Here is a 72,089-nt window from a genome sequence, read left to right as displayed (position 1 = left end):
CAAATGTCCATTGATGGGTGAATGGATAAAGAAGATGTGGTTTATATATACAATGGAGTATTACTTGGCAATCAAAAAGAATGAAATCTTGCCATTTGCAACCATGTGGATGGAACTGGAGGGTATTATGCTGAGTGAAATTAGTCAATCAGAGAAAGACAAAAGTCATATGACTTCACTCATAGGAGGACTTTAAGAGACAAAACAGATGAACATAAGGGAAGGGAAACAAAAATAATATAAAAACAGGGAGGGGGACAAAACAGAAGAGACTCATAAATATGGAGAACAAACTGAGGGTTGCCAGAGGGGTTGTGGGAGGGGGGATGGTCTAAATGGGTCAGAGGCACTAAGGAATCTACTCCTGAAATCATTGTTGCACTAGATGCTAACTAATTTGGATGTAAATTGAAAAAAACAAAAAATAAACCAAGTTACTATTTTAAAGTGAAGAATCTATTTAATGAAGTAAAGTGAAAACTATTTTAGTAGCATAGTATATTTACGATATTGTACACCTACTACCACTACCTAGTTCTAAAACATTTTCATCACTCCAAAAAGACCTATTTAACAGCTGCTTTCCTTTTCTGCCCCCTGCTAACCTCTGGCAACCACCAATCTACCTTCCGTCTCTATGGACTTGCCTATTCTGGATGTTTCACATAAATGGAATCATACAATATGTGACCTTTTATATCTGGTTTCTTTTCTTTTGAGATTCATCTATGTTGTAGCATGTATCAGTACTTAATTCCCTTTTATGGCTGAATAATATTCCATTGTATAGATATACCACAATTTGTTTATCCATTCATCCTTTGATGAACTGTTTCCAGCTACTGGCAATAATGCTGCTATGAATGACCATTCTTTTAAAGACCTCTAAGAGCTCTTGATTGCTGAAAGCCTTCTTTATGCATGGAATTTTGTATGTAGAAGTACAAGAAACAAATATCAAAATAGAGTAAAATCACAAGTTATTGGCCCCCAGATAATCTGAGCTATCAAATAAGTTAATTTCTTTAAGGTAAAAGTCACTGAGCAGGTGAAAAGATCTGGGTATCTAAGTTTTAAACAAATATCTATAAAATGCAGAGAAATTGTATGATTGATCATTTTTTATGGGGTAAATTTGTAAAGATTTGACTTTGAGTGCTGAGCAGGTAACTGTAGAATTCTGTGAATTTGGATGTGACCAAGAGGGCCACGACCTTTTCCTTCACCCCCAGCCCCTTCTCCCACATGAGCGGACTCTATTTTGCTTCACATATTCCTAGGCACAAAATTCTTCCCAGTTTAATTCTTCTTCAGTTTAATTTCACACAAAGTATTAAGTGAATGTTAATAAAATGTTCTCAAATTATAAGGAGGGGTCACAATAAATAACCAGCATCCTTTTCTCTACCAGAATTCTGCCTCCTCCCCCACTCCCAAATCCGGACCAGCTCCCACATCTCCTATTCTAATAAATAACAGTGTTACCACTACCAGCATCCTTTTTTCTCAGAAATGTAGGTGACAGACACACTCAAGACTGGTCTCGGTTTTTAACCCAAATGTCTGACTACATAGTCATTACAGTAACTAAAGTGATTGTCCCTAAGAGGAATTCTGATGAATCAGATTTCTTTGCCTTACACTGAAACACAGGGTACAATAGAGGATGATTTCTCACTCACAGCGTAAACCAGGGAGGAGATAGATGATAAAAAGCAATAAAGACAATTGAAAAGAACCAGAGTGGGAACCAATGAGCACCAGAGGCAAGAATTGGACTAGCACAGAAGAGCTCCTATAATGAGCAGACCTAACAAGGAAGAAGAAAGAAGAGGGGGGGAATCAGGACTGACAGTAACTGAGCCTTTTTGTTTACCTAGGAAGGCATGAATTTTTGCATTATGGGAAGATAAGAAGAAGAACATAATTGTTATGCTGGATTTATTAAACCAGAACTCACTTTCTGATAGAGACAACATGGAAAACTTAGTGTAGGGTCAAAATCTTTTTCCTTGGAATAATCCCAATGGTGAGCAATGAAACCCACAATACCTTTATTTCTCTCATGTTGAAATTGAGTAAAGACTTCTGGATAACAAAATGGGTGAATAACTGACATAAAAAGAGAAATTGGAGATTAAATGTTTTTGTTATAATTAGTTAACACCAAAGCACCTAAAGAGCACATACAAGTTTGTAAAAGAAATATTAAGACCACAATAGGAAATTACCAAACACCTTAACTACGTGAAGGACAATTTATAAATAAAGAAACATAAAAAGAAAGGCCTAACCTGAGAGTTTAATAAATACAAATTAGGGGCGCCTGGGCGGCTCAGTGGGATGAGCATCCAACTCTTGTTTTCAACCCAGGTCATGATCCCAGGGTCTTGGGATCGAGCCCTATGTTGGGCTCCATACTGAGCACAGACCTTGCTTAAGATTCCCTCTGTCTCCCTCTGCCCCTCTCACCCCCTCTTTCACTCAAAATAAAATAAAATAAAATAAAATAAAATAAAATATGAAATGAAATGAAATACAAATTAACCCAACACCAAAATATGTTATATCAAATAAGTAAGCAAAATTTTATTTTGTTTTCCTGTTCATCACTAGAGTAGACTAGAATAGAAATTGTAATATTTATGCATCATTGATAACAGTGCAACCCAGCATGGATTGGGAATTCAATATGGAAACATGGCTCAAGAACTGGAAAAGTGTTTCTACTCTTGGATATAGTAATTCCACAGCTGAAAATGTTGCCTAAGCCAACACATGGGGAAAAACTACATACAAAAAAATGTTTATTCCAGAATTATTTACAAATACTTGGAAATAATTCAGTAGATGAGTAGTTCAATAAATCAGAGTACACTTATGAAATATAAGACATTAAAAAGATAATTTTGAAGGCTTGTAGTAAGACGATACTTGTTCTGAGTTTAACAAAATATATATAATATAATATTATATGTAATATATATTATATTATATATATAAATTATATATATTATATATAAATATGTATAATAAATAATTATAAATATATATATACACATATATAGTATATGTAGAAATTATGTACACTTAAGGATATGCCTGGGGAGAAAAACCTCAGACTCCTACTGACTAAACTTGTTTGGGCATTAAGGTTAAGATTTTTTTTTGTCTTTTCTTTGTGTAGAAATCCATTTATGTGGCTATGATATTTGTGTAACAAATGTGACTACATAAATTCCATTTTAATAATAATACACATTTGCAAGTATAAAGTTAAATTTACACGTACAAAGTTGTTGTTTTCAGCCACACAAAACTTGTGCTATCTATTGCTGTTAATGGGGCATTGCTTTGCTCAGTATTATTCCATGGTCCTCAAACACTTGAAGATTCTACCATGTAATTTAAAAAGAGATTTGGTGGGGCACCAAGGTGTCTCAGTCAGTTAAGCATCCGACTTCAGCTAATGTCATGATCTCATGGTTCAAGTTCATGAGTTCGAGTCCCGCATTGGGTTCTGCACTGACAGTTCAGAGCCTGCTTAGGATTCTCTCTCCCTCTCTCTTACTCTCCCCCACTTGCACACATGCTCGCGTGCTCTCTCTCTCTCTCTCAAAAATAAAGAAATAAACTTAAAAAATAAATCAAAAAGGATTTTGTGAAAATCATTCTCAAAACTGATCTCGGAGATCAATTTGTTTTCTATTTTCTAGAAAAGTAGCCGTGATTCTTAACTGCCCTTATTAGTTTCTTATTCTCAAGAATATTTATTTTTATTTTTTCCCCTTTTTTAATGTAAATTTTTGTTAGTTAACATACAGTGCAATATTGGTTTTAGGAGTAGAATTCAGTGGTTTATCACTCACACACAACGCCCAGTGCTCATCACAAGTGTCCTCCTTCGTACCCAAAGGTACCCAAACGCTCAGTTTGTTTTCTATCATTAGGAGTCTCTTGTGGTTTGTTTCCTCTCTCTTCTCTTCCCACCCTCTTCCCATATGTTAATCTGTTTTGTTTCTTAAATTCCACATATGAGTGAAATCATATGGTATTTGTCTTTCTCTAATTGACTTATTTTGCTTATCATAATACATTCTAGCTATAACCACATCATTGCAAAGGGCAAGATTTCATTCTTTTGGATGGCTAAATAATATTCCATTTTATATATATACCACCTCGTCTTTATCCATTCACCAGTTGAAGGATACTTGGGCTCACTTTGCTGTTGTAGATAATGCTGCTATCAACATTGGGGTGAACGTAGTCCTTCAGATCTGTATTTTTGTATCCTTTGGGTAAATACCTAATAGTACAATTGCTGGATCATAGGGTAGTTATACTTTTAGTTTTTTGAAGATCCTCCATTTTATTCTCCATAGTGGCTGCACCGGTTTGCATTCCCACCAACAGTGCAAGAGGTTTTCCCTTTCTCTGCATCCTACCAATACGTAGTTTCTTGTATTGTAAATTTTAGCCATTCTAACAGGTATGGGGTGGTATCTCATCATGGTTTTGATTTGTATTTCTCTGATGATGAGTGATGTTGAGCAATTTTTCATGTGTCTGCTAGCCATCTGGAGGTCTTCTTTGGAAAAGTGTCTATTCATGTCTTCTGCCCATTTCTTAACTGGGTTATTTGTTTTTTTGGGTATTGAGTTTGATAAGTTCTTTACAGATTTTAGATACTAACTCTTTATCAGATATGTTGTTTACAAATATCTTCTCCCATTCTGTAAGCTGCCTTTTAGTTTTACTGATTGTTTCCTTCTCTGTACAGAAGATTTTTATCTTGATGAAGTCCCAATAGTTCTTGTTTGCTTTTGTTTCCCTTGCCTTCGGCAATGTGTCTAGTCAGAAGTTGCTCGGGTCAAGGTCAAAGAGGTTGCTGCCTGTGTTCTCCTCTAGGATTTTGATGGTTTCCCATCTCAAATTTAGGTCTTTCATCCTTTTTTTTAATCTTTCATCCATTTTGAATTTATTTTTGTGTATAAGAAAGTGGTCCAGTTTCATTTTTCCACATGTCGTTGTCCAGTTTTTCCAACACCATTTGTTGAAGACTGTCTTTTTCTCGGTTGGATATTCTTTCCTGCTGTTTTGACGATTAGTTGACCATTTAGTTGTGGGTCCATTTCTAGGTTTTCTATTCTGTTCTATTGATCTTTGTGTGTGTGTGCGTGTGTGTGTGCACGCGCACCAGTACCATACTGTCTCAATGATTACAGCTTTGCAATATAGCTTGAAATCCGGAATCGTGATACCTCCAGTTTTGCTTTTCTGTTTCAGGATTGCTTTGGCTATTCTTTTGCAGCTCCATACAAATTTTAGGATTGTTTGTTCTAGCTCTGTGAAAAAATGTTGGTGGTATTTTGATAGAGATAAGCATTTTCATTTTTAAATCTATCGAAATAGATGCTAAACTTTTACTAGAAAAAGAAAGTGTAGTTGAGAAAAGAAACTAATATCAAGAATTTAATGCACTCTAAAAAATTTTAGTAATTGGATGTGTGAATTAATAGATAAATGGGAAAGAAAACAATTAGAATATGACATCTTTGATATTAAATACTTTAAAAACACAAAGTACCAGCAGTGTAGGTTAGTTTTATTGGTATGCTACTGGGCACCCAGGAAGCTAAATGAGTCCATGCACACTTCCAAAGGATAGAAGTAGACTGAAACTATCACATAAGTCCATGCAAAGAATGAGGCAATGATCTAATAATCGTGGGGCTCTTTAGTTCAATTTTAATATTTCTCAAACACTGATCGGTGGAATACTAATGATCCTCACTGTGTACATGAACATCCTTAAAAAGTGATGTGGTTAGAAGCTAAATACAATGAAAAATATTTCATGTTACAACACTCTTTACCATAGATTTATTTTAACTCAACAATTTCTGAGACTATCAGAAATTCTTACTGATTTCTGACCAATCTCTTACTGTCTATGGGACACTAGGAATATCAATCTGTTAATATCTCCTGGGACACTAGGAACACAGTTTGGGAAAGGATTCCTTCAATACAACTGGCATATCCTTGTTTGATTGTAGGAGTCTTTGCATGAACCACAACTATTGGAAGAATTTTTTTCCTTCACCCAAAAGAAAAAGTACCTATTTTTTCTATTAACTTCAAATACCCACATCCTTATGAAAGCCAACACATAACATTTTTTAAAAAAAATAATTGAATCACATAACTCCAGATAAATTTGGGAAAGACATAATAGATCCACCATCACATATGTTGTGTGTTACATGAAAAACATATTTTGCATCGGTGGTTATTGTTCCCTATGAGAAAAATGTGTGTAAGAAGTCCCATGATGACTGAAGAAAATGATGGTAGGATTGTACATTACTCTGTTCTTGGCTAGGGTTTGCTACTCTCTCTTGGAGGTTTAAGGGTTTGTTTTGAGGAGAAGGAAGGTAGCAAGTGAAGCTGTGTTTCTCCCAAAACAAAGTGTTTAAAAACAGCAACAATAACTACCTGTTGTCCAGCCTACAAGGATAAGAGTTATTATGTTGGTTCTAAGTGGCCGTGTAACCATGGGTAGGAAGAATTTGGATCCGCATCGGTGACCTCTGCAGTCAATGACGGAGCTAGATAGACCAAGGAGGACAATGGTGGAAGAACAATAAGCAAGATCATCTATTTATCAACCCCCTTTGGGGTATCCACATATCTTGCCATTGCTTTGAGCATCCTGGGGACTCACTGGAGCTCTCTTTCTCATATGCAGTTATCCTTAAAGGTGACAACCACGCTAACATAATAGCCAATGCATAACAAGAACAAGAATGCTTTTTCTCTCTACACCACTAGATCCAGAACAGTTTTTCAAAACCACTAGACTCCAAGTCCATAGGCTTGTGCAATGGAGAGTTGGCTTCCAAGGAAATTACCTTTATGGCAAAACTACCATTTATTCAGGGTTTGCAATGTGCCAGGCTGTGTTGATTGTTTTGCATGGATGGTTTCATTTTGTATTCACAGCAACCCTATGACATAGACAATTTTATTCTAGACATCTTAAAGATGAGAAAACTACAAAACAGAGATGGTTAGTAACTTGCCCCAGAGCACATAGCTTGTACTCATGGCTGGTCTAGACTAAAACAGAAGTTGTAATATTTATGCATCACTGATGACAACACGTGATTTTGGAAAGCAATATGGAAACATGTCTCATGGACTCTATCTACTCTTTAGTAATTCCTCTGCTAAAAGTGTTGACATCTGGGCTTCGCTGACCCTAGAGGGACTGCTCCTCGCAAGATGAGCCAATTCCTAGAAAGAGTAAACTAGCCAATGAGTGCACCTCTCAAGTACAATCCAACCAATCCAGAGACCATATCCCCAGCCACCTCTTTTGTCATGCTCTCACTTGCCAGATCACTATCCACCTGCCCGGGGATCCATAGGATAAAGTACCAGTTAGGGAGGACCCTTATGCCCCCAGAGCCTGCTGAAATTATTCAGATTAGACAATCCTAAACTTGCTTATTCTGCCTTTTCTGTTCCTTCCCATTGAAACCGCAATAAAACCTCTTCCACAAATTTCTCCCTCTCCCTCTGCCACCTCAAACTCCTGGTGCTTCCTTGTGTGGCCCTCCAAGCTATGGTGTGCCCCTTCTCTTGAGATCTAAGAGCGTAACAAGCAATGTCTTCAAATGGCAGTTGTCTCCTGATCTATTGGTCTCACCATATTCGAATAGTAATGAAACCTATGTTTTAAAACATGCTGTGATGTCAATATCTGTAGTCTTTCTGTCAATCATAGAGATTCCTATTGTCATCATGTGTATACAAAGCCTTCTCTGGCCAGGTAGGTAAAACGCTCCTATATCTGTCAAGAACTTTTAAACATAGAAATAAAAATGTCACCAATGCCTTCAATAACCCTACATCAGCCTCACATGTCATTGTATTGATCTGTTAAAATGCAAAGGAATTTAAAGTTCTAGAAATAGTTACCCCAATCTCTATAGCCAGATCTGATTAATAAGGAAATTAATACTGTTAAGATAAGAAGCCTATTGGTATACTTTTAACGCATAATGACTAGCTTTATGGCTTAAGAAATTGCTTGTCTTGGTAAATTGCTACATCAGTCTGCATTAGACATTTGAAGTGTACATCTGAAGGGTATGATTTCGAGACTTACTTCTTGTTAGAAGTAGCATGAATGTAATTACCGCCAATCCCAACATCTGGAATTAACAGGATAAAAACTCAACATTTTTGAAATTACCATGTTTTTAGATTATTTATTTTAAATGGCTAAATTGATTTCTTCTTTTCAAAAAAATGGTAGGGGAAAAAATTTCTCCCAGGCTAAGACCCGATGAGCGGAGTTTTCGCCTAGAGCAAATTTTTACAGCTCAGTTATAAACCCCTGAAATAGGAGTTCATAATGGAAACAGCTGCTCAACCTTAACTATTGCGGGTGCCACTATAATAAAAACGGCAGGAGTTCACATTAACGTTGGCTTCCCTTTACACTCTTTCCTGTTACCCATCCATTAACCAAACTACACTACCTAATGGAGGTAAAGGCTACAGCTTTTACTCCCAACAAAAATAACAAGATAGGCAACTTACAGGTGGTAAATAACATATTCCCCCAAACATGAAAGTGTACAAATATCCCCTGGAGGCTAATCTCCAATCTAAGGAATAGCATCCCACTCCAATGATTTCAAATTAGGAATAATATCCCAGCCCACAAAACACTAAACAATGACACCTATTCCCTGTTTATTTTTTTTTTTTTGAAATGTATTACATTTCAATACTTATAGAGACAATACAATTTCTAAAAAAAAAAAATCTCTCCTTTATAATAGTGCTATCTTTTTAATCCATGCATAATACACTGACAGGTAGATGATTTCCTGAAATGAGAAACAAGATTTGAATTAAAGTCACTAAATATTTCATCCATGGATACTACCACAGTGTGATTCAGACTAAAACGTAAAGGAGTTTCACTTGAGTGCCATTTTTGAAATCCTTGAGAAAGAAAAAGAAACCGGTTGAGGCTTAGATTAGGTCACTGTCTTTTTCTTTTCAAGGAGCTACGAAGTGGAGGGTAGGATAAGCCATCATTTTTGTGTGATGTAACTGCACTGTTGCCTTACAAAGGAGAAAGCAGAGAGAAGGCATCACATTCATTATTTTTTTTTTCTATCAGAAGACAGTTGCCTTAGAGAGCTTTAAAGTTTGAAGACTTTATTCTGAAGTTTGGAAGTCACATAAGGCGAATCTACTATGGTTGCGTAGAATTCCCAGGCGACACCTCGTGCTGATGGAAAGGAGTGACCCTTTCAGAGTTCTGGTAGATTCTAAAAGCCAGGCCAACTCACCATCCAGTGAGTGAATGCCCACCTCCCTGGGTGAATGCGATGCTGTGGAACTTGCCTGATAAATATCTCTTTTATAATAATATCCTTTTAGAATCTTTAGTCCCCATCACTTGGTCTTGAGTTCCATTCAGTACATGACAATGTGACAATAGCAAAGTCCCACCACATAAGACCCAGTCTGTTTCCGCATGAAGGTAAGTTTGTTGTGACCCCACTTAAAGCCTATGGCCGACCTATTTTCTATTTGAAAAATCAATCAAAGACGTCACTGCATAAAATGTAAACATTTAAATGACTGTTATTCTTTTTTTCTTAAGTGGGCGCTGGGCGTGGAGCCCAACACCAGGCTTGAACTCACGACCCTGAGATCAAGACCTGAGCTGAGATTGAGAGTCAGACACTTAACTGACTGAGCCACCCAGATGCCCTTAAATGTGTGTTATTTGAACATAATCACCCTCTGAACCATTTTCAAGACTAAGCTGAGATCTCGGTCATGAAACAAGTAGGAGGAATGAAGAAGACTGAAATCCCACAATCTCCATGAAGCCATCTTGACAAACTGGAAATGGCGTATTGATTTCTACCCAACATAACTCTGTCTGAGCACGCAACATGCCTGCCTCTTCCCTCACTGCAAAAAAAAAAAAAAAAAATACAGTGGTGCCATTGTCTCTAATGCAAATGTCTTAGATATTGGCATGGTTTCTGAACTGGGCCATTGTTTATAGTGTCAACCATATATCCTATGATCTTTTATTTTTTTCCACATTGATTTTGAAAAGTAAGTTAGCAACTACCACTCTTTGATTCATTTGTGAGATACAGTCCAGAATATGTCCAGGTGAATAGTCTAAATAATTTTAATAAATATTGTGATTTTAAAGATAGCCAGAATTAGCAAGTAAAGATTTCTTGTATATTATAGGTATATATTTTCTTTCTAATACATATATATATATACACACATATATATGTATATATATATACATATATACATATATACGTATATATATACATATATACATATATACGTATATATATACACATATATACATATATATATACACACATATATATACATATGTATACATATATATGTGTGTGTATATATATATGTATATATATAATCTGTGTAGCTTTGGGAAGCTCTTAGAAGTAATGTACAAAATATTTTCTGGAAAATGTACAATTTACATGTATATGATATTGCATGTACAATTTCAGAAAAGTTAAAAGACCTCTTTGCCTACCATGAAGTTCCTAGGTACACAAAAACCCTAAGTTAAGACCCTTGATTTCAGGGACTACAGTAAATATAATTATTTTTCCCAAGATTCTTCTGGAATACATATGAAAAATGGGATTCATAATAAGAAATTTAGATTCCATTCTTAGATCTCTTTCTGTATGACTTTAAAAAATACCTTATTTATTATTCTTGACCAGTCTTCTACTTTGGACCTTGATGAGACCAGGGTCACTGGGGGCTCATCCTTGAACATTTTTTCAACAAATAAGTTCACAAAGCAGGGAAACTACTGGAAAGGCATCCAACTTCCTAGATACACAAACATACCTGCAAACACATATGTTTTTGTAAAGCAAAGGATACTTGCTTTGGAAAGCTTTAAAATTTGAGAGGCTTGTCCTAAGACCTTATAAATTATACTTAGGCATATTTTGTGTGATCTCTTAGAGGGTATTATGGCAACCGGGCTTCTTGTGCTTACCAAAGGACTGTCCGTTACAGGGTTTTACTTGACCTTGGAAAATATAGAGGACCCCACTTATACATTTTATTAAATTGTATTACACAGCACCATAGGAGTGGTTCTAAAGGTGTCGCTCCTAGACCAGCAGCCAGCAGCGATATGAGGAACTTGTCAGCCAGGCAAATCCTCAGCCCTACCCCACGACCTGCAGAAACTCTGGGGATGCGGCCCCCCTAGGCAAGCCCTCCATGGGACTCTGGTTGGGAATCACTGTACTACTGAAACTCCCCTTCCACAGGAAGCTGTGTTTTAACAGTAAACTGAGCCCACACAGACACCCGAGTCCCAGAAGTGATACACAAGTCTCCTCAGCTCTCCAAGGCTGACAAATCATTTCCCTTAACTACACCCCACTTTCCACATCAACACTTGCTCAGAACCCTCTGTTCACCTCATGATATAAAAGACTAAGTTTCAAAAGATCAGACTAAAATCTGGGCATCTGAGGGAGATGTGGATTTCTTGCCGGCATAAGCCCCCCTCAAAGTGTGTCTTTCTATTGCTTGGATGAGAAAAGAAAATCCAGTTTAAGTAAATAAGCAAATGTGCCTGTTTTCTTTTAAAAATAGATACGCATGTGTTTGCTTAATTTGGGGCTTAGGCTCTTCAGATCATAAAAGTCCAAATGAATTTCACTAGCAATTTCCCTGGAGAACCACTGATGATAATTATTATTGAGAAAAAAAAATCAACACTTTAAATTACAGTTACAAATCATATATATATATTTTTTACTTTTAATTTTCACCATATTGTACAAATACATCTAATTATTCTCACGCCACATAGTATGCTATAAAGTGCCTTAGGGGACTGATTGGTTTATCAATTCAATTAGAAAGTTGGTTGTTTTGATTAACGTCAATTATTATCTATTATAATGAGTATCATAATGCCATCTAATTAAGACAAAGAAAGTGTTTAAAAATTTCTAAACCTATTGCTGGCATGGGTAAAAATAAAAACAACAAAAGGCTGTCTGGTTGCATTCACTATAGAAACAGCCCAACAAATCTCTCTCTCTGGAACCACTACGGTTCTAGAACTCTGTAACAATGAGTACACCTGCTGATCTTCAGGAGGCATCAGGAAAGGGTGTTTCATGTCTGTGGGCTCTGTCCGAGGAGGCAGGGAAACGGAGCTAGCCAGGGGATACTGTAGTATTTAGTATTTACCCCTGGCTTTCAAGCAGGAAGAAAATGAAGGGCAACCTTCCTTTTCCATGACAAGCGCTCTAAAACTAATACTGCCAGGGTTACCTCAACGCTTCTCAAAGGCCTTTTCTGCCTGAAGGACATGGCAGATCTCACTTGCCAGCAGTGGGTGACTTGGGTTGGGACACTCTAGGACGGGGCAGGACAGCAGGGTCGTCTGCCCAGCCCCCACGACCAGTGTGGTCCCCCAGAAGCCCCGGAATGCTGGGTACTCTGAAAGAACATCCAGATGCCTGGGCTATGCCTTTGAGCAATCATTTAATTAACAGCTATGTACCTCTGTTGTCTCAATATGGGGACAGTCTCAGAATTATTACAAGAGGGAACTGATGATCTTTTTGGAGGCCTATCGAAGAGTAAAAAGATCTTAGCCTGCTCAGGCTACCGTAACACAACACTACAGATGGGGTAGCCAAAAAACAGCAGACATTTATTTCTCACGGTTCTGAAAAGCCAAAAATTCCAAGATCAAGGTGTTGGCTGATTCGGTTCCCGGTGAGGGCTCTCTGCCTGGCTAGCATTCAGCTGCCTTCTCACCGTGACCTCACAAATAGGGAAGAGAAGAGAGTTCTGGTGTCTCTTCCTCTTCCTGTGAGGGCACCAACCTTACAGGATCAGGACCCCACCCTTAGGACTTCACTTAACCTTAATTACCTCCTTATTCCAAAAACGGCCACATTAGGAGTCAGGGGTTTAATATATGAATTTGGGGGGGGAAACGATTCAGTTCACAGCAAGAATTACACAGATGGCGATTTTTTTTTTTAATTCTATAGGACCAATTCAGAGATAGCACCCAGTTCATATTGTTTCTTTTTTCTTTTTTTCAGCTATAGCAAAATTAGATTCTTTCAAGTGTCTTACCTGGGAGGAGGAGAAGGGGCAGAAAAATAAGTTAAATTTTATGAGAATTTACTGCTTATGGAGTACCAGGTATTCTGAATTTGGACACGGCAAACATTTGTGTTTAATTATTTTATTTTTGAGAGAAAGAGACAGGGTGTGAGCAGGGGAGGGACAGAGAGAGAGGGAGACACAGAATCTGAAGCAGGCTCTAGGCTCTGAGCCATCAGCACAGAGCCCAAAGCAGGGCTAGAACCCATGAAACTCGAGCTCAGGACCTGAGCTGAAGTGGGAGGCTTAACCAACTGAGCCACCCAAGCGCCATGGACAAGGCAAATTTGCATGGGGGATAGCAGTGAATACTTATATAATTGAGACATTTCTTTGGGTTGTGCCTGAGTGTCCTGAATTCTCCCTGCAATTCTCAGTGTGTTTCTGCTTCACTGACTTCCCTTCTGGCCTGTGAATGTTAAGATGATCATTTTATGATGTGTCCAAACAAAGATACTTGGGTCAAAATATTAGATTCTCCACATTCTCTTAATCCATTTGCAAAGAATTGTTATCTGTAAGTCAGATATTTTCAGTAACTTGTATCATTAGTCCTGTGTACTTTTGCATTTTTTAATTCAGTTTTTTGTTGTTTTTTTTTTTAATCATGGTAAGTGTACTCTTCAATTTCCATCGCTTGTTTCACCTCCCCTCTGGTAATGACCAGTTTGTTCTCTATATTTTTTTTTACTTTTTTTTTTAACATTTACTTATTTTTTTGAGAGAGACAGAGCATGAATGGGGGAGAGGCAGAGAGAGAGGGAGACACAGAATCCGAAGCAGGCTCCAGGCTCCGAGCTGTCAGCACAGAGCCTGACCCGGGGCTCGAACCCACAAAACTGTGAGATCATGACCTGAGCCAAAGTCGGATGCTGAACCAACTGAGCCACCCAGGTGCCCCGTGTGTTCTCTATATTTAAGAGTCTGTTTCTTGGCCTCTCTCTCTCTCTGTGTCTGTCTCTCTGTCTCTCTGTCTTTTTTCTTTGCTTGTTTGTTTTGTTTCTTAAATTCCACATGGTGTTTGTCGTTCTCTGACTGACTTGTTTTGCTTAGCATTATACTCTCCAGCTCCATCCGTGTTGTCGGGAATGGCAAGAATTCATTCTTTTTTAAGCCTCCCATTCACCTATCGATGAACGCTTGGATTGCTTTCGTAGTTGCTTTCATAGTTGGATTGCTTTCCAACTACGAAATAAATAAATAAAGCGCAATAAACATAGGAGTGTGCGTATCTCTTTGAATTAGGGTTTTTGTACCCTTTGGGTAAAGACCCAGTAGTGCTATTGCTGGGTCACAGGGTAGGTCTATTTTTAAGTTTTTGAGGAACCTCCACACTGTTTTCCAGAGTGGCTGCCCCGGTTTGCATTCCCACCAACAGTGCAAGAGGGTTCCCGTTTCTCCACATCCTCGCCAACACTTGTTTCTTCCTTTCTGCATTTTCAATGGATTTATTTTTGTGGATGATGCCGATCTCACACACACACACTTGCTTGTATCTAGAACTATGGCAGCATCTCTGAACTCGAGCATGACCAAGTTTTAAAAGATTGAGAGATTTTATTTCATTTTAGAATGAATACTACTGTGGGGAAGTGGTTTTGATGACAAAACTTAGGTTGAACGAAAAGCCATTTTGGCCAAGTTCCTAAGCTGAGACCGTATTTTTTGCTTTTGGTTTGTTTGCGGTCCCGGGTCGGTCTTGAAACCACAATCCTCGGGAGGTAACCACTGTGATGTGTGCATGTATGTGCACATGTATACCTAGGCATGTAGGTATGCATATATAGATATATGTATATACCCACATATGTGTGTACATATATGTATATGTATATATACATATATATGTGTATAGTCTCACTGATAGTGTAATATAATCTCTCTTGCCAATTGCCATGATCTATTTGAAAACAACAGTTGGTTTTCATTCCATGAAGGAACCAATTGATTCTTCAGGTGCAGACACTGGCTTCTTAATGGCAAAATGGGACTGCTCTAGCAAGCTGATTCAGCGAAATGAACTCTGAATTGGTCCATTCGTCACAGTGAGGGGAAGCTTCGAACCAGAATGGCTCGCTTGTGTATAATAAAGATGGAAAGTGGTCTTTCAGAGAGCGGTTCTTCTCTCCACCTTTGAGCACATTGCCTCTCGTGACTGATAGGGATCAGCTGTCAGGCAGCCCCAGGTACCTGACAAAAATGTACTGAGCCTCAGCTCAAGCTTCTGACGTCACGTGTTTTAGACAGAAGTTACAGAGTAACTGCAGTAGCAGGAGCAAACTTACTCTCTCCTGTTTTTCCCTTCCCTCTCTCACAAGGTTGCAAGGCTCCTGAACGTTTCCAAACCACATCCCTGTTGCATCCTGGGCAGAGCAAGCCCCTCATTTTGTCCTGATCGGGCGCCTATGAAGCTGCTTACACAGACCTATGATTCTTGTCCTGCATCTTTCCTGTGCTCCTTACAAGTTGAACCATTTGAAAGGAATGAATGGTAAGGAATTAGAGGCATTTTGAACAAGAAATTCATTTGCCTCACATAGAAATATCATGGCCAAGAAAGGTGAGTGATGGGGCGCCTGGGTGGCTCAGTGGGTTAAGCGTCCAACTTCAACTCAGGTCATGATCTCACGATTCCTAGGTTCGAGCCCTGCATCGGGCTCTGTACTGACAGCTCGGAGCCTGGAGCCTGCCTCAGATTTTCTCCCTCTCTCTCTTCCCTTCCACTTGCATTTTGTCTCAAAATAAAGAAATAAACATTAAAAAAAATTTTTTTAGGGGCACCTAGGTGGCTCGGTTGGTTGAGCGTCCAACTTCGGCTCAGGTCATGATCTCACTGTCTATAAGTTCGAGCCCTATGTCGGGCTCTGTGCTAACAGCTCAGAGCTTGGAGCCTGCTTCTGATTCTGTGTCTCCCTCTCTCTCGCACCTCCCCCACTCACACTCTCTCTCTCTTTTTCTGTCTCTCTCTCTCTCTCTCTCTCTCTCGAAAATAAATAAACATTAAAAAAACTTTTTAATTAAAAAAATTTTTGAGTGTGTGTATGTGTGTATGACTATGGAAAAAAACATAAAAAAGGAAAAATGAAAAGTTTGATCTACATGAATAAAACAGCACCTTTTCTTGATGCTTTGATGCTCTCTTTTTATTTTAAAACCTTCTGCATGAAACAGAGAAATGTCTAAATTCATATTCCATGAAATCTGTGAGCTCAGCTACTGCTCTTTCTTTAATGTGATGTCTTTAGGACATGAACCCATTACTATAATGATCTGATTGGTAAAGAGAGGCCATTAGATAGTTTTCTCCAAAGAGATAGCTGTCAGAAAGAAATAGTGATTACAGGGAGAAAAGCTTTTTTTCTAAAACTTCCATTGTGCCATTTTATCTACAGTAAAAAAAAATTATTCTCCCGTGCCCAATAAATTCCCAAGAGTTTGGAGTTCTGATAATAGTAGATTCCTTTACATGCACAGTAATTGTTGAATACTCATTACAAATGGGTTTCCAAAGTGCATTTTTGATGCATGCATACTGTTTCAATGAATGAAAATGTGCTTGCACTGAGGGAAAAAAGACACTGGAATGCCTGATACTGATTACCCTGCATTAATCTATGAAACACAGAAAAAAAAAAATCAAGCTGCTTGAATAACCTCTTCTTACCAATAGTGTAAAGTCTACCATGTTGACTTAACTATTATCCAATGTATATGTCTTCCTTTCCAGATTTAGGGCATATGTCTGAATATTTCCAGTTCCTTTCTGATTTTATAAATTGGAAATGCTCACTTAGAACACATGGGCTCTTGGATCAGAGGTGATCAATTATTATGACTGCACAGGAAGGTGTTTCTGTATTTTAAAACCACATCAGTGGGTTTCCGGAGGGTTCTTTTGCAAAAAAAAAAAAAAAAAAAAAAAAAAAAAAAAATTTTTTTAATGTGTGACCTAGAAAAACCCAGAGAAATAAGACTAAATGCTTCAATCAAGGAATGGTTGTTGGTGGGCAGATCAGTGAGGAGTTCAGACTTTGAAACTAGGAGATAAGTAAATCTTCAGCAAACTGCAGCAGAGAGCTAAGGTGGACAAAACGAGTTTCCATGAATCATTGATCAAATATTTATTTAGTGTCTACTATGGGCCAGACAAAAATCCTGGCCAGGAGGAAGCCCACATTCTTGTGGCATTCATATCCTAGTGAGACTTATTATAGTCTAGTGAATTTTGGCATCCCTCTAAAGGGATTAGACTCATCCCTAGTTTAATACAATTGTGGTCAAGTTCATAATAAATGAAGTTTTATTAAAAAAAAAAACCCAAGTTAGTGAACATACTTCAGGAGAAATAAGCAGTATAAGGAGAAAAAGGAAAAAAGTGTGATTAGAGTTGAAGTTTAAGTGAGATTTACCAACTTTCTTGTTTTTTATTGGGAAGAAGGCAACTTCTGATCTTTATTCCTTCTTAATGTTTCCTGCATGTTGGAATTTTTTTTTTTTTCACACCCAGCACGAAGCCCAAGGTGTGGTGAACTCAAGACCCTGAGATCAAGACCTGAGCTGAGATCGAGAGTCGGACGCTTAACCAACTGAGCCACCTAGGCACCCTGTGTTATATTTGTTTTCTATTGCTGGGCAATAAATCACTATAAAATTAGGGGCCTAAAACACTAAAGATGTATTATCTCACAATTTTTATGGAAATGGGCTCTACGTCTCACCAGGTTGAAATCAAATTGTTGGGGGCTTGACCTCATCTGGGGCTCATTGTCCTCTTCCAAGTTCACTGGTTGGTTGCAACCAGAATTGATTGCCTTGCAGATGTAGGACTGAGGTCACCATTTCCTTGCTGACTGCTGGCTGTGGGTGGCTCTCAGTCCCTAGATTCTCCCAGCTTATAGTCCATCTCATAGCAGAATATTTACATCAGAGAATCTCTACTCTTGGGGACTCAACTGATGGAGTGAGTGTCACCCGGAATCGTATCCCTTTGAATTAACTCAAAGTCAACTGATCTACAAAATCCCTTCACCTTTGCCATGCATCCATCATATAATGTAACCTAATCACAAGGGTGGACATCTCATCATAGTCACAGATTCTGTGCTCGTTCAAGTGGAGGGAACCACACACCGTATACCCACCAGGGGAATCTTGGGAGCCATCTTGGAGTTCTGCCCAAGACGTAGTCTCCATCATCTGCTCTTTTGTGGTTACCTCCAGGGTCACGCTTACCTCTCTTCTGCTCACCCAGTGGCAAGAGCCAGAGATCTGGAGTAGAATAAGGTGAAAGTAACGCCATGTAGTGTTTAAAATAAGTGAGTTTGGCCTCAGATAGACTGTTCAGCCTGACTCGTAACTCTACCACTTGGCTTCAGTGTTCTCCCTCATAAAATGGGCAGATTTCTTTTGTAAAGTTGATACAAGAAGGGAGTGTGTACCGAAGCATGTAGCACAGCCCCTGGCACACAGCTCCGTGCCGATGAGAACCATACCCGCCTTGTTCCTCCTTCAATGCTTCAGTGTGTCTGACACATGGCTGGTCTTTGCGAAAGGACTAAATAATAAGTATGACATGGTAGCTCGTATTTTCTTAAATGTGTTATAGCCACCAAAACAGAATATATGCGGAGCTCTATGTGCAACTCACCAAATGTTAATGATAATAATAATAATAATAATAATAATAAAGTGGGTAAATGAAAAAGAGGAGTGCTGGCTTTTGAAATGAAGTCTGGAGGAGATAAAAGAAGATGGAGGTGGGGGGGGGGGGGAAAGACTGGTTTTGAGCATCTGTCCTTATGTTCGGTCAGAAACGAGGGAGATGAGAGACGTATAGAGGGATAAATGGCTCCGGTGTCGATGGGAGATTTTCGTGGGCAGCCGAATCACTGGACATCACAAGACTTCAGTCGGACCCTAAAAGAGACTCAGAGGAAAGATGCACAAAGCCAGGAAGGCACGAGACACTAGGGTGGCGGGGCAGACTAGGCTCAGCACCATACCGACTTGAACAAAGCGATTCACTCAGCCGGGATTCGCTAGAAATTCAGTGGAGGGGGCTGCTGAGCAGTTTCTCAGTAAGCGAAGGATGGCAAGTGAAATGCACAATACCACATCCTGTACTGCAGAGTATCACTGCTTTGGGCTTTATGTCGCGTTGGTGTTTATTTATATTAATGACCTCCGTAGCATTTTAAAAGTCACTTTTGACTTCAGTCCCTCAACCATATATTTTTCCTATGGTCTCAAGGACTTCGGGTTTGGGAAGAAACTGCTCTGTGTGTGCGTCTTTGGATGCATGCATGTGCATCGCATTGGTTTAAAACATAGGCGTGTGTATATGTATGTCTATGTCCATACACATGAGAAATATATGTGGATGTACAAATACCATATATACTCAACATAGGGACGCATACACACATGCAATGAGTCCCTTGCTCTCTTTCAGGATATGAAAACCTCTAGCAGAGACTCTGTATCATATGGTTCTCATATAGTCCAACATTTATAGCACCGGTTAAGTGCTGAGCACAACATGAACACTTAACAGATACTAAAAATGTTTTTCAACTTTAAGAGAGAAGACGTTTAAAAATCCAGTCCCTTTTAAAGGGTTTTAAGTGGCATAAAAATTCAAAGAAATGGAGGCACTGTTTGGTTAATTAGAGCATCTTCTAGTAAAAGCTTGATATGGCTGACTGAACGTTAAGTGGCAAAATGGCAGCTTTTACAAGATAATCCTGAACACAGAAATTCCTGAGACAGAGGAAACTACTTGGAAATATTTCTCTCTAAAGTAATTCAAAATTGTGCAGCATTTTCTGAATTTTATTATGCTCCTTAAAGAATGGAAGATTGAAAGAGAAACCACCAGGATTTATTTGAATGACTGAGAAAATATTTTCTCAAATAGTTTGCAAGTAGAAAAGGGTGAGTGATTATGGTAGCACAGGAAGGAAGGAAGGAAGGACGGAAGGAAGGATGGAAGGAAGGAAGGAAGGAAAAGAGGAAGGAAGCGAGGGAGCAAAGAAACAAAAAGGAAGAAAAGACACATTGTATCTATGAATTAACTCCAGACCAAAGTATATGCTTCCTTCATTCTTAGGTCGTCTTAACTCATTCATGAAACTTCCAGAAGCATTTCCATAATTGAACGGACTACCATAGTCAAAGAAGTTCTGTAGTATTCTTGTCCAAAGGCCAAACACCTTCAAGGAGATTTAAGACTTGCCCTTAGGAGGTGCCTGGATGGCTCTGTTGGTTAAGCACCCAACTCTTGGTTTCAGCTCAGGTCATGATCTCAGGGTTTGTGGGTTTGAGCCCCACATGGACACTATCCCTTTTTACTTTTTTTTTTTTTAATTTTTTAAATATTTATTTATTTTTGAAAGAGAGAGAGAGAGAGAGAGTGGGTAAGTGGGGGCGGGGCAGAAAGAGAGGGAGACAGATTCTGAAGCAAGCTCCAGGCTCTGAGCTGTCAGCACAGAGCCCGACGCCAGGCTCGAACCGGGAGATCATGAGCTGAGCCGACTTCGGACGATTAACTGAGCCACCCAGGTGCCCTGACACCATCCCTTTTTAAAGTCTTAATCTGCCTCCCATTTGCTGAACACTCAACAGGGAGAAACTAGGTAGCTCTTATGGTTTGCAGAAATTATAGAAAATGCCTAAACAGAGGTGTAAATAATGAGGCCCAGGGCCATGCCAGTAGTGGAAGTAAAATTTCTCATCAGGCCCTCCCTTAGCAGAGAGGTCCCTGTAGTGAGGACCTTCAATAACCAAACAGACTCCCAGGGAGAAATGCCAAGGTCTGAAGGTACAGAAGGTCATCTCAACCCTGCCCAGCGGGGAGCTAGAGGCGGGGTGGCAGAGGGAAAGAAAGGTGGCGGTATTTAACCACTTCACCCCTGGAAACTCGAACCCATCCTTCCCCACCCCTACCACCACCGTCACCACGTCTTGCTCAACGGAAGGGCTTCAGAGGGGATGGGTGGAGAGGGTAGCTCATGGGCAGGGAGACTGCACACAGTTCTCCAGGCCACCTGGACAGCCAGCTCAGCCAACTCGCTGTCAACTGGTCCCCTCTGGTGGGGCTTCTGCGTCGCCCAAAAGAAAACCCAGTTGGTGGTTAACCAAGGCCTTTGATCCTCCGGTGTTTCCACTATCAGTGCTTTTCCCCTCTTTTCCTGTCTTGCCCCAAACTTTGAAGATAATGACTCTTAAACATTTGCAAGTAATTAGAAGGTGTGGCTGCCAAGAAAAAGTGAGTATTTTTCTTCTAAATGGGAAGAGTGGATGCTTTGGCCCTTCACACATCTCTAATTATATCCCATGTGCTTATTTGGTCTCTGATAAACTGATCTGGCCCCGGTTGGAAAACCACACCTAGGAACTAATGAGCCCATCCTGCAACAATAATAGCCATTAGGAGAGGAGAAGCCAAGTGTCATCATGAGTCAATTACTTGTCATTTACTGACAACTTGCTTTTCAGTTTTAATGCATTAGCGACTGAGGGGAGGGGACTGTAGATTCCCCTACCAAAAAAAAAAAAAAAAAAAAAAACTGATTTAAAAATGTATTATATGCTGTTCCCTTTTTATTGTGCATGTAAGCAACCTGGCTGAAAAGCACTCTATCTACCTTCATTCTTAGAATTGTTCATAGTGTATGTGTTTCATGTGCGTGTGCAATAAAAGGACACATACATATGAAATGTGAGATATTCTTTATTCTCTACTGCTAGTGGTAAAGGGATCCGAAGGGTTAGAAGAAGAAAATATATCAATAAACCAATCAGTGGGATAAAGCACCTCACCCATAAGAACCATCCAACAGCTGCCCTCAAGGATAAATATATAAGTGACGGCTTGGCTCATTCAATCATTCTCCCACTTGACTGGTCCATCTCTCAGAGTTGGGAATAATAGATGACAAAATGGTCAAAACCCATGAAAAACAAGCAAAAGGGAAATCTTGGGGGAGGCACACAATTATCTCACAATTAGGTAGGTTTTGGCTAACGTCTATGAAGGAAACCTTGCCTCTTATATTTCTATCTCGGATGCAGAAAAGACATTTAAGGTCATTTAGCGCAATTCTTTTGGTTAACAAGGAGTAAAGAGAGGCAGGGAGAGGCTGTTTGGATGGCCCAATTTCACACGATCGGTTGATTACACGTTCTGGTCCTCTGGTCCCACCGCAATGATTGCTATCCTGGTCTGGCTGGTCTTGTCTATGTCCCCCAGCCACCGGGCAGGACGCCGTGCCTGCCGAGATACTTGGAGGCTTCACTGCCTGCGGAACAGCACCCGGGAAGCTGGGTTGTTAGATGAAGGCTCTTGGAGAGTTTCATGGTGATTTTGTAAAAGAAAACAAAAAAAAAAAAAAATGTACGTGGAGACAATTATTAAAGCAGCCAATTGGGGCGCCTGGGTGACTCAGTCGGTTAAGCGTCCAACTTCGGCTCAGGTCATGATCTCACAGTTTGCGAGTTTGAGCCCCCCGTCGGGCTCGGTGCTGACAGCTCAGAGCCTGGAACCTGCGTCGGATTCCGTGTCTCCCTCTCTGTCTCTCTCTCTCTCTGCTCCTGCCCTGCTCACACGCTGTCTCCCTCTCAAAAATAAAGATTAAAAAAAAATTAAAAATTAAATAAATAAATAAAGTAGCCAAATGTGCTTCTTCCTCTTCTCAAATATGTGATCATTTGGTGACTCGCCTATTCTCGGAAATTTTTTTAAGGTTTTATTTATTTTATTTTTTTTATTTTTGAGAGAAAGAGAGAGAGTGCTCACATGGGGGGGGGGGGGGACAGAGACAGAGAGGGAGGGAGAGAATCCCAAGCAGGCTCCACACTGTCAGCACAGAGCCCATCTCGGAGCTCGAGCCCGTGAACCGTGAGATCCTAACCTGAGCCGAAATCAAGAGTCGGACACTTAACCCACAGAGCCAGCCAGGTGCCCTTGGAATTTTGTTTTCTTTTGTCTTATAACTGTCTCATTGTCTTCACTACTGTAATGTGTGTATGTGTGTGCACACGTATACATGTATGCATGTGTGTAAATGCACACGTTTTCCTCCTGGCTAACCTACTCAGTCCAGAAAGGCACGTGAAAAAAATACTTATCTCACCTTTTTGACCTTAAAAACTGACCACAGCAAAGATATGTTACCTCATGTGCTACCGCTATAGGGTTTCTCAGTTTTTTGCCTGAAGGCAGGTCTCTAAGACAAAATAAGGTCTCGGAATAGAGGGGTTGTTTGTTTGTTTGTTTGTTTGTTTGTTTTTGCGGGGGGGGGTACTATTTGTTTTAGTTTTTTGGTAGGAATTCAAAGTAGACAGGTGAGAGACTTTAGGGGCCTTAGGTCATCAAGAACAGAGGTATCCACAGGCACCATCATGAAAAGCAACGTTATTGTTTTGTTTCTTCCTGTTCACCTCATGACCGGTCAGTATTTGTATCCTTAAGGAACATGGGAGTATGAGTCATTTGCAGCATTAGATTAACCTCTTGGAGTGGAAGGAAAAGTCAAAAAACTTTGAAAGCAAAGAAGCCACACAGTAATAAAACTAATAAATACTAAACGCAGCTAGATTAAAAATCCGGGCTTTCTAGATGTCAGAGATATCAGTCATTGTTTTCAATGTTTTACGTGTGTTAAGTCATTTAATGCTCGTGACAGCTGTGTGAGATGGACGCTATGAGTTCACCCGCATAGCAGAGGAGGAAACTGAGGCACAGAGACGTTAAACAACAAGGTTACAAGGTTGGCACTGGACCTGGGATCTGAGCCTCTACCCTTGCACCATATTCCACACTGGCTCTTGATTAAAAGGTAGGCTTGGTTCAAGATACCAGGAAACATCAAGCTGACATTCTAGGAATGGAAAGTTTCTGGAAGCCTCAGGGGCCTCTTCGTTTGAACACTCAACCTACTCACAACCTGATATAAATGAGGTTTGAGAAACCCAGGCAAGACCGGGATGCCTACGGCGATAGAATTCCACCGTCTGTGGAATGGGCTATGGCCTCATCCTGACGCCCATTTGTCCCGAACTAAAGCAGAAATCTCTCTCCCAGGGGTTTCCTCTCTTACTCTCTGTTCCCAAGCCCGTTGGCCCAAGAATTCTCTGAGAAATGTTAATGATGGGATGAGTTTTGGCCAGCTTTTAGGCAGTGACCCTGGACAAGGAAAGCAATGGTTCCAGAGAAGTCAGGAGCCTGTGATGTTCATAAACACAGGAGCATCCAGAGAAAAAGAGAGAAACTTAGAAGATCCAGCCAGGGCTGCTTATCAGAGTTCAACCAAACTCTTCCGAGTGAAGAAACAGACACATAAATAACACAAGACAGGCAATGATAGGGACGCCTGGGTGGCTCATTCTGTTAAGCATCGGACTCTTGAGTTCGGCTCAGGTCATGATCTCGTGGTTTCTGAGATCGAGCCCCGAGTGTAGGAGCCCGCTTGGGATTCTATCTCTCCTCTCTCTCTGCCCCTCTCCCCCACTGCCTCAAAATAAATAAATTAACTTAAAAAAAAAAAAAAGACAGGCAGTGATCAATGTGGTTACAGAGGAACAAGCTGGTAGTTGGAATATAGGAAGACAGTTCATGAAGAAATCATGGTTCTTTCTTCCCACCCACCCCTTCTGTTCCTCCTCCCCAGAAAGAGAGGCATTCGGCACGCGTAGTGAACACCAAATGGAATTAGGTCATTTCAAAAAGACAGAGAATGTTTAAATAAAGAGAGGCTTGATGAAGTAAGCCAACAACGTGCCTTCCTGGGTGGGGACCATATAAAACACACAACGCTGAAAAGTATCAGTTCATCAAAAGGTAATACATGTGTATTGCAAGCTATTTCCATGATTTGTCTTAATTTACAAACATGTGTGAGTATGTCACAGAGGTCTGCTTCAGAGTATCTCAGCTTATTTCTGGAAGAAGTTTATCAAATTTTATACCACTTACTATCTTTAATTTAGGAAAGAATATATTCACCCAAGTATTAAAATGAAGAAAAGAGAGCAAATATACCCCTTTCAAATGTGTCTTTTAAAGGAATAATAAGCATACAAAGTATTTCCTTATTAAAGTATAGAAGCACTTTCGAGGCACCTGGGTGGTTCAATCTGTTAAGCGTCTGACTTCGGCTGAGGTCGTGATCTCACGGTTCGTGTGTTCAAGCCCCGCATTGGGCTCTGTGCTGACAGCTCAGAACCTGGAGCCCGCTTTGGATTCTGTGTCTCCCTTTCCCTCTCGCTCTGCCCCTCCCCCCACTCATGCTCTGTCTTTCTCTCTGTGGTTCCTGGGTTCAAGCCCCGCTTTGGGCTCTGCATTGACAGCTCAGAGCCTGGAGCCTGCTTCGGATTCTGTGTCTCCCTCTCTCTCTGCCCCTCCCCTGCTCATGCTGTGCCTGTCTCTCTCTCTCTCAAAAATAAATAGTAAACATTAAAAAAATTTTTCAATAAAGTATAGAAGCACTTTAATAAATATTCACATTATAAAGGATGAAGCTACTACCAAATAGAAATTAGCCAACATAATAATACACCTTTGTATCTCTTAAAGGTTTTATGGATTTTTAAGGTTTTCCAAAAAGACTTACAATTTAAGCTTTCACAGTGGCCCCTAAATATGAAATTCATGAACTAGACGCCACTATCTGAAGCTGAGGGCAGATAAAAAACAGTGAGTCAAATTTTTACCTATACATTTAAACGTTTTATTTTATTGTATAGACTGAGCCTTTATCCCACACCTGTGGACTTTACCTGTTTCAAAAATCTGTATCTATGAATCCAGTAGGGAAGTTGCAGTAATTTTCACAAGATTTTTTTTAGGCCTTATATAACAAATGTTTCCATTTGATTCTGACAACACCGGGAGGCATTTTCCAGCTTGACTCTTAGAGAGTCAGTTGTTCAAACTGATAGGGGGAATCTTATCTCTCTCCAAGCTTTTTTTCCCTCAACCAAAGACAATCTTTGACCTACCACAAAGAAACCGAATTGCAAAAAATGCAAATTTTAGCACCTAGCTCAGTAAAATTGCAATGACTTGATTTTCAGGTTTGGTAAGAATTTAGGCCATCATTTGGGCCATTCTTACCACATTAGAAAAGGGAATTCCCAAGATTCTCAATAAAATGTTGCCTTAGGTTTACATTCATATATATTAGGTAAGTGTATGTAATATATGTTCAGCTGTTAATCTGATAGACACAAAGAAATAAAATATTAAATTAAGGTATGTGTAGATAATAGGTCTTCACTGTTCAAATGGATGTTTTCCTTTTCCATGTTCAAACAGATCATGTTCCATATTTATCTATAATAGCCCCTGTCAGAGAGGCAGCTTTATAATAAAACATCAGCCAGCACTTCTTCTGTGCCCAACCTTGGCCCTTATCTTTATGTCCTGCTGTTATAGTTAAGACTCTCACTGCCTTGTTGGAGGCAAGAGAATAGAGATGGTTACTGAAAAGTACATGGGCAGTCCATTGTGCATCGAAAAGCGAGAGCTGACTTGCGTATAAAGTAGGTGGGAAGGTAAAAGGGTGGGGGGGAGGAAGGAAGGAAGAAGAGAAATTATGCTTTGCGAGTAAGAAATTATACAAATAATTCCATATATTGTATTTTTTTGACCTGCGTATTGTGATAGAAATAAGAATTACTTACTTTGAGACCTCTACTACTGAAAAATTATTTGCTGATCATTAATTTTCATCATCTAAGTCCAGAAAGGCTAGATTAGGAACTAGAAATCTTTACGGTTCCCTCCAATTTTACCTCCCATAGTTACCGAAGTAATTAAAGAGTAACCCTGCTGGGCGCCTGGGCAGCTTAGTGGGTTAAGTGTCGGCTCAGGTCATCACCTCACCGTTCGTGAGTTCGAGACCCGTATCAGGCTCTGTGCTGACAGTCTGCTTTGGATTCTGGGTCTCCCTCTCTCTCTGCCCCCTCCCCCACACACTCTATCTCTCTCTCAAAAATAAATAAACATTAAAAATTTTTTTAAAAATAAAAGAGCAACCACTACTCCCACTGGTTCAAAGTTAAAAGCTATAACCCCCTGTTAACTAGATTTACTATAGTGATCATTTTGCAATAGATACAAATATCAAACCATTGTGGGGTACATCCAAAACGAGTATAGGGTTATGTGTGAATCATGCCGTAAAATTCATACATACATACGTAAAAACTATAGGGTCTTCTAGAAAAACATTTTTATGTTTGCCTTCAGGTCAATACACACGTGAATAAGAGAACTTACCATATTGGTTGAGTTGCAAAACATTCAAAACCAGCCGCATCTTTGAACTCTATTACTTGAAGGTATTTGTCTTGAAATTGACAACTTGGGCACTTCCTGACACAGGTTGTCCTCAGACCCATCCTGGAACTCTGTATTTCTACTTCTAAGAGTCATAGTGTTTGCTTTCAGGTGCAGTTCGTAAGACGCATTCCGTCCTCAGCAAAATCAAACAAGTTTGGTTATTAAACCCTTCGATCCTTGAAACTTGCGTTTTGTTGAAAGCTGGCCTATCAAATGGCTCTCTAGCCCAGCTTTTTTATATCAGTTAGAACTTACCTCTCTTCTGCTGTCTTTCGTGGCAACCTCCTTCCTTTGAAGCCTCCTTGCTCCTCACCCTGACAAAACTGTGAGAGCCTTGTTTAGAGAACCAAGTTCTAAAGCTCACCCCATCTGATCCTGACAGTGGTGGGAAACGAGCCTAGGATGTTTTCACAGTACAGCGCAGCCCAGACCACTTTCTATTTTATATGCTGTAGTTTCAGCCTCCCTCAGTCAAGGTGTAAAGCAACTATCCTCCAAAATCAGTCTCAAAATATGATGATTTTTAAATTCTATCAGTGATCCTTCAAAGTTGCGATTTCTGGCATTAAGTCTAGAGCACAAAACTCATCATTTAAAAGTTGCAATTGTTTTTACCTCCTCATTTACGCTTCTCAAACACATCATTTTGCTTATGGATCAGCTACTATAGTGATATTGATGAGTAATAGGAAAAAAAATTGCAGAGGAGAAACAATTCTGGCAAACTGATAGGATGATTAGGAGTAAATAATAATTGCACAATAGTGTGACTTGTGCTGATAAAACATATTGTGCCTATGCCTACAATTAGCACCGACCTTTTTAATACCAGCCAAATTAATTTCATAGTTGACATTTCCAGCACAAAGTATTAGTAATTTGCAGTCTTGTGGTTGCTAATCTCAGCACCACCTACTGATACTTAGAAGGAGAATCTGGGGCGCCTGGGTGGCGCAGTCGGTTAAGCGTCCGACTTCAGCCAGGTCACGATCTCGCGGTCCGGGAGTTCGAGCCCCGCGTCAGGCTCTGGGCTGATGGCTCAGAGCCTGGAGCCTGTTTCCGATTCTGTGTCTCCCTCTCTCTCTGCCCCTCCCCCGTTCATGCTCTGTCTCTCTCTGTCCCAAAAATAAATAAACGTTGAAAAAAAAAAAAAAAAAAGAAGGAGAATGTTCAGGGGGTGCCTGGGTGGCTCACTCAGTTAAGCGTCTGACTTCGGCTCAGATCATGATCTCCTGGTTTGTGGGTTTGAGAACCCCATCGAACTCTGTGCTGCCAGCTCAGAGCCTGGAGCCTGTTTCAGATTCTGTGTCTCTCCCTCTCTCCACCCATCACCTCCCTGCTCACACTCTCTCTCTCTCTCTCTCTTAAAAATAAACATTTTAAAAAATTAAAAGAAAAGGAGAATGTTCAGAAGTACTAACAACATTGAACTAGAATTTTGGAATTCTAATTTTTATAAAATTACTTAATGGTTTCCTCTTTTTATACTCTTATAAAACACCAACAGTTCTTTGTTTCTTGGAGTCCTCTGAAGTATAATAAATAAATAGATGAAAAGTAAATAAATAAAAAATATCTTAAACACTCTGAACGGAATCGGACAACTGATTGCCCAGAATGGACTATTGCTCAAGGTGGCAGAAGGAGAGACTCAACCTTTTCACTCTTACAAGTCTTGGATTTGCTTAAGCGGAGTGCATTTACAATAGGTTGTCTTTAAGAAAACGCAAGGGTTGGGGCGCCTGGGTGGCGCAGTCGGTTAAGCGTCCGACTTCAGCCAGGTCACGATCTCGCGGTCCGGGAGTTCAAGCCCCGCGTCGGGCTCTGGGCTGATGGCTCAGAGCCTGGAGCCTGTTTCTGATTCTGTGTCTCCCTCTCTCTCTGCCCCTCCCCCGTTCATGCTCTGTCTCTCTCTGTCCCAAAAATAAATAAATGTTGAGAAGAAAAAAAATTTTTGGAAAAAGAAAACGCAAGGGTCCTGGAATAAGACAGGTGTCCCCTAGAGACTGGAATGTGGGAATGAAGCCCTCCAAGCCCCCAGCCAGGTGGATAGCACAGGGAACTAACCATACCCACGGCCTCTTTAGAACAGGGAAGAGTGAATGTTGTTATTGTCGTTACGGAACAAGCCCTGGATGAAAAAGGGAGGGTACCGTATTTATTATCGGATTCCTGGAGGTGAAAAGTGCTGTGGTGAGTCTCTAGGCGGGAGGGGCCCCTGTGAAAATTAGAATAGATTTTGCTGATATTAGGATGTGTTTCCTGCTCGATCAGAATAGAGAGCAAGGCTGCAAGTATGCAAAGCAGGAATTTCCAAACGTGTCCCAGGATGAAAGCATTTGTTTCATTTCCCGAAGCCACATCATACCTGGAAAAGGATGGGCAAGGGTGTAGCAGTTGGAGCTGATGCACAGTGGGAAGGAACGGCACAAAATCTGCAAAGCAAACTGGTAAAACTTGGAGGTTCGCCAACAGACTATGCAAGGAGCTGCATTATCTGGAGAGTAGAGCATGTGCTGACCTCTTCCCCCATCCCCGGCCAGTTTCCTTCTCTCTTGGGGCAACAGAGCTGTATCTGGACTAGCAGGGGCGGTGGAAAGAGCCCAGGATCTGTAAGCTAAGATTCAGCTCCAAGACTGGCCCTTCCTAGCTGTTCGACTTTGAGAAAGTGATATATTCGGCCTCAGTTTCCCCACTATCTGGGCACTTGGGTCACTTGACTGTTCATTTCTTTCATGGTTGTGGCTTCTGTTTTCCTTTCCGCTATGTTGGAAGATGTTGCTCTGAAGTCAACTTGTATCTTGTGTAGGACAGATGTGGAAAGTCTCCTATAAAGATGTGATTCCCTTTCAAGAGTCGTGGTATTTCAACCACTCCAGCCTGTTTGCTTAAGTTATTGAGATGCTTTTTAATAATATTGTCACATAAATAAAAACATTGAAATGAATCTGATGAAAGGTGGATTTTATTTATTTTATTTCTGGCTGTATTTCAATCAGTGTACTGGCTTTCTATTTATCTGAAACAAGGGAAAACAATCATGTCCTACTGATTGGAAGTCTGTTCATGGAACTTTTAAAAATCAGGGGCTGACTTGGAGACATTGTTTTTATTGAGTTTCGAATTCTAAAGGTATTACGCTCTAGAAAACATAGGACAACTAAAGGAAATTTGGTGTGTTTTGGAAGCAAATCACTGCAACATCAGGTGCCCCACAGGACTGAAACTTAGGTAAAATTTTTGTATAATACGTATAATATTTATATATAATTCAATGTAATAATTATATACACTATATAATGTGCAATATGTAATATATATAATTCTGTATAATAATCATATATACACTATATTATGTACAATATGTAATTTATATAATTCCGTATAATAATCATATATACTATATATAATGTATAATATGTAATATATATATAATTTAGTATAATAATCATATAAACTATATATAATGTACACTATGTAATATATAATTCAGTGTACTAATCATATATACTATATATAATGTACACTATTATAGTTATAGATACTATATATAATATACAACATATAATTCAGTATAATAATCACATACACTATACATAATGTACAATATTATATTTATATATACTATATATACAATATACACACAATATATACAATCTACAATACTATATACAATATACAATACAATATAATAATTGTATATACTATATATTATATATGTATATACTATATACTATACTATATATGTATATACTATATATTATATATGTATATTTATATACTATATATTATATGTGTATAATTATTATATTGTATTTCTCAAAAAATAAGGTTTTTTTTAAATATAGGAAATTGCATATTTTTTTCATAGCACCCAGGCAAATTAGGTAAGGGTTGTCCTCTGCTTCATATTTTAAAGTAGAAAATGAAATACAGGCAGAAAGCAAGGCAGAAGCACACTGCAGGTCTCCTAACCTCCTACTCCAGGGCTCTTCGTACTAGTTTTAGGATTATCCATACATTTTTCTGGTGATCTTGGCCATCTGTCGGTTGAACACAAATGACTTCCTGGTAGAAAGTTGCTTATTTAGAATCACAGGCCATCAGACCTAAGAAGTTTCATTGCAGGAAAGTGCCGTTCACCTACAGAGGAAGTAACCAAAGTAAACTAGTACAAACGAGTACAACACTTTATCAATGTCAGATAGTTATTAACAACAGCACCGAGCCAGAGCCTAGGTCTTCTCATTCCAAGGCTTTGTCTTAGAAGGTTGTCCCCTCAGGATGCCAATTTTTTTTTTACACAGGAAGAATTCAGTGCATTTCCCTAAGTGCCTGAATTTCCCCAGTGAGATTTCCTTAGGGAAAATAAAATTCAAAATTCATTAGTAGTGAACTTGGTTCATAACAAATTCAGGCTATCCCACTTTAAAAATCTGGCTACAATAAAATTTAAAAAGAAATAAATAATAATTTGGTTAGAACCAGTCCTCATGTCTTATTGTATTTACTACATTTCAATTCTTTAGTTCAGTCTACTACTTTTTGACCCCTGAATTATTCAGTTTTTTTGGAGGTGCCTGTTTAATCTACCTTAACATAGGACCCCGTCAGCCTTTTCTCTTGGTTCTTTGTGATAAGGGGTCGGTATTGAGTGGTAAACCTTGGGTGAGAAAAGTCTACCAAATATACTCAACTTGTCTTTAGCAGGCTAAAGACACTATAGTATCTCTTGTGCATTTTGCCTGGCATTTCATGCCTTGCCATTTCTGTTCAATGTTTTGTAAAATGGAAAATTTGTGTCGCGTGCTAGCCAGACGTTACTATCCTTAACTTTTAATGAGTGTTAACAGTGCTCTAGGCACTACACAAAACACCAAAAGGAGCATCACCTCTACTTAGTCTATCTAAATAATAGATTGAAGAACAGGTTGCACGTGTGGATATATTTTAATCAATATGCGTTTACTGCTGCTGTAAATTACATGAAAACACAGCTACTTCCCAGGTGTCATTACCACCCACAATAACCCAATGGGCATTCTCCCACTTTATGTTAACTGTTCCTGAAAAGTTGCACGTAAATCAAATAATGTTAAATGCTGTCAAGGAACCCATTATCCTATATGAAGAACCCTTTTACAAAGCAATAGGTAGCTTATTATTAACTTACTGAAATTTGGTATAAAATTCTGCGGTTTTCTTCTGTAGTCATTTATTTTGAATTCCAGGAATATATACAATTCATTTTTTTTTTTCATTCAACGTTGTTAAATCCCCACTATCGGCAAGGCAATATAACAGAGTGCCTCTTTTCAAAATAGGAGTAAAAAGCCATAGATACCTATCATGCAAGGGAAAAGGGATATACTCCAAAAATAATAACTATTCTAGGGATACTAGAAAAATTCACAGTGGGAAAAAAAAAACTGACAGCAAATGAATAATGCATTTTTACAGAAATTCGAACATACTTTTTACATCCAAATAAAGGTGACTGATACTAAAAATTTGTGTAAGCTTTTAGTTTTATTTTCTCTCCCCCCCCCCCCCTTGGTTTAGCTTTCTGGCAACTATGTCTGGATGAAATATTTAAATCCCCAAATAAACTCACTGTACCTGACTGGAGAGCACATGACTCATTCATTCATTCATTCACCAGATATATGGCATCGCTGGGCTGTGCCATGACATATGTAAACCAGCTATTTGGGTCAGCTGGTAAAAGTGTCTGTTAATTTAAAATGACCTGTTTGTTAATTGCTTTCCACCCAAGTCGTTCTGTTCCTGCACTTTGAACCCTAAAGGTAGTTTGGAGTAAATGTGTCTGGGAACCAGAGGTAATTAATTAATGCAAGCAGGCAGTCGTGGCTGCAAAAGCCCGGATGGAGCGGGCAAAGCCCGGACCCGGTGTCTGTGCTCCAAAGAAATGATCCTGCTGGTCTCTTGTTGGAATTCCCTCCTCCCCTTTTCCTTCTGCCGCCTGGTTGCAGGCTACAACTGGAACCCTCTGCCAAAGCGGGCTCTCCCATCAACCCTCTGGCACACCGTGTTGATCAGTAGATAAAACCTTCCCAGCGGTCACAGCAGCCGCTGCCGTCGACTGAGCCACAGCAGCGAGCGAACAGCTTGGCGGGGCTCACTAACTGCCTTTCCACCTGCCGTCACCTCCCTGGGTCCCCCCAGGTTCCTCTCGTGGCCGATAGTCATGCTCGTTGCTTGACCTTGGGCCTTTCAGCTGGCTGGCTTCCAGAAAGTTCCTCCTATGACAAGGTGTGCTGAAGGTCGTGTTCACGGCCTTCGGGCACAGAGCAGGGGATGGGAGAGAAAACTCTGCCGCAGTTACCTATCTAGCTGCCCCAGTTATTCCCTCCTGGGCGGCCTGTCTCCCTGCCCAGTACCCTGGGTCTGGTGACAGACCAGACTGGGACCACCTCCAGGATAAATGAAAGCAGCAAAAAATTAAAACAAAACAAAACGAACAGAGGAAACGAATTGTATTTCTCCAGTGTATCAAAGCTTATGTTGCTGCATACTCAAAAAAAAAAAGAAAAGAAAAGAAAGAAAAAGAATTTTTTTTTAAAAAAAGACTGACCTGCCAGCTATTTAAACATGACTGTAACATTTTAAAACATAGGTGACACACACAGGTTTTATCTGATTGATGCTTCTCTAACTCTCTGAAGTCCTCGGGCCATCTAGAAAGTTATGTCAATTTATAATTTTCCAGTGACTCTGAGAATGAGTGTGTGTGTGTGTGTGTGTGTGTGTGTGTGTGTTTTCCCAAACGAGGAGCTGGCATCACGACAACGGTTGCTCCAATATTCCTTGCTATGGCTGACAGCAAAAATTGCACTCAAAGATTGAGCGGAGGTAGAACCAGCCAGACTAGTTTTCCCACAACATGTGCTACACCCTCTGAGAAAAGCTGCTTTTTCTTGGCAAACTCATTTTTGCTTTAATGTAGCAGGAAAGCATGTGTCATAATGGAGCGATTATGCCCAGTTTCACCACGGCTGGGAATGGGGGGGGGGGGGGGCGGGGGGGGGTGCTTCAGAAAAAAAACCGGAGGAGCCTTTCCAGAATTCAACCCAACATTTTGTCAAAATAATAGATTTTTGATGAAATACTTGTATTGATACCACACCTTTTTTTTTTTTTTTCCAAGATCCCTCTTTCAAAGGATTTCTAATTATGTCTCGTTTTTGGACCTTAAATACAGAGCCTTTGGCTCTGTATCTTAACTCAAAACAAGGATAATATTGGCCTACACTTCCAGTCACTAAGTCAAGCAAAAATTTGTGTTTTGTTTCTGTTTAAAAAAAAAAAAAGGGGGGGGGGCGCCTGGGTGGCGCAGTCGGTTAAGCGTCCGACTTCAGCCAGGTCACGATCTCGCGGTCCGTGAGTTCGAGCCCCGCGTCAGGCTCTGGGCTGATGGCTCAGAGCCTGGAGCCTGTTTCCGATTCGGTGTCTCCCTCTCTCTCTGCCCCTCCCCCGTTCATGCTCTGTCTCTCTCTGTCCCAAAAATAAATAAACGTTGAAAAAAAAATTTTTTTTTTAATAAATAAATAAATAAAGGGTTCCATTTTCACTTTTTTTTTTATTTTAGACAGAGAGAGAGAATACGTATGCAAGTGGGGAGAGGGGCAGAGGGAGAGAAAGAGAATTTCAAGCAGGCTACACGCTCAGCACAGAGCCTGACACCGGGCTTGATCCCCTGACCCCGGGATCATGACCTGAGCTGAAGTCGAGTCAGACGCTCAACCAACTGAGCCACCCAGGGGCCCTTCAAACCTACTTTTTTGTTTCATCTTTACAATAACCCTGGTGAGAAACTGTCTACCTTTTGCAGGTGTGGTAAGTGAGGCTTGGATTTTAAAAATGACACTCACCCTGGCTAATAAATGGTGGCACTAGATGTAAACACAGCTCTTCTGCTTTCAGACGGCAAGTTCCATTTTGCGCTGAAAATTCTCCACTTTTCCTTAGCCTCTCTGGCCTGGTGATGGTGCAGGGCCAGCCTGAGCCCCTGCTCGGGAGAGACCTCCACCTTTGGGCCCGGGAATTTAACCAAACTGGCCTGAGAGCTGGCGGGGGGGGGGGGGGGGGGGGGGCGGTGCTCTGCCAGGGAATTCGTGGTGGTGCCAAAGTTGGCTCTTTGTCACACTCTGTTAATCCATCATTGTCTTCTTTCTTTCATCCCTTAGATTCAGGACCGGCCTTAAGGCAGAGCAAAATGCCCATTCCATTTTGTAGGTTTTTGTTGTCTTTAATTTTTTATAACCATTTTCACCAAACAAGGTCACAAGCAGCCTCTGTGTCACACAGTTACTTACGTACTCGTTTGATTAACCAAAAACGTATGAAAGGTTAGATATGTTCAGGACTGTAGAGGTCTGGGTTGCAGTTTTTATTTTAGGGTGATTCACGTCCCATAAGTCATAACTGATAATCATCCTCCAAGTTAAAAACAAAACCGTCTGGAATATATTATAAACTTGCCACAACACCTGCCTGTAGTTGTAAACTGGGGTTTTCCTTCTCAGAATCACTCAAAGGAGTAATGATCATTTTCACAGCTCTGAGGTTAGAAGAAGCCTCCCTCCCAGATCAGATTCCTGGAAGGATGTTAAAATTCATCTTCTTAAGTGAATACAATTCACTTTCATTCCTTTAATACACAGTGATCCCCATTTCTTCTGTCCCCGCTTTTAGAATCCCGCCTGATATTCGCAAAGCGTCCCTTCCATCCTGCATTCACTGCACACCTTTCTTCCTCTCATCTTTAAAAGGCTTCCTAGGGGCGCCTGGGGGCTCAGTCGGTTGGGCGGGGCCCACTACGGCTCAGGTCATGATCTCGCGGTCTGTGAGCTCGAGCCCCGTATCGGGCTCTGTGCTGACAGCTCAGAGCCTGGAGCCTGCTTCCGATTCTGTGTCTCCCTCTCTCTCTGCCCCTTCCCTGCTTGCTCTCTGTCTCTCTCTCTCAAAAATAATAAACATTGAAAAAAAATTATAAATAAATAAATAAGTAAATAAATAAAAGGCTTCCTAAAAATCCCTCCTCTATGAGGACTTCCATGACTAAGTCATGAGGAGGCTGTACGTGAAGGCACACCCTTTCGCACAATAACACCACGCACACACCATCTGGAATATGCAATCCAGAAACTGTCTTTCACTGTCCTGCCAAGCACTCTGGCCCTAGATGGAGAGATAAAATTATATGTGAGGCCTGAGCAGTGCTCAGAGACTGGTTCCAAGCTAAGGCTCCCTTGTATTTACATTGTGCGTCTTTTCCAAGACGCCCGGAGTGCTCTGTAAGTACCCTGCACATTTTTTTCACAACTTCTCTTTGACATAGGTTGTCAACAAACACCATTATTCACAGACAGGAGCTGAAGGCGACAGAACTTTGGGGAAGTCGGGTGGCTACCAGAGACAGAGAAGGACACAGATTGTGCACCAGACCACATGCTCAGAGCAAACCATGCACATAAGCAGGGACTCCAACAAAATACAGTCACTCAAAGGACAGAGCAAAGTAGCCGAAAATAGAAAGAAAGAAAGAAAGAAAGAAAGAAAGAAAAGAAAGAAAGAAAGAAAGAAAAGAAAGAAAGAGAGAGGAAGGAAGGAAGGAAGGAAGGAAGGAAGGAAGGAAAAAAGAAGGAAAGAAAGAAAGAAAGAAAGAAAGAAAGAAAGAAAGAAAGAGGAGGGAAGGGGGGAAGGGAGAGGAGGAAAGGCAGGGAAGGAGGAAGGAAGGAAGAGAGAACAAAGAGAAGAAAAGAAAGCCAGAACAAACTCTTTTCTGCACCACTAATAATTTCGGTGGACAACTCCTATGTAGATTCAAAATGATGTTAATCAAATAAAATTGACTCCAGTATAAGACACTCTGACACTGAGACAGAAAGGAAAACACAGAGAGAGAAAAGGCACAGTCCGGCCACCATCATAAACCATTTCCTTTCCCTGGCCTTCTTTGGAAGACATCACTTAACTTACCGGAAACTTCTAGACCCGGGTCACTCAGTTTTGCCAGGGGCATGAACAAATCTTTGGTACTTTTCTGGACAAAAGAGGAGGAATGTTGCCTTCATGACCTTCCCGTGTGAGACCGGACCAAAAATCAGGGCTGCAAGACACATAACCCTAAGCTGCTTCCTTCCACCTTTTCTTAGACACGGAGTGGATTTATCTTTCTCACATTTATTCTGGTTTTGTTTGGTCTATTTAGGGATAATATAAATAATGATACATTTCCTACAGCAGAAACCTCTCTAGTACATCTGTTGGTTACGACAGATGCTCCATTACAATGGAAAACCTGCCCCCATATTCAAGTCAGGGCGTCCTTGCTGGATGTGTTCCAGAAGGTGGCTGCTCCTTCGTCACACGAAGCTGGGTGCCCCTCACGGTGACTGTATGTGGAACACTAATTTCAGCGTAAGCCCGTGATAAGAGGTGATCTCATCTCAGGCTTAAGTATACCATAAGAAGCAGAAGGCATTGGGCCCTACCTGTCTTCTCTCTGCTTGTATGCCTTTCCTTTAAAAATATGCCCTTCTTTGAATGGATGTCTTTTGTGGTAAGGAAATTCATTCAAAAGTCATAAAGTCTATGACTTTAGCTGCTTCCAAAGACAGGGGTGAAGGGAAAGCAACATATTCCTTTCTCTTCAGTGAATAAGGATTAAGAGCTATTTTACTCATTTCATTATTGCTGACATTTCTATTCTTCCCCCGATTTTAAGCGAGTGATTCAGATTTACTTCATTTCTTGAGAAAACCTCATTTTTTCAATCATCCTTTCAGAAATTTAGAAGGAGTCCACATCCGTATGTTTTGCACAAAGAGGAACTTCCTCGCCAAATACGTTGTGGGGTTTTTTTGTTAGTTTCACGAAGCATTTTTGTATGAGTTACTTTTTTTTCTGGAGTCTTTGAAAAGAAACTAAAACCTGTTCTCTAGGTAAATATTTCTGTTCGATAAAGAAGGAAAAGATTTTCTCATCCTTCCCTTTCAGTTTTATTGTTGCTTTAAAAAACTGTGGTTGTTTTTTCGTTTGGGGGGTTTTGTTTTTTGTTTTTTGTTTTTGTTTATTTTTTTTTGGTCCAGATACTTTCTTAACATCTCCCATGTGCTGTGTGGGTTTGACCTAAGAGAGTGCCAGTGCCTTCCTCGCAGGCCTGCGGGAGACCTCCAGTCATAGGCCCGCAGGGACCTCAAGAGCTTGGAGATCTCCAAGGGGGAGAGGACAGATGAACCCTTGGTCCCTACTCTCTCCCACCCTATCTCCCCAGAGTGTCTTTGCTTCGGTTTATCATCAGCCCTGCAGGAGCCTTGTTCATTCCCTACCCTTTCTTCCACATCCGAGTCCCTTTCAGCTCCAGGGCTCTGTTGGCAGGGATGGGGCTGGAAAAAGAGAGAGAGAAAAGGAGAGATTATGGTGCTCATCACCTCTAAGTGGGTTCCTACTCAAGGCTAAGGTCAGCGTCAACTTCCAAGCAGCCTCCAAAGGACCCTCGAGGGAAACTCCTCTTCCCAGGCGGTGTAAGAGCCTCAGGGTTCCTGACCGACCCCACCTCCTGGCAGATCCAATTCTTCCTTTAAGGGACTCTGCTCCACTCCCTTTTTTTCGTCTCCTCTTCTCTGGTCTCTGCCTTCAACACAAACACCAAGACGTTCTGTGGACATCTTTCAGATGTCCAGCGAAGGGACTGGAAGGGGCTGGCAGACAAGGATCAACACAGAAGCAATATCAGAACAGCCAAACACACTTTCCAGTATCTAGGACTTGATGGGAGGCTCACTTCTTCCCCTTTGACACTGTTCATAGAAGCCCACGGGCTGAGGCTTATCTGAGAGGACATGACATTAAAAACCCCAAAGTAGGGGGGGTGCCTGGGTGGCTCAGTTGGTTAAGCATCCGACTTAGACTCAAGTCATGATTTCATGGTTTGTGAGTTTGAGCCCCGCATCGGGCTCTGAGCTGACAGCTCGGAGCCTGGAGCCTACTTCCGATTCTGTGTCTCCCTCTCTGTCTCTGCACCTCCCTGCTGGCACACCATCTCTCTCTCTCTCTCTCTCTCTCTCTCTCTCTCTCTCTCTCAAAAATAAGTAAACATTAAAAAAAAAAAATTACAAAATAAAAAAAAAAAAAAAACAAAGTAAAGCAGAGTAAATGCATCTAAAGATTGGGGCCATCTTAGAAGTGCTAAATTGAGTTAGAGAATGATCTTACTATTTTTCACTGAATAAGAAGCTTATATGTGGAATCTAAAAAAAACAAATGACAGGTGCCTGGGTGGCTTAATCGGTTAAGCCTCCGACTTCGGCTCAGGTCATGATCTCACAGTTCGTGGGTTCAAGCCCCGCGTTGGGCTCTATGCTGACAGCTCAGAGGCTGGAGCCTGCTTCAGATTCTGGGTCTCCCTCTTTCTCTGCCCTTCCCCCCGCCCCTGTCTCTCTCAAAAATAAATAAGCATTAAAATTTTTTTTAATAAAAAAATAAAAGAGGGGCTCCTGGGTGGCTCTGTTGGTTAAGTGTCTGACTTTTGATTTGGGCTCAGGTCATGATCTCATGGCTCTCATGGTTCGTGGGATCGAGCCCCGCATTAGGCTCTGCACTATCAGTGGGATTCTCTCTCTCCCTCTCTCTCTGCCCCTTCCCCGCTCACACTCTCTGTCTCTCTCTAAATAAATAAACATTTTCCAAAAATTTTTTAAAAGAAAACAGTGATGTTAGACTCCCAAGTAGTCTTGGTCTTGGAGAGCCAACGGGCTGTCCTGCGACCCACTCCGCTCCCTCGGTTGAGTCAATACTCCCATCCTGGTGGCGGGGGGACTTGAGACCGCCAAAAGCCCTGATAAGAAGCCTGAAAAGACGGAAAGAATCCAAGTGAATCGCCTTCATTTATTTTACCAACAAAACTTCATTGTCAGATGCATCGGGAGAGAGAAAAGGCCGAAGTCACGGGAATGAAAACCAGGGTTCCAAGGTCCAAGTCATTTCAAGGTACAAGGTGAATTTTTAAAACAGTTTTCAAAAAGCTTCAATCTTTCCCTAAGCTCTGCCTGCGTGCATATTTATGTACCATCCGCCCGCTGTATAGTTCAACTGCAAGTAGTTAAATGCTAATTAGAGCTAGGTCGCACCAATCAGCTTTGTAAAACGTAAAAAGGTGCCAGGTAGGGTGTCCCCTGGCCTGGCCAACTGACAGGCCTTTCCCATCAGTAGTCCATAATTTAGGATGTGGCCTCAGGTGGTTCTTGATCATCTCATTAGAGCTACAGTGAGAAGCTCACTAGAGATTTAAATTCTCAGGCAGGAGGCCCCTCAGGCTAAGGTGAAAAAGCCCAAGAACTCAATGCCATTACCCCATTAAATGTGGGATGAAAAGTAAGCTGGAAATTGAGCTGGTTTGAAAACCTGGCAGAAAAAAAAGAACTGAGAACCACCCAGAACTGGCCCCTCCCAGAAGGATCTGACATTTGGAACGCAAAGCTATAGCACGGCTCAACCCAGAGGTATTCTGGAAATGAGTAAGGAGAAAAGGCAAAGAATCCCAGCACCCAGAATACCAGAGCCTGTAAGACCAAACTATCTAAGAAAACAGAGAAAATTAAGCATCTAAGCCTATGTTCTATCTAAGATTAATGTTTGAGGCTTTGTTACATCATTCTACTCTGAGTTCATGTACAGTCTACTAATTGGCTTGAGACCCACCCCCTACCAAGCCTTTTCATTTCTTCTTTTCCAAGACTCTCTTCCCAACCAAAAGAATAGCCAAGGTGTCTCTACGGTCCCAAAAAGCACGTAGTTGGAACATGTAGGAGGTAATTATCACCATACTTGAGTAGGTCAAGCCGTGGCCCTGATAACTCAAAAGAAAATGCTTATCTAATTTTATTTTTTTAATGTTTTCATTAGGTTCATTTATTTTGAGAGTGTGTGTGTCCGTGTGTGTGTGTGAGTGGGGAGGGGCAGAGAGAGAGGGAGACAGAATCCGAAGCAGTTTCCAGGCTCTGAGCTATCAGCTCGGAGTCGGATGCAGGGCTCGAACCCATGAATGTGAGATCGTGACCTGAGTCGAAGTCAGATGTTCAACCGACTGAGCCACCCAGGCGCCCCTAATTTTAGAGTAAAACAAACAAATTTTAAAAAGTCATAAGCCCAACGGCAAGACAAGGAGATGAAAACGAATCAATCTACTTAAAATCGAATCCTTGGTACAGTGCCAGCATTAAAGATAGGCTTAAAAAAAAAACCAAAACAAAAAAAACCAAAACCCTCCATCTTTGAAGGAAACGACAAAATCAACAAAATCTAGGACCTGTCAGATAGGGATTTGGATGGGGCTGTTTTCTCCTACACACTAAAAATCCCATGTCTGAGGCACTCCAATTCCTAAAGGACAGCTTCCCCAACACCCACAAGAAATGTCCCATTGAGCTCTGTGCTGGCAGCATGGAGCCTACTTGGGATTCTCTCTCTCCTTCTCTCTCTGCCCCTCCCCCGCTCACGCTATCTCTGTCTCGCTGAAAATAAATAAATAAATAAATAAATTTTTTTTGAGAAAAATTTTAAAAATATGTTCCATTCAGGAGACTCCAGAATAGACCAGCATTATGCAATTTCACTTATTGGAAGGTTAGTGCCCCTAGAGATGACCCCTCAAAGTGAAACAGGTTAAAGATCAACTCTAGCCAATGCCGAAACATCAACTCTAGCCAATGCTGGATTAATCTAATGTTACACAATATGAAAAAAACCTTGAACATGATCTCATCATGGACATGCCCAAGGTTTATTTAAGTAAATAGATCTCCACCTATATTACTTGGGCTGTGTGCCACCAACTAAAGCAATGGAAATTCTACCTCTCGGAGCATCAGTACTGGTCCTGCTGTAGGGTGACGTGGTGGAGGTTTAGATGGGAGATTTCCAGAGGGGCATCAAGGAAAAAAAAGAAGAAAGGAAAAGAAAAGAAAAGAAAAGAAAAGAAAAGAAAAGAAAAGAAAAGAAAAGAAAAGAGAAAAGAAATATATATATATGTATATGTACACACACATAAACACCATATCCTAGAAAGGGCACTGGACAGTTGACTATTGCCCTAAATATTTTCTGTGGAGCACAAGTAGACCAAAAGATGGTAATAGGTCCTTGCCTAGTCCCAAACCCACATTGCCCATTGGTGATGTAGACAATAAGCCTGGAGAAGACTGTCCCCTAGAAGGGGGGGACCTACTAACATCAGTGGATATTTTTCAATGATCTTTTTCACAGAATTGGACCCTTGATATCTCGGAAGGATTTTTTAAGTTCACAAGGCTCTCCATAAAGATCAGTCTGCGTACCTTAGAAGACCTCTCATTCGTGTCTCATGTAAGCGTTAATGTTAGGGCCTCTTGGACATCCACTTTTTAAATGTTTAAGTAAATCTGTTACCTGGTAAAAAGTGAGTAATAAAAATAGTCATCATTTATTGAACACTTACTATGTGCCGGCCATGGCTCTAAGTCCTTTATCTATTAGGTCATATAATCATCACATAATTCTATCTATGAGGAAAAAACTGTATCTCAAGATGAGGGAGTTGAGGCATTAAAAGATCAGGTCCTTTCAAAAGGCTACACAGCTAATAAATAATGAAACTAGGGCTTGGATCCGGATAAGGCATTCCGAAGTCGTGCATTTCTCGCTCTGAGAGGTCCAGAAAATAAAAATAGCTACACAAGGTATTGAAAAACTGGCCCCTTTTCATGTACAATAACTTTAATTCTGTTTCCTCTCAACAGAGACCGTGAAGTACAGGGAGTAACTGCACATTCTAGCAGGAGACTGCCCATAAATTCCCGGCTGCCACTTACCGGTTCCACGACCTGCTTACGATACACTCTGTGACGTGAGTAAGTCACCAAATTGTTCTGTGCCTCAGTTTCCTCAGGTGTGAAATCGGGATAATGATGATAATGGTTCCTACCTTATAGGGTCGTTGTGGGGCTCAAATAAGTAACTACACAGGAAGCACGTAGAAGAGTGTCAGACACATAGTAAGGGCTATATAAGCATAAACTATTGTTACTAAGAATTTCAGTGAGAAAGCGTTCATCCAAAATGCTTTCAAGAACCATCACTGAATACATAATAAGCATTCCTTTCAGTGACGTATTCCTACATTTCCAAAAGTCACCACTATAATATAGGACCTACCCCAGAATACTAAATCCCCCCTTTCCATGAAACCCGGATTCTTTCCCCAGTGATGGTAGAGGTCATGGGCACTGTTGGTGAGGAAGGGGTGAGTGAGCAGAGGGAGGACAGGCCTCTGCAGGAGAGCAAGAGGCTGACCACCGCCATGGCAGAGACAGTGTCAGGAATTGATTTCAAATCAGGTTCTTAAGGATAATGTTGAGGATAATTATAATCATTATTGTTATTGTCATTATACCTTGCAATTACCTTGGCTTAATTAATTCAAGCTTGTGAAGTGCTTTGAGATCCTCAGATGAAAGGTGCCAAGAAGAAGGGTCATTATTTTTCTACTCCTTTCATCCAAGGTGATTATAGCTCTTCATAAGCATTAATTCATCCTCATAACAGCCCTAGAACGTAGATAAGTGTAGGAGTCATCCACACTGGGTCCAAGAGAGACATTTACCCAAGGGGTTTAGTGGGAGCCATTCAGTAGTCAGTCTGGCTGGTGGGAGGCCCCCAAATCACAGGGCTTTGTGACTTGAGCACCTGAAATCTGGGCAAGCCTGTTTTCTGAAGGCTTGAACCAAATGTGAAGGCTTTGTTCAAATTTGTTACATGGAATTTGCAACAGTTCAATGAGGGACAATACTGACATGGCCCAATTTTTTAAAATGATTATGCAGTTTATAGCCAGAGAGATATAGCCTCAACCTCTTTGTCATGAGGTGAGGAGTAGAGAAAAATAAAACCCTTCTCTATTATTTGTCAATGACCAGGCAACTTGAGCATCATTTTCTCATATTCTGTAGTAAAGGATTTTCCCGAGGTCACAAAACTATGGAGCCTAAACTTCGTTCAAAACCATAGACTGAGTCTGATTTTCACTAAGATCTGTTAATTGTGGTCTTTTTCCCTGCCATGAATGCCCCCACTCTAGGATGAAGGGTACGTGTGAATAAAACACTGTGAAACAGGAATTGTAGAGACGGAAGTAAATACTCTTTTCAATAGAACTTTTGGAGAGATTTCTCTGACTTCAAATCCATTTTTAGCACAAATATCCAATGCGCAAAAGATTCGTTACAAGTAGGTTGTGTTTCCTACTGACTCCCAAGGAAAGAGAGCATTTGAGAAAGGATTTAGAGGGATGTTGAATCCACTTGTGTTCCTTTATTATTGAAGCGTTGGGAGTTTTGTTCCTTTTGTTTAGAAATGTATACGAATTGGGGCGCCTGGGTGGCGCAGTCGGTTAAGCGTCCGACTTCAGCCAGGTCACGATCTCGCGGTCCGTGAGTTCGAGCCCCGCGTCGGGCTCTGGGCTGATGGCTCAGAGCCTGGAGCCTGTTTCCGATTCTGTGTCTCCCTCTCTCTCTGCCCCTCCCCCATTCATGCTCTGTCTCTCTCTGTCCCAAAAATAAATAAACGTTGAAAAAAAATTAAAAAAAAAAAAAAAAGAAATGTATACGAATGTGTGATATCCTGGTGTACGTCAGGCTGTGTCTTAAGACCACAGCAGGAAATAAGGCAGTCCCTGTCCCTGCTGTCACAGAGTGTCCTCTGCGTCTCTGTGCCACATCTCTGTCCTCTTTACAAGAGGCGGCTGCATCCTGGGAGCAGTACTGGTAAGGATGAGATAGGCAAGCTACCTAATCTGTTTGGAGCTAGACCACACTTAACAGGCACAAGAAACATTATTACTACACGGTCACAAATACTGATGCCTATTATTTTTATTATTATTACCATTACTATTGCTGCTATCATCAGATATAATAAACATAATTACCATTGGCCATTCATCAAGCATTACAAAGCACAACCTCAAAACAGGCTCCACCAAAGGTTTATGACTTAGATAGGCAACAAATGAAACCCCATCTAAGAACCACAGTTTGAATGGCCAGAATCTGTTGGGGTTTTTTCACCACAGATTGCTTTTCAAAGAATGGACAGAATTGCTCACTAAATGTGTGTGCAAGCCAAGGGTCTGCTTTCTCTGTCAGTAGAAGGAAATCCTTCAAGACACTGCTCTACTGCCTTTCCCAGAACTTCTTGGCATATAGTAAGTGTTCAGTAAAATGTGTTGCCCTCAAACAGAACTACATCAACACATGTGTTCTAGGTAGAATAATTTATTTAGGGCTAAAAGGTCACTAAGACAGGGGCGTCTGGGTGGCTCAGTCAGTTCAGCATCTGGCTCTTGATTTCAACTCAGGTCATGATCTCATGGCTCGGGAGCTCCAGCCCCACACTTGGGGTTCTCTCTCTGTCCTTCTGTCTCTGCCCCTCCTTTGCTCTCTCTCCCCCACTCAAAAAACAAATAAACTACAAACATTTTTAATAAAAAAATACAATAAATAAAAATAAAATGTCACGAAGACAAAGACTCATTTTTGAAATGCACGTCAAGAAAAAGTAAACAAATAAATAAAATGTACTTCAGTAGTTACATTCATGCTCTATGCTTTAGATTGTATCGGGCCCTTTCCAATGGTCCTTCACTGATTACCAGTTGTCATAATTCTAAGTATCATGAATTGTCAAAATCCTAAGACTCGAATGTCATCTCACCAAAGGGCTGATGTCCCATTAGCCACTATGCTAATCCCAACGTGTGCAGACATCCTAAAATGAGTGGATGAATGATACCCTAAAAGAACCAGTTTGCCGTGCCAGCCCAGCACATGACAAGGCCTCTTTTCCAATCTCAGTTCATTAAAGACTGAAAACATTCCCCCACGGCACATATGAAACGCCCTCTCAAGAGGCGTGTTTATGGCAAGTGTTCGAATACACGCTACCAAGGGTGACAGTGTGGGAGAACCCAGCTAACATTAAATGACGCTAAAGTCACCGAGTAACAAGCAAAATTACTAATGCTTGCCTAATGTTCATCTCTGAAGGGTTCCACTGCTTTACTTAATAATTTAAGAAGTAGTCCATCAAAGTTGCTTAGATCTAATTAGTATGAAAGAACCAGGCCTGTCTATCTACTTTTTGATACTCTAAGTACTGTCTTCCCATCAAGAACAACTTTAATTTGTTTGCTCAATTAGCCTAAGAACGTACAGATAGATTGACCTGCCTCCTGTTCACCTGTAAACACATTGTGGCCATCATGCTCTATCTGCCCCTCCAGATCCATACTTCACCCCTCTTTACCCTGTTCTGTAGGCTGGGCGGCTTACCTCTGTAGACCACGACTCATGATTTCCCTTGGCCTCTGACTTCTGGGTGGGTTTGGTCAACGTGAGGGACCTGAGAAATCATGAAAGGAAGAAGGAGAGAGAGATTAGGATATGGGGAGCATGGTCTTTCTTCTTCCCTCAAGGTGACAATTCTAACAGCAGTGCCTTCCTCTGACCACAGGCCAGAGGAAGCAAAACTAATGTGAAAACAGGGAGGGGAACAAAACATAAGAGACTCTTAAATATGGAGAACAAACAGATGGTTGTGGGAGGGGGGATGGGCCTCTGTCCTCTCCCCATGCCACTCTAGAGCAGATGTGGTAATGGCTTTCTCTGCTTCTAGACCCTGGATGCCTCATCATTTCTTATAAGTTCTCTTAACTGTACCCCCCACTTTTCTAAACAGTCCCTTTATTAAATTCACTTCTGTTATCCCTTTGAGTATTCCATACGTGTTTCCTGCCAGCATTCCAAAAGATATAAATCTCCTTGAGTTCTTCACAGGATGACCCCATTTTTCTCACTATGGCCCTCGAATCGGGCATGATAGAATGCATTAGTTGTAATAATGAGCGAAAACGTAGATATATAAAAAGAACGTGCCATATGTTAATATAAGTGTCTGCAGAGTTGTAATGAGGCATGCATATATGGTCACTTTAACTCCAGCAATCTATTTGCTAAACTATTCTATAATGGCCTAAGTTAACATTAATAGACGTTTTCTGTCCTGGATATCAACTTGACTAGCCACTGTTATCTCATCCTGAACAGGAAGGTTCTATTCCAATATGGACAGAAGGGTAAGGATTCATCTGCCCAGTTCTATGTCTTTCTAGGCCAATACCCAGACTCACAGTTTTTGTTGGGTTTTTTGTTTGTCTTTTTGTTTGCTTGTTTTTAAGTTTTATTTTAGAGGGAGAGAGAAAGCGAGCAGAGGAGAGGGGCAGAAGGAGAGAGAATCATAAGCAGGCTTAGTTCAGAACCCAATGTAGGGCTCGATCCCACGACCCTGGGATCATGACTTAAGCTGAAATCAAGAGTCAGATGCTCACTTGACTGAGCCATCCAAGTGGCCCAGGCTCACCATTTTTGAGGCAAACATTCCTTAAATAGCTTTTTCCCACACTGACAGACATGTGTACACACACACACACACACACACACACACACACACACACACAAGTTGCATCCAAGTTGGTTAGCATACAGTGCAACAATGATTTCATGAGTAGATTTCTTAGTGCCCCTTAGCTGTTCAGCTCTTCCTCCCCCACATCCCCTCCAGCAACCCTCTGTTTGTTCTCTATATTTAAAGAGTCTCTTATGTTTTGTCCCCCTCCTTGTTTTTATACTATTTTTGCTTCCCTTCCCTTGTGTTCATCTGTTCTGTGTCTTAAAGTCCTCACATGAGTGAAGTCATATATTTGTCTTTCTCTGACTAATTTTGCTTAGCATAATACCCTCCAGTTCCATCCACGTAGTTGCAAATGGCAAGATTTCATTCTTTTTGATTGCCAAGTAATACTCCGTCGTGTATATATGCCACATCTTCTTTATCCATTCATCCGTCGATGGACATTTGGGCTCTTTCCATACTTTGGCTATTGTTGATCTTGCTGCTATAAACACAGGGGTTCACGTACCCTCCTCGAAAGAGCACACCTGTGTCCCTTGGATAGATACGTAGTAGTGCAATTGCTGGGTCATAAGATAGTTCTACTTTTAATTTGCTGAGGAACCTTCATACTATTTTCCAGAGTGGCCGCACCAGCTTGCATTCCCACCAACGATGCAAAAGAGATCCTCTTTCTCTGCATCCTCACCAACGTCTGTTGTTGCCTCAGCTGTAAACGTTTGCCATTCTGACAGGTGTGATGTGGTATCTCATTGAACACACACACACACACACACACACACACACACACACTTCTTAAATCAGAATGTTTGGTACAATGGTTTTCTTCCTATCAAGCTAACTTGGAATGTGCTCCTCCAGACCATGTCTGAACTCCAATGCCACCTCCACACCCCACCCAGTCAAGCACACACTATGGTAACAGGGCTCCCCTGTGAGGCCTCCTGAGCCCATATCCTTCCTTTCTCCTGGGCGTCTATTCTAATGGACCTTGGCTATTGCTTTTGGTCCCTGATCCAAGTTCAGTCTCCACTGACCTAGAAGGTGCCTTGTGCCATACCTATGATCACTTCAGATCTCCTAAATGCCTCCAGCTCCCCGATTTCTGAATCTCCTCCATCTAGGTGCCCCACTGTCACAGTCTTCTCGGCCCTTGGGCCACCACATTACTACATCTTGGTTGTCTGGTGCTGCTTTTCTGATCCATGACTAGATGTGATACTTGGAGATGGAGTTCTAAGTACTGCCTGCCTACTTAATCTCTGTCATCCAGACCCTACCCATCCCACAGACTTCCTTCCGTTCCCCGCCCTCCAAACGGTGCCTGACCTGTCTGAGTAGATGGGTGCCATGTTGCTTTCCCAAACTGATACTCCTTGAACTAGTGTTCTCACAGGGGTTGTAGAGCAAAGAGTAAAGTTCTGGAAATGCCACAAGAGGATACGACATGGACTCATTCAAACCATCCTCCAAGGCAGCCAGTTGCTGCTTTGCTGTGACACAAAAGCTGGTTTGAGGCTATCCTGTGGAATCTCCTCACAAAGCATTTTATCTCACTGAATCTAATTTTTTTTTTCCATACGCAAAGGTGAAGGTTAGAAGCCAGACTCTGTCGAAACTAGTTCATTACAAATATGAGCAGACTATTATTTGGTGACGAGAAGTATATAAAGCAAAATGAATTACACAGAAGCTTATGTAAAGTACGGAGGATACATTCTGAAGGCAAGTCCCATCACCCCTTAAAGTTGCCACCAGATGAATCATTTTCCTGAAGGCGCTTGAGTGGCATAAGAAACTTCACAAGATGAAGACTTGCATTCAACGGTAATATATGTCAACTGTTAACTGTGTAATAATTCAATAGACCAAAGCGATATGTAGAATATGTAACAATCACATAGCCCAGCACCCAATAAACAAGAGTATATTTCATACATGAGTAAATGCCAAATTCAACCTTCATTTACACCTGGTGGAATAATCATCAGAATGTCTGCTAACTCATCCCAAAGGATACCTCCTGCCTATGGCCACCACTGGTCTATATTCTGCCCCATGTAACCCTACCCACCTTTGGCTGGTGTTAAGTGGGTGAGGAATAAGCACCTGACCCAGAGGGACCCAAACCGTAGTCTGTCTGTACAAAACCCGTGTCCTGGGGCCTCATAATGTACTGGTATAATCCAGTTCCCTCTTGGGGATTGAAAATAAGGGCACTGGGCTATAGAGGCCATCTGGGCCTAGTGAGAGCCAAAATTACGAGAGAGCAGAAATTCTGGATGAACAGACATATGAGGCATAGCTGAGTCACTTTAATCACAGAGCACTCAAGTGATGAATCATAATCCCGTGCTGCTCAGATCCAGAATCACCGTCTCACTGAAGTCCACGTAAGGCTCAGCCATATTAGAGTTCTGGCGCTTAGAGTCCATAACAATCATTTCCTTGCACTGGCTCCCTCCTTACAATGCTCCTTGAGCTAGCTTGAGTGGGTCTCCATTCCTCTTCACCAAAACATGATCTCAAGCCCTGATAAAAAAAAAAAAAAAGCATACAAGCTTTTTTTTTTTATAAGTATCACATATAAGCATAGGTGATACTCTAAAGTTTTAAAAATCAAAGTGAATGTTTTATCTCCTCCTGGTTTTTTTTTTTTTTTCTCATAGCCAGAGAAGCCAATAGAACTATCATATGCTCAGAGCCACAAAATATCTGCATACCCCTGAATTTCAAGGATGATAAGAGCATGCGTTGGTCCTTACACGTGGATTATTCAGGTAACTGCCTAACCTACGTGATGTTTGGGGGGAAATGAAGACTCTTCAGCCACACACACACAAATCTCTGCCGGAAAGCATTACATTTCAAAACTTTTAGTTTCATTTCTTGTGTTTGATCATTCGATTCATTTAATAAAAATAGTCCAAGGGTGAGAGAGGCTTAATTCTTTAAGTACTGGTAGTCATTTACACTTTAGTTAGATTAAAGAAGAGTTTTTGCTGAGGGCAAAGGAAAGAGCCTGAGGGTCCCTGAAGAAAGGTAAAATGAAGACAGCACAAAGTAAGAAAAAAGATTAGAAAGCTGACCTCACACCTTGCGGTGTTTCCTAAAACCAGACCTTGTAGTTTGGGGTAAAGACTATTACCAGAAACTTTCACTTTGCTGCCGCTTATTAAGCATACACTCATGGTCCGATTGGCCTTATAAATCAAGTTCACATTTGGTAGAACTACTTCCCTTTCCCTCACCAACTTACTTACTCTTCCCACCAAAGCTCATCTGTCACATTTGTTTCTGACTGTCTAGGGAGCCCCCCCTTTTCTTTTCTGAGTATGAAGGACAGGAAGTCCCACAGGACTGTTAATGACTCATGCTTGGAAACCAGGATGAGTGCCGTGTCTATTTTTAAAAGATAATTACAATACATACGGCACTAAAGTCAGCCATCCAGTATTTTATTTATTGTCTTGGTAAGCAGATGGCCCTCAGAGTGTTTAAGCACATTGGAACACGCAAGATCCATTATTTATGGCACGAGGCAGAGAACAGAGGCCGGACTTCATGTGGGCCATTAGCAGGTACCGAAGGACGAGGACACCAGAAGGCAGCCGGCTTCCATGCAGCCAGAGAGAAAGACGTCCTCTGGACACATTAGTTCTCTAGTCCCCGCGCTGTTGGACGAAAGCACACTGCCATTTCCACCAGAAACAACTGTATAGATTTCTGTATGTGTGAACCTGTCTCTTCCTGCTTGGCCAGAATTCATTGGCAAACATGCAAGTTGAAAGAAAGAAAGAAAGAAAGAAAGATGAAAGAAAGAGAAAGAAAGAAAGAAAGAAAGAAAGAAAGAAAGAAAGAAAGAAAGAAAAACCCACCAGACTTTGGGTGTCTGTTACCAAAAGAATGTAAAGGCCCAGGGAGTGGGAAGGGGGACTGAACTCGGAGACGAAATGAGAAAAAAAAATAAAAAATAATAACTTTCTTAAAAACAAGCGATGGCCTGACCCCCACCCCCCACCCCCACCCTCCCTCCTTCTCTCCGGGTCTCCTCTCCTTCTTTATTATTGATACCTCTCTGCTTTTTGATCCACGCACGCCTTTGTTTTGGCTTCCCAGGTGCCAAGGGAAAATGGCTAGCAGTGAGTTCGTTCGTTTCCCGACCTCCCTCGGCAGCCAGCCCCTCTGGCTCAGCCAGCTGGATCACACTGAATTAGTCAAGTACTTCATTACCGACCCTCTCTGCACATTTTGCTCCAGGTAATAAATGCCCAAACGGGAGCGCCCGTGCCTTCTGCGGCACTGCCTGTGAAGGTCCAGGGACCGGGCCAGATCTGCAGAGCAGCTCGGTGCCCCGCGAGGGAGGGCACCGCTTTGCACCCTCGCCCGGCCGGGCGGTGCGTCCCCATCTCCGTCCAGGCCCGCTTCCCCGGGCAGGGCGGCTGATGACGCGCGCGCAGCCGGGGAGCCCTCGGGGATCGCTCGGTGCTCCAAGGGAACCCCGGGCGGCCCAGCCCGGCCGAGGGGGAGTGTGGGGGGGGGGGGGGGGGCAGCCCGATTACCACGCTGGGCTAGATGTCGCGCTCCGTGGACTTTAACAGGCAGCCGGGACCTGGGGACCAGAGGCGAGGCCGTTTTGACAATGGGATGACAAAGAGCAGATCCTGGGCTTGGTGGGTAAAGCCACAGGGTGGAATTTAAAAAAAAAATAATAAATAATAATAATAATAAAGTGGCCACCCTTCAAGAGTCATGTCAGAATAAATCATGATGTTAATTGTCTGGCCCCTTCCCCTTTGTTAGCGTATGTCCCGGAATAAGGCTGCTTAACCTTCGGGGGAAATTGGATCCAGGTTGAGATCTCCAAGGCCGGGCAAATTTTCTCCGCAGAACTTTCCTGGGGCTGCATGGGTCCCCCTCGCCACCCCCCCTCCGCCGCCTTTCCCGGGAAGACTTGCCCTTGAGTTTACTGCTGTAGGGAGGCAACGCTTCCAGGGTTGTTGTTTTTTTTCTGGCTGGCGGTTGGCACGGTACCTAAACCCTGGCCACCAGAAGCAACAGGGTTGAGCTCTGCTCTGGTCCTTTAAGGACATTAATTAATTTAATGCACATTAAGGAGCCTTTTAGGGTGACCACGATGACAACGTTAGAGAATTCTAAATGCATTTAAGACAGTCGTCTAAAGACTAGCATTTCAAAGACAACACTGGCTCAATGTAAATTAATGGGGGGGAAATGACGTCTAGGCAAGGTGAGAATTCAAGGGAGGCGTGCAAGCCCTTTTTAAATCAAGGTGTTTTGTTGTTTTGTTTTGTTTTGTTTTGTTTTGTTTTGTTTTGTTACATCCTGGCGTATTGCAGAAAGGTCCATGGAGGCAGAGAGGATGTGCAGATCAAATAAGAAAGGAGAAGGAGGTCTGAGGTAAGAGAAGGGGCCCCCTCCTCCCCCTCCTCCCCCACCTCCATACCCCCCCCCCAGTACCCCACTTAGGTAAGGAGCAAAACAAGAGAAACCAGGTTCCCTGGCCACCAGGATCCACACTGCAGCATTTAGATAAAAACATCAGCGGCAAAATACTGCTAAATTAATCCAACTTCTTTTGATTATTGATGTCCTACTGTTTTGTGCCTGAAACAACATACAAGATGCATCAGTCATTTATAAATTATTCATTCAGTTATTTTGGCAGCGGTGTCTTTCCATTTATCAACTGATAAATGTTCAGAAGATAAGAAGGGTAATTTTATAGCCCCTTGACATTTACCTTTGACATGATTTTCATATTTAATAAGGGAAAAACACTAATGAAATACATGTGACGACACCGAAGGCATCACAGATTAACACCAGCGAAATGAGCCACAGGCACCTGATCTCCCAGCTTTGGCCAGAACCTCCTAGAAACTCACCAGCTCTCTACTGTTCCTTGCTTGGCAGTCTCTCTCAGCTGTACCTGCGTAACAGAAGGAGACACAACTGGGGATTTTGCTTTTGTTTTGTAGTTTGTTTGTTGTTTATTTGTTTGCTCTGAGTAGTTTTACTCTGGTCTGAACAGGGAGAAGGCACTCTGTGTATTTTTGGTTTTCGGCAGGGCGCTGGTCTAAACAGTTTATTTTCTAAAATATATCTATCTGCCAATTATCATATGTTTTCACTGATATGTGGATCTTGAGAAACTCAACAGAAGACCACGGGGGAAGGGAAGGGAAGGGGGAAAAAATAGTTACAAACAGAGAGGGAGGGAGGCAAACCAGAAGAGACTCTTAAATACGGAGAACCAACTGAGGGTTGGTGGGGAGAGAGGGGAAAATGGGTGATGGGCATTGAGAAGGGCACTTGGGATGAGCACTAGACTTACGTGAAGTATAAACACCTATCAAGAGAATAGTCTAAATGCATTCCAGAAGGAAAGTGGGGGAAGACAGACATTTTTATCTGGCTGTCCTCTGGATATAAAACGTCCTCGAATCCTACAGCAACTGGGATGCCAGGCAGAAAACCAAAGCAGGAATTCAGGAATAATACCTCACAGGTGAGTTTATCAGGATGGGAACAGCAAAGTGCATGATAGTGTTTGTAAACAATAATGTTACACAACCATTAGTCCCATTTCACTCGCAAGATTATGATTTCCTTGAGAAAAAGGAACAAAATTGTACACATATTAGTATGCTCATGACCTAGTACAACCTCAGGCAATCAATAGGCATTTAATAAATATATGTTTTACATAGTTAGCATTTGTTGAGGGCTTACCATCTGTCAGGCACTGTATTAACACTTGGCATGAATTATTTCATTTCTTCAGCCTTACAATACTACCAAGATTAGTTCTCAAGGCTATAAAGCATTGAGAGATTAGGGAAATGACAGCACCTGGGTGGCTCAGTCAGTTCAGCATCCAACTCTCGACTTCGGGTCAGGTCATGATCTCATAGCTTGTGATTTCAAGCCCTGCGTCAGTCTCTGTGCCGACAGCACAGAAAATCTGACACCACAACCACACAGGCCACCTCTTGGGTTAAACATAGAAGATGAGAATGGAGAAAGAAGGTGCTGGGTCCGAGGAGAACTAAGACAACGCTGGCTTGATTCTGCCACTGGCTAGCGTCCATTAAGTTCTTCACATATTACTGTACCAAGGGCCTCAAGCGGCAGCTTTCTGGAAGTATTTAGAAAATGAAATGCACAATTCAGAATTTGTACTTTGGTTTTTATAAGAGGGGCAAAAAAAAAAAAATATATCACCCAAAAGCAATAAACAGAATGAAAAGTATAAAGGCAACAACTCTAAATTCTTTCTTGATAAACCTTTACTGTAACTCTAAACAACTTCTTTAAATAATAAACGCCAACCTGCAGCATATTAAAAAGAGACACCAAATGCTGTGACGGTCAAGCTATTGAGAGAGAAGACCCTTGACCACAGATCTCAAGCAAAGCCAACAGGGCACACTCCTCCAAAGTAAATGGCACAGTCTGAAAAACCAACAGTCCGTGTGTGTTACTTAGCAATTGCCGAGTAACATACTACCTCAAAACTCGGTGGCTTTAAGCTTCATCATTTATTGCCTCACAGTTTCTGCGGGTCAGAATTTGGGCAAGGTCTTTGCTGATTTCTCTACTTAAAGACGCTTCGTAAGCTGAAAGTGAGGTCTCAGCCAGGGCTACAGTTATCTGGAGTCTCGACTGGGATAGAATCCATTTCCGAGTTCATTCATGTGGTTGAGGGCTTTAGACTGAGGCCTCAGTTCCTTGCTGGATGTTGGCTGGAGGCCGCTCTCAGTTCCTCGCCATGTGGGCCTCTCCATAAGCAGCTCACAACATGGCAGTTTTCTTCATCGAAACAAGCAAACAAGAAGAACCAGAGAAAGAGAAAGCGTGTGAGCAGGATAGAAGACCCGTTTTTAAAACCTACTCTTAGAATAGCATTCACTAATCTTTCCTTAGAAGGAAGTCACTAGGTGCAGCCCACACTCAGTGGAGGGGATTATACAAGGGCGTGAACACCAGGAGGTGAGGACAGACGGGGCCATCCTTGAAATCCATGGGTCTCACCTTGTTTGAAACTAAAGGAACGGGTATAGGTACCAGCAATGGGAAATTCCTTGGAACCAGTTAACGCAAAGTCACGAAAAGCAAGGAACATGGGGGATGAGCAGAGAATTAAACAAATAAGTTATATTTGCACAAAGTATTCTGTATTTAGCAAATGCGACAAATTGTGTCAATGGCCCCAATTCTGCAGCACTGTATCCACACTCGTCTTCATGTGACCTTTCAGTCCCTGTCACTAAAGAGGTAGGAACCATTTCCCCATCCTTTACATCTTGACTCAGCTGTGTTAATTTGTTTTGGCCGATAGGATAAGGCAAATGTGATGTCTCCATTCCAAGACAAGTTCTCAAGGATCCTGTGTATTTCCTCTTGCCCTCTTACACCTCTGCTATTGCTACAAGAAGGACAAACACAGACTAGCATGCTGGTCTCAGAAAGTGGGTAAAATAGAGCACAACACCATCCGCAGCCCAGCCTGACTTAGCCAACCTCCAGCCAATCACAGATTTATGAATAAGCCTGGGTCCACAACACTCATGACAACTAATAAATGGCATTTTAATCCGCTAGTTTTGGATTAACCTATTATACTGGAGTAAGGAAGTCACACAGCATGAAAAAGAAGGGAATATCTATATAAGCAGCAGTGCTTTGCTAACAATCTCAGCAGGCCTGGGTGAAGTAAATGAAAAACTCCAAAGGAAAAACCTACAAGAATACGTAGAATTCCTGCAAGAGTGAATCATGGTTTTGTCTTCTCTACAGCTGGTCCCCCCAAAAATGTGCTTTCTTGAAGAAGAAGAAGAAGAAGAAGAAGAAGAAGAAGAAGAAGAAAGAGAAGGGGAAGGGGAAGGGGGGAAGGGGAAGGGGAAGAGAAGGGAAGAAAATCTTTCTAAAAAAACGAACTGGCACAGAATACCAAAAAATATGGCATAAGAGAAAGGAGGAGAAAAGTCAAGTGAAATAACATACCCTCAGAAACTATTGCCATAAAGCAGATGAAAACTGTAAGACAACACATTGTCATAAACTTTGAAAGGGGAATGAATCAATTGGCCCTGCAAGAGCTCAAGCAAGATGCAAGAGATCGGGGAAGATACAGGGAATTAACATAAATTGGCACATAAGCTTGAAGACCTAAGGAAAAAAGCAGGACAAAGAAGCAGTAGAGAAATGAAATTCAAATTAGAAGCAATATAAAAGGAAATCAACACTATTGAAATCATAAAAGAGAAAAGTCAAACAAATTAAGATAGAATGAAACAGATTCAAAATATTAGAGAGGAAATAGTTTTCAAGTAAAACATCAGATTTGCATTGTTTGTCTCTGTGGAAAAGAAATAAAGTAATAAAAAAGAAAGAAAAAAGAAAGAAGAAAAAAAGAAAGACATAATTCAAGAAAAGTTTCCAAAGATATAAGGACTTGGACCTGTAGAATATAAATGCATAATGCATCAAAGGAAAACTTATGGAAATATCAACATATTATCTTTGAGACATATCCCAGAAAAGTTCCTAAGCTTCCAAGACAGAGAGAGAATAATTTAGGGATCCAGAAAAAGCATCAAGATATTTATCACACACACACACACACAAAAATGCTAGCCTCAGAGTATAGAAAGATCCAATGCTAGAAGATAAAAGAACAACACCCAGAAGAGCTTTAAGGAAAGAAAATGTGACTGAAGAGTCTTATACCCAGATAAACTGTCATTCAAGTATAAAGGCAACACTTTTCCACCCACAAGAAGATACAGACTTTAGATCCCAGTAGCTCTTCTTAAGAAACTACTAGAGGGAGCACCTGGGTGGCGCAGTCGTTTGAGCATCCAACTCTAGATTTCGACTCAGGTCATAATCTTATGGTCTGTGAGATCAAGCCCTGTATCAGGCTCTATGCTGACAGCATGGAGCCTGCTTGGGATTCTTTCTTTCTCCCTCTCCCTCTGTCTCTCCTGTGCTTTCCCACCCCCTGCCCTCAAAATAAGTAAAATAAACTTTTAAAGAAAATTGCGTGAAAGGAGGGAGGGATACACACACAGACACACACACACGTGCACACGCACAGTGGAACATTATTCAACCATGAAAAAGAAGGAAATCCTGCCATTTGCAACAATGTAGATGAAACTGGAGGACATTATGCTAAGTGAAATAAACCAGACACAGAAAGACAAAAACTATATGATCTCACTTACACGTGGAAGCTCCAAAACAAAAACAAAAACACATAGAAGCAGAGTGGAATATTGATTACTGGGGCAAAGGGAAGAGGGGGGTGGAATGGAGAGATGTTGGTCAAAGGGTACAAAGTTACATTTATGTAGGATAAGTAAGTCTACAGATCTAATATACAGGAATGATTACTTAAGAATGGAGTATTGAACTCTGGAAGGATGCTAACAGGATAGATTTCAGGGGCACTTATCACACACAAAGAAAAGGTAACTATATGAGGAGATATGTTAATTAATTAGCTGGACTGTAGTAATCACTTTACTACATATATGTATATCAAATCATTGTGTTGTATACCTTAAATATATACCATTTTTATTTTAAGACGTTAATTTCAGTTGTTCATACTAAGGAGTTGATAGATACTCTCTTAATGTTATTGTTCTGAAGACAATTGTTAGAACACAATTTAAAACTTTTAAACTTATAAGGAACAAAGAAAATAGAGAACAAAATGAAAAAAGAAGAGGAGCTAAGAACAAAGGACAAGGCATAATGTAAGAGAACCGAGAGAGAAAATTCATCCTAAAACAAAACAAAGTAAAAACCCCAATCATCTGGAAATTTGTAACTCTCTATGAAACAAATTGAGTCAAGAATAAGATCAAAACTGAAATTATAGAATATCTGAGAAATTATGGAAGTCAAAATATTAAATATCACCTAAGAGATATTGTCAAAGAAATGTATCAATCATGCCTCATGTAGAAACACTAAAGCAGTGACATTAAAGTCAGGAACAAAATAAGAACGTCCTCATCATCACCATTATTTAACATTGTTCTGGAAGCACCGACCGCTGAATTTACTATTTATAGATGATACTTACCTAAAAAACATAAGAGAAACTATTGGAGAACTACACTTACGAAAAACGCTAACCTTCGTATGAAAACAAACAACTATATTTCCTAGGTCTTGCTTACCTATAAAACTCACTCATACAGGAAAATCAAGAAATAAGAATTACTGGGGCACCTAGGTGGCTCATTTGGTTGAGTGGCCGACTTCGGTTCAGGTCGTTATCTCACAGTTTGTGAGTTCAAGCCCTGCGTCAGTCTCTGTGCTGACAGCTCAGAGCCTGGAGCCTGCTTCAGATTCTGTGTGTGTGTGTGTGTGTGTGTGTGTGTGTGTGTGCGCGCGTGCGTGCATGTATGTGTCTCTCTCTGTCCCTCCCTGCTTGCACTCTCTCTGTCTCTCTCTCAAAAACAAATAAACATTAAAAGTTGCTTAAAAAAGAGAGAGAGAGAGAGAGAAATAACAATTACACATGGGGTAGAACTACTCTCCAATATCAACAGTTGTGCAATTTTCTCCAATGAAAATGTGATATTTCGCTTTTCTTCCTTTTCATTGATATCACCAGCTGTTTTCTGCTCCAAGGTTTTATTTGTCTTGGAATGTTATATAATGATAAATTTTTCAGAAAGCAAAGTTTTCTTCTTCAGAAACGTGACATTTTTGCAATTTATGTTAAGACTTCTGTAGATGAATCTTGGGACAAAGTTTATGCTCCTACAATGAAATCACAATTTAAAGTTGCATTTGCTTATGAAACTGTTTTAAATAAAGATAGGTGATTCTTCTCTTTCTACCTTCCAGTCTCTTAATTCCATGGTCTTGAGAAAACCCTTCAGACCCCAACCTTGGTATCTGTCACATACTGCCCAGAGGGTAGATGGCGTGATGGCTTGTCATTTCTATGGCCAAGTTCAAGACCAAATAAATATAAATCAAATCCACCCCAAAACAGTTCCCCTAAAACATGGAAAGCAACAAGGTAACCATTCTGTGAATCTAATTAGGGGATATGTTTTCAACCTATGCTTGTAAAAAGAATATGTACTGTCTTCAGAAACTGAGAGAGAACGGAATTTATGCTACTGTGGTTAACATTGGTGGGGGATGACGGGCAGTTATTATTGTTGTTACTTTATATTTGAGCAATGAGGAGTGTTTGGATCTAATTTAGGGCTATTTATCTACTCCCTTGTTAACAGGAGCTATCTCTACCACAAGAATATTTACAGTTGTTTTATTGGTAATCATTTCAAACAGGAAAAAAAAAAAAGTCCACGAACAGTGGAACGGATACCTCCATATTTCTTGAATGCACTACATGAATGTATTTTATAGGTGAGCTAGATGGTTGAAAGTAGTTAAATGTCATCCTGTGGAGGAAAGGGGTATAGGGAGAAGATTATAAACAATCCAAGCGCTTAGAAATGGCTCCCGGGACAAGAAAAAAGACACTGCAGTCATCTGAGCTGAGGGAAACCCAGAGGGCCATTTGGATGGACAAAGCCCCAACATGATATAGAAAAAGCCTTTGAATCCAAGATAAAGAATTCAGATGAGCAAAATAAAGCAACTTTCTAATCAAGCTGAGGTATCGAACAGGGACTACCTGACAATGGCCACGGTTAAGGTTTCCTGGAAAAGGCACCAAGCTGTGTTTATGTCTTCGAAATTTTCCTCCATAGATGTCACTTCAAACCATGCTTGGTGACACTGATTGTTTAGCGACTTTATTAAAAGCGCCTGGTGTCGTGGCAAGAACGAGACAGAACCGTCCACCTTACCTAACTAAAAGTCAACTTTCCAGCTGGAGGCTGGTTATGAAGTTCCTGAGCTTTAGTCTATTAATGTGTAAAATGAGAAGAGGAATAAATGGGGTTGTATTGCAGATTAAAGAATGGAGTGTGTAAAGGGCACTACTCAGCAGGTGAGTGCTTCCTTCTTTCATTTAATAAAGTTATCTTGTTGATCTCTAAAATGTAGAATGAGAAGGAAGGCATTCTCCGAAGGTCTCTCTGTTTCTTTCTCTCCCCTCCGACCCCCCTTCCCTCTTCCCTAGTCAGTTCGAGCATCCAAGAATCCAAGTGTGTTTAATGACAGTTACTTTCATCGTAAGTCTGTATTCCGTGAATGGAAAACAAACACGAAGGTTGACTCTGTGAGGCAAAACCTGAAAAGTTACACATGGGAACACAAATTGCTGTAGTGCTCCCTGGTGAGTACACACTCACGAATGAACAAAAGCACATGCATTAAATCTGGGCTACGCTAAAGGCTCAGCAGAGAAGGGTACATCTCCTTTCCTGTTACCCTTCCCCAGCCAAGGTCAAGTATGTAAAATCATATCACTCTCCCTCGATGAGAAAAGTTAACATGTGTCTATCTCACTTAGGGTAGCCACTGAGTTTAAAAATTAAGACCTACACCTTAAATTAAAAGCTTTCAGCTTTTTAAAAACTACCTCTGCCTACTTGAATGAACTATAATATATAGTCAGAATTCTCCAATCTGAAAGGTATGGAAATGATCCAATTTTTACCAATCCCAGTTTAAATGCATTATTCTTTTCCTTAGGCAGCCAAATGAAAGAAAATATCCGACCTAATTATTACCACCCATGCTTAATAAGATGACCCTGAATTTGTGTTTCAATGCTTTAAGCGTCTCTTGGCACCCATTGGTGAAGTATCTCTAGGTGCATCAAGAGATTACCTTACTCTTCAAACAGGTGCGTTTTCAAAGGGCCTTTTTGTTTTCTTTGGTTTTGTTTACCCCAAACCAAATGTATCATCTCCTCCCCATTACCTGCACCTTCTTAAAACTTCTGTATTTCTTATCCTGATGCCACTCGCCTTTCAGCTCCTTGGGTTACTTCTTTGACTCGTCCCTTTTTGCTGTGTTACGGGAGCAACGAGCCATCAGGTCCCGCTGATTCTACCAATGAAAAAGCATACATCCAACTCTTACCTTTCCCTTCCCGCTGCCAAAGAGCCACCTTAGACTTTCCCCACCTCCTGACTTGTACCTTTCACAAGAGTCGTTTCTCTAAGAATTCTGCTTAGAATATGAGTCGTTTTGCACCTCAGATTCATGCCACTACCTCCAGATTACAATTGCCACAACACAGTACTGAATAAATTCGTCCTTGCTCCCTCATTCACTCAAGGCACTTTGAGGACAGCAGTTTTAGCTCCCCAAAACAGCTTACTGGCACCTACGTAGGCATGTAAGGCCCACGATTAGCCAACCTCATTTTACACTTCCAGACTTTTCGCCATACTGCTGGCTTTCTCTCACCCTACAGTTGCATCCAGTGAAACTGCCCAGCATGGCAAAACCACACAGGGCTTCCCTTCTCTGTACCTCTGCTCTTCCTGATGCTTCTATATATTCTTCCTTTCTTTTCTACCTTCCCTCAGTAGCTAAAATCTCAGAAATGCTTTAAATTCCAACATAAATTCTGTGATGGAATGTCTAATCTGTAGAGTTAGGAATATTTTTGCCTTCCTTTGAGCTGCCGTACCACACTGAATTTCCCTTTTCAGACTTGATGCATGAGGGTTATTGATATACATGGTTATATTTTTCTATTGTACCTAGATATGCTCCTCAGAGTCAAGATCTGCCCACGGAAAGATAATGCTCCATGAATTGTATGTGTCTGCACATCTTGCAAGCAAACAGCTGTTTTAGACTCTCTTCTCCAGGATGTTTGCAGAGTGAACAGTCTTGGAAGATGGTGGTGGTGTCTCCCTTCAGGGCCCAGGTCAGGCATGCTTATTTCCTTTAATAAAAGATCCAGGCTTCCAAAGCTCCAAGTTTCTTTCCTATAACACACTCCACTGCACGTACAGATACCTAGCCCTCTTTACATTGTCCTTGGGGAACTGACACTCAGAGGACGAGCACAAATGTTGATTCTTGCGCTACTATTCTTGCTGTGAAAAGAGAAGTCCTTTGTCTCTCCCCCAAGAGTCTCGTGTCTTCTGCCAGCATTCGTGAATCTACAGTAGACTCTGGCAGATAGAGTGGTCCCCAAAGTCCCCATCTGCTCATATGAAAGCCCTGTGATGTCCTCTCCCCTTGAGTGTGGGTAGGGGTGTGATTTGCTTTTAACCAGTAGCATACAACAATGTGACAAGAAGGTAGGTGATTATGTGTACATAATTATATTACATATATTTGTAATGTCTGTCTTACAAGGAGACTCTCCTGCTTGGTGGCCCTGAGGAAGCAAATGGCCATGTTGTGAACCCACATAGTAAACAACTGAAGACAGCCTCCAGCTGAACTAGTAAGAATGGGGGCCCTCGGTCCACAGTCTATAGGAAACTGAATGCTGCAAACCACTCTGTGGGCTTGGAAGCAGATGGTTTCTAGTCAAGCTTCAGAGAAGAACACAGTCCTTGCAGAGGACCCAGTGAGGCCATGCCTAAACTGCGACCTATAGAATCTGTGAAATAGTAGATGTGCCTTGTTTTAAGCCTCTAATTCTATGGTACTGAGCCATTGATAATCAATACACAGGCTAAGGTGACAGCTTGAAAATTGGGAGAAATCTCAGACCCCTCACAGTTCTTGACTGTTTTGTCAACAAGGATTGGAGGCTGACAGGCATATGACTTTCTGGAAGGGGGCCACGTGGGAAAATTGATAGGAATTGAGGAAAGTCCATGGAAATCAGTAAACGAGATACAGTGTCGCTTCCCTCACTGTAAAGCAATTGGATCAACTTTTGGCAAAAGTCCGAAGTCTGGCATGCAGTGACAACTTTGCCTCAAAGAACATGAGGTTCTTTATTTTTTGCCCAGTGTAAGAGAGTGGATGTATTGACCAAACAAGGAAGAAATGTTTCTAACCTCCCAACCCTATAGTTAGCCAAGTCTCAAGAAGCAGATGCAAAGACAATCAGCTGAACAGCGCCTTAGGTATTGCTAACTCTTCCCTGGAAAGGGGGACTTCCTCACCAATCTGGCTGTCAGCCTCAAGTCTGCCCCATCCTAACAACTAATACTAAGATTCGTTCTGGTGAAGACAGAAGGTGTTGACTTCTCTCAGGCGACAATTACAGAGACACCCACTTACACTGGGTACAGAAGGAAGGAAATTTGCAACTACCATGGGCAGAAATTCATAGCATTGTGGTCATAACTGAACAACGGCAGTTATGTTATTGAGGGAAAGTTTATTCTTCGTCTCATTGCCTGAAGCAACGTTGATGGCCAATGGAATCCTTGGGCATGGGCCCGGTTCACAGATAGATGAGCTACGTTGAAGTCCCCTTGTGCCCACTGAGCTGCAATAGCTGTCCAGCCTCAACGACAGCGAGGCAAAACGAAAAATGCACACACACTTGCTCAGTCAGTGGGCATAACAACTCAAGTCCATTCTCACAATTCTGGTCACTATTCCCCTTGATAAACTATGTTTTATTTTTCCAGACTCTTAAATGGGAGCCAATGGCCTAATTCTTTGGTCTGTTGCTTGGAAACTACAAGACAGATTAAAGCTACTCTTATTTAGGGCCATGAAATGTGAAAACAAATCGTGCCGCTCATGGAACCATCTGGGTCACTCATGTAGATGCCATGTAAGGGCCTATTCTCTGATGAAACCAACTGAAATCAAGTCCCTGACTAAGTCTGCATCATGCAGTGTGTCACCATTGTTGCCTGGATTCGTCATCATACTGAACATGGCAGTACATCCACCATCTTATACTGGGGGAAAAAAAAGAAAAGTTATATTCTTTGAGGCAGAATCATCACTGCACAACAGACTTCTGCCTTTAGCCAAAAGTTGACCCAATTGTCTTACAGTGAGGGAAGCAACATTGCACAGGTTAGGGCCCCCATTCATTCCTGGGAGATCCCTTAACCACCTCTCCGGGCTTAGGTGGAACCTCACTGCTGTTGACACTTTGGTTTATGGTGTTACTTTTCAGTCCAAGCAGCAGGATCGGGCCACAGCATTTTGGTCTTTAAAACTAAACTGAGTCATGTTTTTAGTTCTCTGGATCATTTTCATGTTGATACTGTTGTGCCTTTATCTCCAAAGCCACTCAATAATGGGCTAATAGTCAAGATATATGAGGCATTGCTAAAAATAATAAAGCAATCATCCAGCAACTTAACAAATGCCAGCCCAGAGTGACCGTGGGCACATCCCAGGTTGCAATATCAGAGGGATAATACAGCAGGAGAAATAAACTCCACAAAAGTATTTCAGCCAATCACTAAAACATAGCACACAAATAACAATAACAAGTCCCGAGGTCAGGAGGGGGTCATCAGTACTAAGAGGCACTACAGGTTATTACCCAAAATTCCCAGTTTCCAACAAAAAGTTACAAGATTTGCAAAGACACACTAGAGTATGACCCATACACCAAGGAAAAGGCAGACAACACAAACTGTGAGAATAACCAGATACTAAATTTAACAAAAAAAAAAAAAAAAATCTCTAATCAGTCATTATAAACATGTTCAATAATCTAAAAGAAAACAATATTAAAAAATAAAAGAGCGTGTAATGATAATGGACAATGTCACATCAGATAGACAATATCAATAAAAAGATAGAAATTATAAAAAAAATCAAATGGAAATGCTGGAGTTGGAAAAGTACAATTACAGAAATTGAAAGTTCATAAAGGAGCTCAAGAGACTATTTGATTGGCAAAATAAGTAGCAGACTTACAGATAGCTCAATAGAGGATATGCAGTCCAAAAAACAGAGTAAAAAAAGAATAAAGAAAAAGAAAAACAGAGCAATGTAAGGCCTTATGAAGTGTACCTACATGTGCATGATGGAAGTACTAGAAGGAAAAGAGATAGAAAAAAAGTGGCAGAAAAATATTTGAGGAAATAATAGCTGAAAACGTCTCAAACATACTGAGAAACACTACTCTACACATGCAGGAAGCTCCACAAACTCCAAGTAGGATAGGAGATCGATAGACAGCACAAGGAGATTGATAGACAAACTCATCAAAGTAAAAACACCGAAAGTCAAAGACCAGGATAAACTCTTGAAAGCAGTAAGAAAAAAACAACCCATTTTTACAAGGAACCCCAGTAAGATTACTCATGAATTTATCAGCAAAAACAATGGAGACCAAAGGGTAGTAGGATATCATATTCAAAGTGTCCAAAGAAAAAACTGTCAACCAAAAATCTTATATCCAACAAAGCAATCTTTTTTTTTTAATGTTTTTATTTATTTTTGAGAGAGAGAGCACAAGCGGGGGAAGTGCAGAGAGAAGGGGGGACAGAGGATCCGAAGCGGGTTCTGTGTTGACAGCAGTGATCCTGATGTGGGGCCCAAACTGACAAACCATGAGATCATGACCTGAGCTGAAGTCAGTCACTCAACTAACTGAGCCACCCAGGCATTCCGCACCAAAGCTATCTTTAAAAAGTGAAAGCAGGGGCACCTGCATGGTTCAGTCGGTTAAGCATCTGACTCTTGGTTTTTGGCTCAGGTCATGATTTCACAGTTCGTGCGTTCCAGTCCCCTTTGGGCTCTGCACTGTTAATGGTGCAGAGCCCGCTTGGGATTCTCTCTCCTTCTCTCTCTGCACCTACCCCACTCACACACACACTCTCTCTCTCTCTCTCTCAAAATAAATAAACAAAAACTTAAAAAAGAAAAGGTAAAAGCAAAATAAAGACGTTTCCAGGCAAACAGTAACTGAGAGAATTTGTTGCAAGCAGATCAGCCTTATATGAAATACTAAAGGAAGTTATTCAGGCTGAAGTGACCTCAAACAGAAATTAGCATTCATACCAAAAAAATCAACAAGTACTGGTTAAGCTATTTATGTAATAACAAAAGGCTATATAAATACACATTCTCGTTTCTTCTCTTATTTAAAAATCAATTTGAAGGGGGGTAGGGAAGAGGGGAAAGTGGGTGATGGGCATTGAGGAGGGCACCTGTTGGGATGAGCACTGGATGTTGTATGGAAACCAATTTGACAATAAATTATATAGTAAATAAATAAATAAATAAATAAATAAGTAATACTTCTTGAAACATAAAACAAGATTATCCTTTGACCAGTTTAGGAAAATGTTATGACCAGAGGCTCCCAGAAACCTCTCTTTATTTTACTTTTATTTTACCAAGAACCGATTCAATGTTTGCAGTGATTCTATGGAACCATAACTACAGCTAATAATGACAATTGGCTATACATTTCTTAAAGCAAAGTCCATACTAGGACACTACTGTGGTATTTAAAATAAGAAACAATTTAATTTCTGGGATAGATTCCTAAAGTATGCTCTTGAAGAAAATAAGTTTTGAGCCTGATCTTGGAACTGTTAGATAGGTAGAGTGAAGGCTATTGGGAGAGCAGAGAATAGCAAAGGAAAAAACAAAGAAGTGAGATTGGTCGAGAGGTGTTGGATGTTGTTGGGTGGCCTGCATCAGGATTCCAGGCAAATGGGTGGAGAGGTGGAAGCTGTAGGATCTAATGATGAAAGGCATTGAGTACTGAGCTGAGAACCTTGCGTTTACTTTAACAGACAAATGTTATGAGATCTAGGGTGAAAGAAGATTTGTTTAGGATTCACATATATGTATACTATGTAAAATGCTATCGATGGAATAATATGTCTATGGCATCCATAACAAATAAATTAGTTTGATATTTATTGCCAAAAAATAAAAAATAAAAATCAATTGTATAAAACGATATGTATATATTATACTATTGGGCCCATAACATATAGACATGTAATATAATTGCTACTAACACAAAAGAGGTGGATTAAGAGCAAAACTGTATTGGGCTAAGGAAATAACTCCAGATGGTAAATCTGGAAGAAAAAGTAAAGAGAATCAGGAATGATAAATACAAAGATTAATATAATGAAAGCTATAAATACAGATTCTCTGTTTTCTCTTAGCTTCTTTGAAAGACAAAATTATAGAAAGCAATAATTACAATATTGCCTTTTTTGTAATATTTATAGATTTGATATGTTAAAAGGGGGAAACGAAAATAGATTTTATATATAGCAATAATATCACAAAAAGGGGTAAAAGCAATAACCTTTCTATATCTCACTTGAAAGGTTAGTATAAATCTGAAGCTGATTCTGATCATGAAGATGTATATGGTTAACTCTAGAGAAAATGCTAAGAAAATAACTCAAAAATATATAGTGAAGAAAATCACGAAATAAAATGCTGCATGAGACAATATTCACTTAATGTGAAATAAAGCAATAAAAGAGAAATAGAGGAACAAAAAAGACATGAATCACATAAAAAATGAAAAGTAAAAGTGTCAGACATGAATTCAGCTGTTATTGAAAATAATATTAAATCTGAATAGATTAAACAATCCAATCAAAAGGCAGAGACTGCCAGATTGGATTAAAACCTGTGATCCAAATACATGCTGTCTTCAGCAGACATACTTTAATTTCAAAGACAGAGATATTGAAAGCAAAAGGATATTAAATGCAAACAGCAACCACAAGAAAGATGATGTTGCTATATTACTGTAAGACAAAATAGACTTCAAAGAAAAATAAAAGTTATTAGAGATAAAGAAGGACATTTTATAATGATAAAAGGGCAAGTGCATCAGGAAGATATAATAATTATAAACATATATGCATCCAATAACACAGCACCAAAATATATAATACAAAACTGACAGAAATAAAGGGAGAAACAGACAATTCAACTGGATAGCCACATGCAAAAGAATAAAGATGTTTCTTTTTTTCTAATTTTTTTGTTTATTTATTTTTTAGAGAGAGAGAGAGCACGTGCACAAGGAGGGAAAGGGCAGAAAGAAGGAGAGACAGAATCCCAAGAAGGCTCCGCCCCATTAGCACAGAGTCCAGTGAAGGGCTCGAATCCACGAACAGTGAGATTGTGACCTGAGCTGAGATCAAGAGTCATCTTAACCATCAAGATGCTTAACCACTGTGCCACCCAGGCTCCCTAAGACATTTCTTTAAGGGAAGATATACAAAAGGTCAATAAGCACATGAAAAGATGCTCAACATTATTTATTGCATCAAAACTACAATGAGACACCACTTCATCAAAAAGAATCAAAAAGTTAGTAACAAGAGTTGGTAAAAGTGTGGAGAAATAATAACCCTCATCTACTGATGACGGAAATATAGAATCATACCATCATTTTGGAAAACATTCTGGCAGTTCCACAAAAGATTAATCGTAGAGTTACCATATGACCAACAATTCCACTCTTGTATATATACCCATGAAAATGAAAACCAATGTCCACACACAAAAACTTGTACATGAGTGTTTATAGTGGCATTATTCATAGGAGTCAAAGATGGAAACAGCCCAATTATCCATCAACTAACGAAGGGATAAACAAAATGTGGTATGTCCATATAATGGGTTGTTTGGCCATAAAAAAGAATAAAACACTGATACATGCTACAGCATGGTTGAATCTGTAAATCTATAGAGACAGAAAGTATACTAATGGTTGTTTAGGGCTGGAAGTTGAGATGGATGGGGCTGGGTTTGAGGGTTGGGGATGGCTAGGGGATATAGGATTTATTTTTTAAGGTGACGAAAATGTTCTAAAATTGACTATGGTGATGGTTGCACATATCTGTGAATACACTAAAAACCAGTGAATTGTACATCCTAAATGGGTGAATTGTATGGTATGTGAATTATGGTCTCAATAAAACTAATTTTATAAATTTATAAATAAATAATATATCTGACTCAACATCCACATACCTTAGTGAGACCGTCTGGTCACTGAATGTGGCTGGCCCCATGAAGGCTCATCTTCTCTTAGATGTTTCCTGAGCAATGAGCAGGATGAGAAGTATAGAATATTATTTAGATCTCTTTTGAAAATTCAGGATTTCAGCCCAACAGTTCCTGGACAGGATATTTCTTTTTCTTTCCCTTAATGGCAATCTCAGTCTTGTCTGCTTGGTACAATCTCTAGGAAGCAGCCCAGCCAAAATGAAGGATAAGGAATTCAAACGTAATTCTGGCCCAGCCACCTGGATTGTCTCAGTGGAATGATACAGCTTTAGACTATAAATGAAAGTATAATGACCACCTGTTTGCAAGTCTCTCTAAAGTCGTCCACACAGGTCTAAGTGGGAGCCCTAATATGTCCCTGTGTGGTTTTCTAATATGTATTTATTTAAGTACACCCAACATGAAGCTAGAACTCACAAACCCCAAGATCAAGAGTCACACGTTCCTCCCACTGAGCCAGCCAGGTGCCCCAAGGTCTCCATACATTTTATAAAAATGCTCCTGCCTGTTGCATACTTCACATTTCCAGAAAAAAAAAATGTAAGGGGTGCATGAAATAAAGGTGAAGTTACATTTCATGGAATGGGATGCACCAATTTTGTGGAGGCGTAAGTTGACCAACGACCTCAATACCTGGTGGGGAACCACTTATATACCTTGAGAGGTAAGGAGAAGAGGATTATTAATGATTTTTGTCTTTCAGAAACGCCCTGGAACCTTCTTTTCTAAAGACCACCTGGTATAAGTCTCCCAAACTGTTGCTGGCTCCCTAAATTTCAATGACTGCTGGGCCTGGTCATGTCTCTGCTGGCTCTGGTCCATCTCCAACATTTGATCACCATTTCTCTTGACTTTTCTTATACTTTCTCTCAGCAGCAGCAAGGCATGGCTACAGCTTCCTGTATCACCCACACAAAATACTAGACCCTGTTTCTAGATGTCTTTCTAGTTCCTATTACCATAGCCATTGATCAATCAATCTAAATGACAAATGACATCTGGCTGGCGACAGGGACCAACAGGACAAGTTGGATTTACTGCCATCAGCCAGTTGCTCCAAGAATAATACTAAACTCAATTATTTGAACCAAGCTGGGAAACTAAGGCCAACCAGTCAGCTAAGGGACAGTCCACCTGTACCCCAAACTGATAGAAATCCAACCGGGAGTCCCCCAAATTGTAAACAACACTTTATTTCCAGGAATACCATCTGTGGAAGCCATCACTAACTTGCCTCCCTACTGAAAACCTGATGACTTGAATCATAGCTGTGTGAGTTTGAAGGGAGGTCCTCCGAAACCTCCAGGTAGAAGGTCTACGGCCATACCACCCTGAACGCTCCCAATGTTGTCTGATCTCGGAAGCTAAGCAGGGTCAGGCCTGGTTAGTACTCAGATGGGAGAAACCTCCAGGTAGAAGGAAAAGAAAAAAAAAGAAAAGAAAAGAAACCTCCAGGTGTTTAAGGAAATGCCACCAGCAAATTATGAAGCTTTCCTTCTAGATGAATATTGAGATCTCTTCTAATGAGTCTACCAGGGGATTATTCAGAAGAACCTTCCAGGGGATTATTCAGAAGAACCTTCCAGCAGAGGAAAAACTGACCTGTTCTTTGTGCTTACCCTTCAGGCAGTATCCCCTATGACAAGATCATCCAATTAGAAAAGGTGATACAAATTTTGACCCTGGCTTTAACCGAAGTGTTCACCATTATCACCTTAGCCCTAGAAGCCACTCAAGTCAGTACAACTCACTGACTAATGTTGTTATGGATGACAGAATTGCTGTAAGCTTTGTCCCTGCAGGCAAGGGGAAGACTGTGCGATCACTGATACATCCTGCGGTAACTGGATTAATGCCTTGGGCTGAGGAGAAAAGCCAGTATGGAAAGTTAAGGAGAAAGCTATCTGGCTTTCCAGGGTAGATCTTGATGATTTCCTGGGGTTTTGTTCAATGACTTGAGCCTCGGACCCTTGAGGTCACGATTGGTCGATATGGTAGGCTGGCCCGATCCTGCTGCCCAGAAGTCCTGCTGACAGAGTGGAGTCCTGTTGAAAATAGTGTCAATTAAATGCCG

At 40.9% G+C, this 72,089-nt stretch overlaps 1 long non-coding RNA gene across 1 annotated transcript; it reads left to right on the top strand.

The window, feature by feature from the left end:
* The first annotated feature begins 53,379 nt into the window (after nucleotides 1-53,379).
* LOC123609698 lies at nucleotides 53,380-54,274 on the top strand. The gene is made up of 2 exons (XR_006717909.1): nucleotides 53,380-53,554; nucleotides 53,926-54,274. It is a non-coding gene; the product is annotated as an uncharacterized LOC123609698 (long non-coding RNA).
* Nucleotides 54,275-72,089: the final 17,815 nt, after the last annotated feature.

The sequence above is a fragment of the Leopardus geoffroyi genome, chromosome B2, assembly GCF_018350155.1.
Source record: "Leopardus geoffroyi isolate Oge1 chromosome B2, O.geoffroyi_Oge1_pat1.0, whole genome shotgun sequence".
Classification (NCBI taxonomy): Eukaryota; Metazoa; Chordata; class Mammalia; order Carnivora; family Felidae; genus Leopardus; species Leopardus geoffroyi.
This window is presented reverse-complemented; position numbering and strand designations above follow the sequence as displayed.